Genomic DNA, 61,649 nt, shown 5'->3' with positions numbered 1-61,649 from the left:
GGGACTGAGGTGGAGCGAGTCACCAGCTTCAAGTTTCTGGGTGTCCACATCTCTGAGGACCTCTCCTGGACCCTCAACACCTCCACCCTGATAAAGAAGGCTCACCAGCGTCTCTTCTTCCTGAGGAGACTAAAGAAGGTACATCTGTCTCCTCAGATCCTGGTGAACTTCTACCGCTGCACCATCGAGAGTATCCTTACCAACTGTGTCACAGTGTGGTATGGCAACTGCTCGGCATCTGACCGGAAAGCGCTGCAGAGGGTGGTGAAAACTGCCCAACGCAACACCGGTTCCTCACTCCCCTCCATCGAAGCTGTCCAGGGCAAACGATGCTTGCGTAAGGCACGCAGCATCGTCAAGGACATTTCTCACCCCAACCACAGACTTTTCACCCCACTCCCCTCAGGGAGGCGCTACAGGTCTCTCCGCACCCGAACCAGCAGGTTCAGAGGCAGCTTCTTCCCTGCGGCTGTCACCCTGCTGAACTCGAACACTGCACCTACCTGACAACCTACTACCCCTGCAACCCCTGCAACCCCCCCCCCCCCCCCCCCCCACCCGGACAATTGCACTCACTCCCCTCCCCTGCTCTTACTCAATACCACTGCTCTTCTGTACATATCTGTCCATACTGTTCATAATGCACATATCTTTATATTTTTCTTAATACTACTGTTAATACTCTGCACATACTGTACATACCTGTTTATACTGTTCATACGGCATTCCATATTTATATTTATTCTGCTATCTACCTCATGTTACTGTTACATGTTACTGTTAATATTGCTACTGCTGCTGCTAGTCAGTAGGCAACATTTACATGAAAACACAGCTGGAAGACCCTGACCCTAACAGACTGTGACCCCGATGGTTATTGAAATCTAATTGCTCTCAGAATGACAGTGTGGCGATTATGTGATAACCTTGACAGCCCTACCACCTCATCAACATCCATCTACAGTCCTTTCCTGTACAACATGGCTGCTAACACAAGCTGAACACATGGTCTGGGATGGCTGGGAGGGTTTTGAGGTTAGAGGTCAGAGGAAGAGGCATCAGTGGGTTTTTATTTGTCAGGATTTCTTTTCATTACATTTTGTCTCGTCACCAATCAGACACCAGCCTCTCTTGACCAATCACCAGCCTCTCCTCCCCACCACCCAGTTCCTCCAGGTGTGACCCAGGTGTTTTAATTCTGATACGGACCTGGTGGCTGGGGAAACTAACTTGGTACTGGTCGTTATGGTACCTGATGAGGACCAGGGCTGTGAGGATGTTCTGGAAGCTGGGGAGGGAGAGGAGCAGTAGGCCGCCCTCACACTCAGGGCTGCTCCGTCTATCATCATGATACTGTGTTGATCCCAGAGCGAAGAGCAGCCAAGCCACAGGGCTGCCACCTTTCATCTTTTACACTTATTTGTCCGGTATTAGCACAGGATTGAGTGGCTTTAACTGGACACATGTCACCAGTAAATGGATCTTAGTAAGGTCAAGTCAACTGAGGAGTGCGCTGTTTGCAGTATCCCAGCTAAAGCGTCCCGGCATCCACCAGCAACAGGTGGCCTCTTTATGGCCGAGACAGGCTGGGGTTCATCACCACGGAGAAGAGAGGGAGGAGGGAGGAGTGATTGGATATCAGTGGATCAGACACCAGAGTGCGGTAGGGAGAGGTGTGTGTAATAAGGAGAGGGAATGGGGCTATTAGGCACTGGCTTCTCTTACTGCAGTGTGATGAAGAAAAATGAAACAGATCATCCCATGGCTGGAAATAGAGACCTCTCAGTTGTCCTCGACCCCTCCTTGCGTTCCCTCGGCCACATGATGCAGAGAGAATACCAGGGAGGCCAGCACCCCAACTCTCCTCTGATCAAGACCCCAGCTGGGGGGAGGACCCCGAAGAATCTAGACTCAGTCCCAGTTCCAGAGCACGAGGCTGACTATAAACCGACCCGTAACTGAGTCAGTAGTGCAGACTCTGCCAGCCAACACGTGAACCCTAAAGAGCAAAAGTGTTTTCAGGGCCTTATATTTCCATGTCATTAATCTATGGAAACAAGAGGATCGTTCAACAAATGTATCACGGTGCGTCTGACAGCAGAAGCCACAGATGCAATCTGTAATTGATAAAAATAAAAAAAACGGGATGTGACCAGTTTTCCCTTTTTGGTTTGTTCTTTTGGGAGGTTGTTCAGTGCAGGTGTCTTTGGCACAGATGGTCCACTTTAAACACAAACATAATTACCAAATAGCCTATATAACCCCCCCCCCCCCCCAAGCTACCGTTTGGAAGCTGGAGCAGAACATTAGCCAATGGCGTTCCAGCGAGTGGTTGACACCGACTCCCACACAGAATAATGGCAGACTGCCAAGCAGTGAACATTTTACATTTCTGCTAAATTCTAAATTAGCATGTTTGTAGTTGGTATCATCTCTCTCCTGTCCTAGCACATGCTCCAGGGTCATCTGTTAAACTGCTACATGCCAGGTCGAGACACCACACCAGTATTTATAGATATGAGAGACACATGTAAATCCACATCATCTTATTTGGAATTGAGTATCTGTAGAGTGCATATAGATAAAAGTATAAAAGTATAAAAGGTAGATGTCTTAAAAATCCCAAACCCACCACAAGCACCTTTCTTCCTGTGATCCATCACCTGTGGGGACAATGCACCAGGCGGAACAAAACCCACTTACATTGGCTCCTCTGGAAGAAGCTGAAGTGTGACTGTGAACTTGAATCTCAGTGTGGATGTGGAACATTGATTCTGGAGCATTATATGTATCCTTGAAGATACTTTAACAAGGCCTTTAACAATGCAACAAGGTATTGTTTATTCAGCCAGTATGTATGTCATTGTTTTTTTTATGGAGTGGAGGAAATTCAAGTAATGGCCACTGGAAATATCAACTAAAATGTTACTGTACTGTATATTGATTGTATTTAACCTTCATTTATCCAGGGTAGTCTCACTGACAAAATGTCTTTATCAAGAGAGGCTGGTCCCTAAGAGAGGCTGGTCCTCCAGAGAGGCACAATAAGGAATACAGCACAAAATAATGACAATTAAATGACCACATAAGTCATGTTTACATATTTTTTTAGCTGATACTGTATATGACATCCTGGGGCTGCACAATGGTTCAAGTATGTGTATTTTGGGGGAACATTCTATTTTCTTAGCTCCTCCTTAAATGATTTCCCACATGCCGTGACGTATGGCGTTTCATCCAGGTACCTAGCTCTGAAGTGTGACGTGGCTAGCCTGTTTGTGAAGGGGGTTTGGTTATAATTGACTCTGGGCATGAATGACTGATTTCACCACACTGTGCAGATCTGTCTGGTGGGGGCCGTTAAGGGACAAATGTAAAATGATTTTCACCTTGAAAAAATACTTTCAGAAAAAAGTTGAACATTAATTTGAAGTCCCTTCTGCCTTTAACCAAACATGGGAATAAACAGAGGGTCTGGGTCTCCAGGAAAAGATCATAATAACAAAGGATCATAATAACAAAAGATAATAAACACAATAAATGCCTGAATTTACAATGACTGTACTGAAGGTTTACCACATGTTCTATTGGTGCATCGCTGCTACAGCACTCCATTTACCACAACAGACTTCCTCGGGTTCCACAGGCGTCATGGTAACAGTCAAATTCTCTGAAAACATTTTGTTCTGCACGTTCTTCTACATTCAGTCGTCTGTAAAAAGTGAATAGTTGAATTGTAAATCTGCACAAGCAAACTGCTTAACCAAGAACATAGAAATAAATAAACTACGCCTACTGTTTGTTTACAAATGAAAATTCTCTCTTTTTATAACTGTTGCAAAATGTCTGCAGTTGTACGACAATCGAGCAGGGCACAAAATGCATGGTGGGCAAAAATATTTGTAACCTTTCAATAAACTCCTGACAACCAGTTCTTTAACGACCATGGACTCAAAAATATCCTCTGATTTACATGCTGTCGAGGATGGTGTTCAGAGCATGTTGTTTCAGCATAGTGATCTGGCAGAGCTGTAAATCAGACGTGAAGCGGGAGCCGGAGGAGGACAGGGAAAGCATTTGCTTTTCTGATCACACCAGGAAATTCCCAAACAATCCTAAATGTGACTCCATGATTGAATCATTCTGACAGACTTAACTGAACTGTTGCTGTCGAGTCAGAACCGTTGCAACGCCGTGTAAGGAACATACTCTGGCCTCGGGGTGACTTGTGACTAGACGTTTGCTTCAGGGACAGACCTTTGGGGTTTTTTGTACTCCTGTCCGAGCGGTGATGTAAATCACTTGTATCAAGTTGCAAAACTGAGTACACTATAATATACTATAGTTTACCCCAATACCTTTATAATATAATAATATAATATAATATAATAACTTTCGGAGACTTTGTTTACATGATGGTAGATGTTTACAAACCATCAACATGCTTTATGACAGGTGATGCAGATATAGTTCTCTGCAGTCCCTTAAGAACACGACCTGTCAGGACATGAGGTCACCAATCAAAGAAAAAGCCGGGTTAAAGACAGTTTTTTGTTAACGGTGGCTAAAATGAGCTGAAGTTAGTAGTGTGTGTCTATTTAAACAACTCTGACGCAGGGATTAGCGCTTCTGCTGGACCATAGACTACTTTCAAGGTAAGGAGCCATTTGACTATAAGTTGAAGAATCTTGAACCAACCCTTTAAGGAGGTGACAGGGTGTTGTGAGGGGGCCAGAAGAGGAGGAGTGTCAATTATGAGGCAGACCATTTGAAACAGATGCAGGCAGTTATACTGTAAGAAGCCAGTTGTGAGAACTGTAGTCAAGGAATTTAGGGAAAACTGAGATATCATTGTAGATGGGTTGACTGAGGAAGCGAGAAGTGAAGAAGTCTTGAGGAAACAAGGCAAGGTCGATGTCCTCAGAGAACAGCAAATTCCAAGAAGAAAGTTAATGATGATGATGATGATAATCTCAGCATACACTGGATTTAAATGATGTCCTACATTATGGATGTGAATCCAGAATGGAACATAGGAGCTGACATCTGATTCTATGTTGAGAATGTGATGAGAGCATCCATCAGAGGAGATGATGCAGAGCTGGCAGAGGCGGATGCCTGGTGATCATTGGGTGTTGGAGGACGTTAGCTAAACTAATGTGTCACAAGAGGTAAGGCAGCTTCTCCTCCTGTTGAATATGATGTGTCATTGTTTGGGTAGAACTACAAACACAACCAACTATTAACTCATGGCTTTTTGATTACATTTAATTGTATAGTCACTTTTTACCTGGAGATGACATGGTAATGGTTATTACAAACTGAACATTCAACGCTTTACTTTTTGGTATCTTTTGTTTCTGAAGCAAGTCAGCAGCAGGTGCTGCATTCTGTAACTGAAACAGGTCACCGACTTCACTTAATAAATCTACAACATTTAAAGTAAAAATGTAAAAATAGATTTGATATCCAGATTCATTATATTCTCAAACTACTCCTCAAGGCAGATGGAAAAAAGTGAAGGTTCTCATGGAAGTAAAAAGGTGAAATGGTGTTACAGTATCCACGTAGACCTGCTCTGTGTGTGACAAACCAATTTAGGAGGTTTGAAGCAGAGGTGGTTGAAGTCACAGCTGTAGAAAGCTGCCATTCTGAATGTATTATTACAAATTAAATAAGTGCAGCATTTGAAGAATATTTCAAATTCAACCCCTCTGGTGACAGGCACAAAGAGGCAGAGAGAAGAAATGATTAGATAAAGAAGGACTATGCCTGACCAGAAAGGTGGCTTCATTAAGTTTAATGAAGACATTAATGTTAAAATGATGGACAGAGACAAAACAAATGAAATAATTTATCATTAAAAAGGGCACAATTCTTATCACTCGTTTAAGCTGACGTCTTTTGAAAAAAATAATGTAAAAAGTTTGAGTCCATTAAGAGACTTTATTGTGCACTACACTCCAATAACACCTCTCCTTTCATCACTGTCTCATTCACTCCCCCCCCCACCCCCGCCCCCCCTCCTCCCTCCCCCCTCCTCCCATCCACCCCCGCCCCCCGCCCCCCTCCCCCCTCCCCCCTCCCCCCTCCCCCCTCCCCCCTCCTCCCACCACCCCCGCCCCCCCTCCTCCCTCCCCCCACCCCCGCCCCCCCTCCTCCCTCCCCCCTCCTCCCATCCACCCCCACCCCCCTCCTCCCTCCCCACTCCTCCCATCCACCCCCACCCCCCTCCTCCCTCCTCCCACCACCCCCACCCCCCTCCTCCCTCCCCACTCCTCCCACCACCCCCACCCCCCTCCTCCCTCCCCACTCCTCCCACCACCCCCACCTCCACCACTCGTTTGACCTGGTATGTAAATCCCAGAGGATCTAAATGACTGAATCACATGAGCACAAGACAGTGAGCCCTGTGTGAAGATCCTCCAGCTAATGAAAAATGATCCCAAAACATGTTTCTGTAAATGTGGCAGTTTTATGACGGGTTTGATCACCAATGGCAAAGTTCACTGGTGTTGCAGCGAGGGCCAGGAGGGCGAACGCATGCAGGGAAATTGGCACCACTCAGAGAGAGGAGCTTGGTGCAGGACAAGTCAGGTCTAATTTTGACCTCCAGTGACGTGTTGTGGTCAAACTTACGGTTGCTATACTTTGGCTGTTTTGCCAACAGCAATAAAACTATTGACATTCAATATTTACAGCCAACGTGCAGGTGTGTTCTCTGCAAGTAGTACAGTTATTAATAAAAAAACCCTCATAAACCAAATCCATAACGTTAGACAGCACTGACCTTACTGCACGTTACTAAGTGTGCTTAACTTATTTCCATTACATGCAGTTGTTCATACTGTCAATTCCTATGAAGCATTTTTGGGAGAGTTATTTAGGTAATATAGGATTAATTAATTAATATACGATGTTAAACATATGTCTATTTACATAATGATATATTTATGAAATGGCTCTGAAATACAGGCAGGTAGAGGATTATGTCTTAACAGCTGTTACCTATTTATGATTAATCTAATCACATTTACATACATACAATATATTAATACACAAACTCAATTAAATAGTGATTACACATCCGCTCACATAAGAATGATTTATTGATTTAATTGAACAGAGACCATGTATAATAAAAACATCATGTTCCGAGACAACAGAAGCATGTAGAGGCCTCTGGAGGCCTACAGGTCATGTTTTCATCTACAGTCCTAACTGACTTGAATTACCTTGTTATCTCTATTGTGAGTTCATTTTCAAAAGCAGCAAACAGATTAAATAACTGTATGACATACTATCCACACACCATCTAAACCTTACTGTACCAGTCTGTACTGGGATCATGACTTACTGTACCAGTCTGTACTGGGATCATGACTTACTGTACCAGTCTGTACTGGGATCATTACTTACTGTACCAGTCTGTACTGGGATCATTACTTACTGTACCAGTCTGTACTGGGATCATGACTTACTGTACCAGTCTGTACTGGGATCATTACTTACTGTACCAGTCTGTACTGGGATCATGACTTACTGTACCAGTCTGTACTGGGATCATTACTTACTGTACCAGTCTGTACTGGGATCATGACTTACTGTACCAGCCTGTACTGGGATCATTACTTACTGTACCAGTCTGTACTGGGATCATGACTTACTGTACCAGTCTGTACTGGGATCAGTATGTAAATAGATGCAGGATGTGAGGAACCAGTCCAGTGCTGTGTGGAGTCGTGGATGTGGATGTGGAATGGTGTTGGTTGTACACACACACTGTGATCCGTGTGGTCATGGTGCAGATATGTACTAAGATAAGAAAAGCTCCTGACCAGCAGACAGATGTCCTGCTTCACAAGACTATGAAACATTCTCACACATCTTACCGTGACTAGCCTGTGTCAGTAGGGCAACAGATCACATTTAGAATTGTACATGTCTTAAAATATCCCAGTAACTTAAACAACTGTCGAACAGTTGACATACCAACGTCTAAACCTCTACTACAGTATGTCATATGTGAAACAGCGTCTAAACCTACAGTATGTCATATGTGAAACAGCGTCTAAACCTACAGTATGTCATATGTGAAACAGCGTCTAAACCTACAGTATGTCATATGTGAAACAGCGTCTAGACCTACAGTATGTCATATGTGAAACAGCGTCTAGACCTACAGTATGTCATATGTGAAACAGCGTCTAAACCTACAGTATGTCATATGTGAAACAGCGTCTAAACCTACAGTATGTCATATGTGAAACAGCGTCTAGACCTACAGTATGTCATATGTGAAACAGCGTCTAAACCTACAGTATGTCATATGTGAAACAGCGTCTAGACCTACAGTATGTCATATGTGAAACAGCGTCTAGACCTACAGTATGTCATATGTGAAACAGCGTCTAGACCTACAGTATGTCATATGTGAAACAGCGTCTAGACCTACAGTATGTCATATGTGAAACAGCGTCTAGACCTACAGTATGTCATATGTGAAACAGCGTCTAGACCTACAGTATGTCATATGTGAAACAGCGTCTAGACCTACAGTATGTCATATGTGAAACAGCGTCTAAACCTACAGTATGTCATATGTGAAACAGCGTCTAGACCTACAGTATGTCATATGTGAAACAGCGTCTAAACCTACAGTATGTCATATGTGAAACAGCGTCTAGACCTACAGTATGTCATATGTGAAACAGCGTCTAGACCTACAGTATGTCATATGTGAAACAGCGTCTAGACCTACAGTATGTCATATGTGAAACAGCGTCTAGACCTACAGTATGTCATATGTGAAACAGCGTCTAAACCTACAGTATGTCATATGTGAAACAGCGTCTAAACCTACAGTATGTCATATGTGAAACAGCGTCTAAACCTACAGTATGTCATATGTGAAACAGCGTCTAAACCTACAGTATGTCATATGTGAAACAGCGTCTAGACCTACAGTATGTCATATGTGAAACAGCGTCTAGACCTACAGTATGTCATATGTGAAACAGCGTCTAAACCTACAGTATGTCATATGTGAAACAGCGTCTAAACCTACAGTATGTCATATGTGAAACAGCGTCTAGACCTACAGTATGTCATATGTGAAACAGCGTCTAAACCTACAGTATGTCATATGTGAAACAGCGTCTAGACCTACAGTATGTCATATGTGAAACAGCGTCTAGACCTACAGTATGTCATATGTGAAACAGCGTCTAAACCTACAGTATGTCATATGTGAAACAGCGTCTAAACCTACAGTATGTCATATGTGAAACAGCGTCTAGACCTACAGTATGTCATATGTGAAACAGCGTCTAAACCTACAGTATGTCATATGTGAAACAGCGTCTAAACCTACAGTATGTCATATGTGAAACAGCGTCTAAACCTACAGTATGTCATATGTGAAACAGCGTCTAGACCTACAGTATGTCATATGTGAAACAGCGTCTAAACCTACAGTATGTCATATGTGAAACAGCGTCTAGACCTACAGTATGTCATATGTGAAACAGCGTCTAGACCTACAGTATGTCATATGTGAAACAGCGTCTAAACCTACAGTATGTCATATGTGAAACAGCGTCTAGACCTACAGTATGTCATATGTGAAACAGCGTCTAGACCTACAGTATGTCATATGTGAAACAGCGTCTAAACCTACAGTATGTCATATGTGAAACAGCGTCTAAACCTACAGTATGTCATATGTGAAACAGCGTCTAAACCTACAGTATGTCATATGTGAAACAGCGTCTAAACCTACAGTATGTCATATGTGAAACAGCGTCTAAACCTACAGTATGTCATATGTGAAACAGCGTCTAGACCTACAGTATGTCATATGTGAAACAGCGTCTAAACCTACAGTATGTCATATGTGAAACAGCGTCTAGACCTACAGTATGTCATATGTGAAACAGCGTCTAAACCTACAGTATGTCATATGTGAAACAGCGTCTAAACCTACAGTATGTCATATGTGAAACAGCGTCTAGACCTACAGTATGTCATATGTGAAACAGCGTCTAGACCTACAGTATGTCATATGTGAAACAGCGTCTAGACCTACAGTATGTCATATGTGAAACAGCGTCTAAACCTACAGTATGTCATATGTGAAACAGCGTCTAGACCTACAGTATGTCATATGTGAAACAGCGTCTAGACCTACAGTATGTCATATGTGAAACAGCGTCTAGACCTACAGTATGTCATATGTGAAACAGCGTCTAGAGAGCCTCCATCATGTGTCCTACTGTGCATACTCCGATATAAAACTGTTTACAATGAATATTTACCAATTGTAATATCAGTGATGGAAACTATAAGCCATATGTCACTAAATGATCAAGATGACTGAGATCCTCTTCAGCATCATTGATCAGAGATTAATAAATCTAATCTCATAAATCATAAATCTAATATCCTGCTCTTAAGTGATGTCACTGTCCATGTAATCATTATTTCTACCCTTTGCAGACAGATTTCTCTGATGTGGAACTGACCAATGGTAGAACTGGTTCCAACTCCTGACCAATGGTAGAACTGGTTCCAACTCCTGACCAATGGTAGAACTGGTTCCAACTCCTGACCAATGGTAGAACTGGTTCTTCTACTTTAGCTTTGTTCATATGATCATTCCATCTGTTCCAGCATTCAGGAAAGACAAGTTGAAGTGTATGGTCATTAATTTGAGCTAAGGAGACAGTAATCAATACTGCCCTGCCCCGCAGACTTGACAGAAAACTAACAACCTATTTATGTTTTGCACTAAACTTAATGGGCTAAGTCAGTCTGAGGATGTGTGTTGCACCAACACTGGTAATATGAGAGTGACACGTTTTCTCTCTTGTTCAGGTGTTCTGAGCTGGTTGGACTTAGCAAAGACAGTTTTAATTGTTTTATTTGTATTTGTGGTGAAGTAGTTAATGGACACTAAACAGTTAAATATGTTGTTCGGTATAAAGGCTTACATATCAAAAAGCAGTATTATTCAATTTGATATGTTGGACTATGGTACAGTCTGGACTACTGTTTAGTTTTTGTAAAAAAACTAATTTGTCTTTGAATTGATAAAAACAATAAAAAATAAACAAATGTTTTCACGCACCATGTGGACTCCTTTATTTAAGTATTTAAGTGAACGAATTGCATCTTATTCACACACAAAATGTGACTATGAACTATCATTAGCAATAAGAAACAACATTCAATCTTGTTATTTCTTGTTAAATGGGAAACTATCCACAAGAGATACAGACAAACTGACAATGTCACAGTCCCTGGATCATCAGCACACTGAGGCTGATTAGCAGAACATGTTCATCTACCTCCTTTACCTGTAAACTGTCTGGTAAATCACTCATTACACATTACAAGAGTCCTACTCCAAAGGAAGTGTCAGACCTTGCTCTCTGACCTTCCCTTAGTGGTGCCCCCCCACTTCACTGTCCACCCAACCAATGTCTTTGAGGTGAGGTTTCTCCTCAACACCCCAATACAAAAAACACTTAACTGCTTTTGGCAGTCGCTGGGTCTGAGGAGCGCCGAGCAGAGACACACATTACTCAAAGGATTTATTACCTCGCACAACTTGGAGCAGCCACTCAGATAACCGAGAGGCTAGAGGTCTGGTAGAGAGGAACAGACGAGAGCACTGAGGACTGGGAGCAGGTAGGTTCCTCTACCTCTCAGAATGGGGCTGGGATGAGACATGGACCAAGGTGGAAAAAAATAGGGCTTCTAGCTTTTTAATTGGGCCAGTTTTGTTCTAATGACCTGTGGCTTAAGGGATGGTCAATACATCATTGCCTACTGTACTGTACAGGGAATCTACTGTTTGGGAATCTGTTGGAAAGAAAGAAAGAAAGAAAGAAAGTGAAAATGTTGCTATGAATGTGTGTTTGTGAAAAGCTGATTGTATATCAAATGGGTAGATTTACTGATCTAAAGATCTAAAGATATATGTGGAAAGGGATATGCTTCTGCCTAGTAAACTTGAAACATTGTAAAATGGAATTAGAGAGTACTCAATGTTTTAACTGTTTGTTTTGAATCTTAAACGTTTTAATGACCTATTAAAGCTACTCAAGTTACTGAAAACCATATTCAGCTTGTTATGGACTTGCATACAGTACATGTTTGACAGTGTATGTTTTACCAATATTCTGTTACGTAGAAGCACAGGTGGTTGTGCATAAAATCATTTTAGTTGGGCCTGAGAGTTCTCGCAGTTTGAGTTTCACAGTTTGGAATCTGTGGTGCCGGATGGTTGCTGTGAGGTCATAGCTGTGGGTTGCCGGGTGATGGCTAACTATAGATGGAGGTGTCAAATCAAAATGCAGCTCAAGATTTAAGAGCTTCTGTGGAGGGAGTGGAGGACTAGTTTTTGAAAATAGAAGAAATATGTTATTTTCAAAATAAGATACAAATGTTGTGTTTGTGTTTTGTATGTGTTTGTTTGTTTGTTTGTTTGTTTGTTTGTTTGTGTGTACGTGCGTGTGTGCATGCATGCGTGCACGAGAGACTATTATCAGATACAGAGAGAACATCATCAACCTTTATTTGCATTTGCTTGTGTTGTGTAGGTCATTTAATGGAAACAGAGAGAAAGGGCAAGAAAAGTTAATAAGTAAGTAAGGTCAAGCAAGTAAGGTCGAAGAAATGGGCCTGTGTCCCGATGTATTATAGGAGCAGCATGTCCCAAACATGCCTCCTGAGTCATTTGTGCCTCAATGTGACAGCTCTTAATTGAAAAGAATGGACCAATCTTGGCAGTTCAAATAGTGAGCTTAGCACTCATTTGTCGCCAAAGGCCTTGTCATCAGGACCAATTCTGCATGAGTTATACATCCTAAGGCACATTTAATGTTTGTCACTCAGCTGTGGTTAGTGTACGTGTGAAGAATCATGCAGAGGGACATTTGAGAAGCCAACAGATGCCATTTGAAGAGTACATGGTCAGCCATCTATAGAGGAAACCTGAATTACACAGATCAGTCCATTAGTATCTGAGAACTAGCTACACAGATCAGTCCATCAGTATCTGAGAACTAGGTACACAGATCTGTTAATGTGTCCATCAGTATCTGAGAACTAGGTACATTTGTTTGTTTGCTGTTCAGCGCCTGATGAGATCATGCTCTCCATGGATTCAGCACACTGTCAATCTAGCTGATTCCTCTGGTAGCTACAGTGTTTGGTTTGGTAATGTTATTCTGGTAAAATACAACTGGGCAGATCCAGTTGAAACCAGATGTCTGAGAGAGAGAGAGTTAAAACCTGTCTGTTGACGCCTCTGTAGTCTGTGAATATTACCAAGAGAATACAGTTCAGCATAAAATCAAAACAGCAACACAAAAACAACACAATACCTAAAAAAAGGAGAAATAGGCAGAGAAGAAGGACAGAAGAATTCCTTCAATCATCACTACAAGTAGCACAACATTTCAAGATGTCCCGTCTCTAATGTCCAATGTGGTGGTGGACTATTTAATCTGCGTGGAGTGGCTGGCTGCCAGTCTTGGCAGCGTGTAATTATATGATGAGATATGGCTCCTATTTCTCACTGCGACAGAAATGTTTCCTTTTATGCAGCCTGCCGCACTTATCACAGTAACAGGTGAGGATCAGGGGGACGGTGCACGTACACAGATATCCATACATCTAGATATAACCTGTACCTATTGACAGTTCAGTTGACCACAGGACTGCAGAAGGTGCCATAGTATTTAAAACACAAGGAAATGCTGGAGCTAAACTTGTCCCTGCAGCGTGAATGTGATGAGGTAATTGCTTGACCTATGAGCTGACCTGGTGGGTGGGAGGACAGGCAGCAGGGTTCTGGACCTGAATGACCCAGACGTCCCAGACGGATCCTCTTTCAGGCTGTCCTGCCCTGACAGCCAGGTGTCCCTGAGGCCAGCTGGAGCCCAGACCCCCTCTGCAGTCCAGCTCTGCCTGGGACATACCATTAGGTGTGTGTAATGAGGGGAATGAACTAAAAATAAGGTACTCTATTTTCAATAATGGCAGTGCGTGTGTGTTTACTGAGACGGCCTTGAGGCTGCCGGAAGACCCGGGACCGAGTGGTTAACCAACACGGCTCATTAGGATTCTTCGGTGAATTCTGCGATGTCTCCGTGCAGGACAGAGCAGAAAGGCCACTGTTAGTCCCAGTCTCCCGTAGCAGAGAGAGACTGTAGGATGATGCTTGAAAAGTTGGAGAAAACTCTGGAGAAGCTTATTTCAAAACTATTCCAAATATACCATATGGTATTGATTGCATTATTCATTTTTATTCTATAAACCTTGAGCCTGTCTTAAAGGAATAGAAGACGGGGAAGAGCCGCTTCTGGAATGTCAAGGATTGCAAGTTTTGTGCTATTGAGTTTTCTAGCATCCATACTGTGGCTGCACATTAAGAACAGTTACCAAACGGTTAGAAACATTTTAAACAAATTTCAAGAACAACTAGGCAGCAGAGATGAGAGGGTTAATAAGGTGATCTAGAACAACTAGGCAGCAGAGATGAGAGGGTTAATAAGGTGATCTAGAACAACGAGGCAGCAGAGATGAGAGGGTTAATAAGGTGATCTAGAACAACTAGGCAGCAGAGATGAGAGGGTTAATAAGGTGATCTAGAACAACGAGGCAGCAGAGATGAGAGGGTTAATAAGGTGATCTAGAACAACGAGGCAGCAGAGATGAGAGGGTTAATAAGGTGATCTAGAACAACGAGGCAGCAGAGATGAGAGGGTTAATAAGGTGATCTAGAACAACTAGGCAGCAGAGATGAGAGGGTTAATAAGGTGATCTAGAACAACTAGGCAGCAGAGATGAGAGGGTTAATAAGGTGATCTAGAACAACGAGGCAGCAGAGATGAGAGGGTTAATAAGGTGATCTAGTCTTGAAAGTTTACATTTAGCCTCCCTGTGTGTTCGACAGGGAAGGTATCTGTTATTTTCATGACATACAGTATGCTTGTACTGCAGCATAACATAGATTAGTGCTGGGTCGTAGATTACAGCTGGAGGGATTTTGTCTAATTCTCCTACTCCAATACCATTCCATATGTTGAAGCATAACATGCCACATGCAAATATACTGGATATAAATGTGCTGCTGCTGTAGTTGCACAGACACATCTACGATAAGGATAGACATTTCAAATGAAGCGTTATATTTATGACATCATGCAACTAATGAATGCATGACAGGCTCAGTCATGTGGAGGAGATGGACTAGATGGTGTACAGCAGGCAGAGGTCAAACATCTAACAGGAACATGCATGGATGCAAAGATAACAGCTTCTGTTACTGTATGGACACGATTCATCTTCTAGTTCAAAATGTGACTGTGTCACTCACATGACATATTAGACATACAGTAGATGTGGTCATTCATAACGAGATGTTAATCATAGACACAAAAACCTCAAGTAACATGCAGATGGTACTCACCACTGTCACAGCATTTTCTGAAAATCTATGCTGAGATTTGAAAAGAGAGTTAAAAGGTCTATTCCTAACTCCACCCTCCTTCAACCCCTAACCAATAGGAAGTTTAAGGCTTCCTGAACAGAACAGCCATTAGGTCAAATTTAACAACAAAATAAGGAATGGCAGTGGTGGCCTATCACATGCACAGAGGAGAAGGGGTGCATGCTTCGGTCCCAGAGTGCTGTGTCAGCAGGCCTATCACATGCACAGAGGAGAAGGGGTACATGCTTCGGTCCCAGAGCGCTATGTCAGCAAGCCTATCGAGTGATCCCAAAAATTCCTGTTTTTACAATCGGTTTCAGATTACACCTGATGCACAGAATATTAAACATCCTAATATATCTTTGGCTGTCAAGGAACCTGAAACTGGTATAAGATAAAACGCACACACTTTTGTGAGAAGGAGAGGCCATTGTTTTGAAGAAAATAGTGTTATGATTGTGATTTGGGGTGGATTGTGAGAGGTTAATGGGAGAATTCCTGAACTGATCTGTGTGTCTACCATTTACAAATACCTTGATATCTATAGCCGTTTCCCTGCACTGTGTGTGGCCTCCTTCCCCTCTGCACCTCCTTTCCCCTCTGCACCTCCTTCCCCTCTGCACCTCCATCCCCTCTGCACCTCCTCCACAGTTCACTGGACATCTCATCTGTGTGTGTGTGTGTGTGTGTGTGTGTGTGTGTGTGTGTGATGTTGCCTGTCAGTGCCTGCGTAGAATAACTGCACATGCACAATAAGGTTTCTCCCCGCAGCAAAGGCTGCTTGATGAACCATCATCTGAGGAGCCCACATTTACAGTCATCCATGCAATTCCCACTGTCCATGTCAGCACTTTATAAAATTTCATATAACATTTTAAAGCCAAATTTACACAAGCCCCAAAACTTTTGTTTCAAATGCCCCATTCTGCTAAAACGTTGTGTCTGAAGAGAGAATGATTGAATGATGTCTTTCTAATGCCTTTTCTACTGTGTCTACTGTAGTTGGGTGTCTCTGTGACTGTGACCCATGACCTATGATGATTCCAAGCAACATTCCAAACCCAAATGAGCAGATACCTGAGGAGATACCTGAGGAGATACCTGAGATCGGACGTCAACCTCATGTTTTCCATCTGAATGTTTGTTACAGAGCCTTCTGAGAACACAGAGCCCCAGAAGATACCAGGATGTGGAAGAAGTCGAAGGTCACCGACCAAACTGCCGCTGGGCAGGGAGGTAGGTACACTGTGAGGGGCAGGGAGGGAGGAGGGGCAGGGAGGAGAGAGGGGCAGGTACAGTGATCAGGGGCAGGGGGGGGGGAGGAGCAGGGAGGGAGGTAAGCTGTGACATGGGGCAGGGAGGGAGGAGGGGCAGGTACAGTGATCAGGGCAAGGAGGGGGGAGGGGCAGGTACAGTGATCAGGGGCAGGGAGGGGGGAGGGGCAGGTACAGTGATCAGGGGCAGGGAGGGGGGAGGGGCAGGTACAGTGATCAGGGCAGGGAGGGGGGAGGGGCAGGTACAGTGATCAGGGGCAGGGAGGGGGGAGGGGCAGGTACAGTGATCAGGGGCAGGGAGGGGGGAGGGGCAGGTACAGTGATCAGGGGCAGGGAGGGGGGAGGGGCAGGTACAGTGATCAGGGGCAGGGAGGGGGGAGGGGCAGGTACAGTGATCAGGGGCAGGGAGGGGGGAGGGGCAGGTACAGTGATCAGGGGCAGAGAGGGGCAGGTACAGTGATCAGGGCAGGGAGGGGCAGGTACAGTGATCAGGGCAGGGAGGGGCAGGTACAGTGATCAGGGCAGGGAGGGGGGTACACTGAATCCTACTCACCTCAGCTGCAGTATGTCAAGTTGGAGAGCCACTCAGGGTACTTATCCCCAGTCACTGATGAGGAAGATATGGGTATTTTACAAAGTAAGATTGGCAATCAAATAAAGTGTCCTAAGACAATTCAAGCATTTAAACTACCAATTATAACACACACAAGACCCAGGAGAAGCCTCTCAGAAGAAATTAAGTCAGAAATTAAAAACATGCAAGCTTTCTTTTCCTCTGAGTAATCAGGGACTGGAACTTCAGATAATAATATACTTTGTCCCTCTGCTCCGCTGAAATGAAGTTGAAGAGGTTCTTCACTCTTGGTTTGTCCTCTTCTGATCCTCAATCAGCTGGTACTCTGGTGAACAACTCAAAAGTGTAATCTATAATTAAGTATCTTCAAAAATGAAAGTGTCCATCTGAAACGTCTGTTCTCCTGCACTAGTCACCATGAGCACATCTAGTGATCCAATCATGTCACAAGTCAACACTTCTGTCAGGACCACCATGGAAATGTGAACAGACAGGACATAACTATGATTATCGTCAGTTTGAAGAGTGGCTGCTATGGAGACAGTATGTGGAGAACAAAGTTGAAGCTGAAGAAAAACATTTTAGGCGTAAGCAGACATCAACAACAACAACAACAACAACAACAACAACAACAACAACAACATCAACAACAACATCAACAACAACAACAACAACAACAACAACAACAACAACAACAACAATCATCACGGAGTAAGTGGAAACTGCATTCAAGAAAAGTGGTAAAAACTTGACTGAAGAGCTGATGACATTAAAATAAATCAGTGAACATTCTTCACAACATATCTATCCAGGCCTCCATCCTATACTGAAGATATGGTTTGACATGTTGAGAGAAACCAATGAAAAGACTCAAACTGGACAACCGGCTTTCGAAAGATGGACGTCTAAGTGGAAGACATTACGTTTGTGTTTATAATGTCATCGATATAAATCTTGCACTCCTAAATTGTACTTCCTAACATACTCACAGTCAACAAAATGAGTCATCACAGCCTGAGGAACAACTGAAACATCACAGCCTGAGGAACAACTGAAACATCACAGCCTGAGGAACAACTGAAACATCACAGCCTGAGGGACAACTGAAACATCACAGCCTGAGGAACAACTGAAACATCACAGCCTGAGGAACAACTGCAACCTCACAGCCTGAGGAACAACTGCAACATCACAGCCTGAGGAACAACTGAAACATCACAGCCTGAGGAACAACTGCAACATCACAGCCTGAGGAACAACTGAAACATCACAGCCTGAGGAACAACTGCAACATCACAGCCTGAGGGACAACTGAAACATCACAGCCTGAGGAACAACTGAAACATCACAGCCTGAGGAACAACTGCAACATCACAGCCTGAGGAACAACTGAAACATCACAGCCTGAGGAACAACTGAAACATCACAGCCTGAGGAACAACTGCAACATCACAGCCTGAGGAACAACTGCAACCAAGTCAACAAGCTCTATCTAAACATGACACTGCACATCAAAGCTGGCCAGCAGGTGTAATACGATTGGAGTATTCTAGGACAAGGTGGCAGACACATCTAGAAAAATCAGCATAGATTTAATTTGATACTCAGTAAGGAGCATCCATACATCTTTGTAATGGTGGCTAATCTATCATCATGTACAATGTATGTTCTAACAACAGTCTTTCTTTAAAATGTAAATCATTTTCAACAATTTGTAAGTGAAAACCTCTTCTAGTATGTTCTTCCCCAGTAGTGTGTGTTGGACCCTGTGTTTCCTGTGTGTGTGTGTTTGTTAATCCTGTCCACGTCCCTGAGCCTCCGTGGTGCTTCTGTCAGGATTGACGTTCTTTGTCCTGTTTTCCCTTCCTGTTGTCATGTTGCTTGTGATGTCACTAAAGGCGCTGAGGGCGCTGAGGGAAGTCAGAAGACGACAGGTACGGCAGGCGGGAGGGAGGGAGCCGCCCCCTCAGCCCCGCTAACATCTTCCCTCTGCAGTCTTGTTCCATGTTGTTTTGAATAAAGCATGACGAGCTGTGGAAGTGATCGCTGCATGTACTGCCAGTCCGGCTCTGGTGTGATATCCTTGTGTGAAAGACGCTTTTCATAAACGCGTATGAATGAACTTTCAGTGTCACAAAAGATGCTTTTAGTTGTGACCTTCATTCTAAACCAAGTTTGGTAACACTTTACATTGAGGTTTACGTCATTAAGGGCTTGTAAATACAGCTTGTTTATACAGTTTAGTATTGGTTCATAGATAGAATGACAACTATTTGATATAACCCTTTGCTAATCATGGGTTAAAAACTGTTTATAACTGACTCAAAAACAATTCATATTCAGTTACCTGTTTGTAAACTAGTTATAAATGATTTGCAAACCTTTAACATATACATTGATGTCAATTGTTACCAAAACATTAAATCTACTACAAACCTGTTCCTTGAGGCACTGAGGTTGACTGCTTTTAGGGGCTCGGCAACAACCCGTACACCAGCTCCCTGAAGGTCACGCTCAAGTACATGAGAAGGTGCATGTGGAACCGTATTTATGTTTATTTGGTAAAGTAAAAGATAGAAATATGAATTATAGAACCTAATTCACGAGGCATTTGCAACTGTACAAAGTTTGTGTCTATTATGGTCAAGAGAGTCAGGTATGAAAGATAGAACTTGGTGTGACATTCTTCCGTTTCAGAGAACGATGTATTTCATTCCATAAGGTTTGTCGTCTTTCATTTTGTTCTGAAGAAAGTTACAGACACAAACTTTGCATCAGCAAACATGAAACTGTCCGATCATGACTTCTGACCTGAGATAACTTCTGTTTTCAATTATTTGATTAATACTTATGTCAAGTCAGAATATTGCTTTTAACTGTGTTCGTCAAAACGTCTTATGTTATACAGTTGATACGGATGCATGGAAACATTCCATTCTGATAGAAGTTTGCTTTATTTGGTTCGTACAAAACCAAATCAAATGTAATAAACAGCACTTTTATCAGACAGAATGAAACAATTTAACCTCATAAATAATTGACTGTTTGCAGTGCCTTTTCTATTGTTGTGTGTTGTGCTTGGTCAGGCATCAAATTCAGGTCAAAGGTTCCGGGGGTGATGATCACGCAATATGTGGAGACCCTGCCAGAGGGGAAGACGACCCCCGACTTCACCCGTAAACCCATCGCTCTGACTATCCAGGAAGGTAAGTGTCCTACTGCACAGATTAGATTAGATTAGATTAGATTAGATTCAACTTTATTGTCATTGTGCAGAGTACAAGTACAGAGACAACGAAATGCAGTTAGCGTCTAACCAGAAGTGCAAAATAGCAGAAAGTGCAATGAACAGTATTTACAGGTAGTGCAATATATGAGCAGTAAGTAGTGCAGTATAATATAAGTAGTGCAGTGTGAGCAGTATATGAGTAGCATTAGCATTATAGCAGAGTAAATAAGTTACAGTATGAACAGTGTAGCAGCATATGAACTGTATAGGTAATGCAGTCTAGCAGTATATATGTATTAACAGTAACATGAGGTAGATAGCAGAATAAATATACAACATCCATAAATATACAACATCCATAAATATACAACATCCATCTGAAAGCATCTCTCTTACAAGTCAAGAAACCACCCCGTCTCCAGATATTCAACTTACTGTCAGTTCAGCACAGATCGATAAGTTAGGACTTAGCTCTAAATTAATAAAAAAAACAGTCATTTATGATGATATACTGTAGTCTCACAACATAAGCTAGGCCTAATCCTGATTACATAACATACTGCATTATCATTGCTGTTGATCAACCTGCCCTTCATTCAGTGTCTGTAGAGCATCTAAACACACACCAGTAAAGCACACAGGAATAAGAGAAACAGGTGGACTGACAGATATGGACCCAGTAACCCACCGCAGCAGAGAGGCAACAGAGAGGCTGAGTAGACTTGAGCTGCGTAGGTACAGACCACCATGTACAGACCTGATGTACAGACCACCATGTACAGACCTGATGTACAGACCACCATGTACAGACCTGATGTACAGACCTGATGTACAGACCACCATGTACAGACCTGATGTACAGACCAACAGACGGATAGATTTCCTCATTAGATATATGAATACATAGATGAGTGGTTCATATCTTCTAGCTTCCCTGACATCGGCAGTAGGCCATGTGATACATAGGTGGAGGATCACCTTCCACAGATATGTAACACAGCACGACATAATTTATTGTGACGACCTTCTAGGCCTGGCCTATTTACATACCAAATCTTTATTTGACTTGGGGAGAAAAATAACTCTCTTATGGGAAAGAAACATATAGTGTAAAGTTCGAGGGAAGACCCACCCTGTATGACAGCTGGTCTGTTTCAGCCCTGTCGGCCTTGACCACAAGTTACTGCAGTCACACTGGTACACTCACACAAGCTGGTCCAATCACAACATGCTGCTTGATCTGGGTTAGGGTTAGGGTTAGGGTTAGGGTTAGGGTTAGGGTTAGGGTCGGTGATGTAGCAACAGCTGTGTAGTATTGAGCATGGCCATTGCTATGTATTACATGTGACACCATGACACCATGACACATGTACAGTGTCCAATCACGAATCAAGATGTTGACATTCTGCAGTGTGTGTACTGTATGCACATCACCACAAACTAATCCACCTCAATGAGTTAGAAACCAGTACATCCAATAACCAGTACATCCAAAAACCAGTACATCTAATAACCAGTACATCTAATAACCAGTACGTCTAATAACCAGTACGTCTAATAACCAGTACATCTAATAACCAGTACATCTAATAACCAGTACGTCTAATAACCAGTACGTCTAATAACCAGTACATCTAATAACCAGTACATCTAATAACCAGTACGTCTAATAACCAGTACGTCTAATAACCAGTACATCTAATAACCAGTACATCTAATAACCAGTACATCTAATAACCAGTACATCTAATAACCAGTACGTCTAATAACCAGTACATCTAATAACCAGACACAATTCAGATACATTGTTCAACGTAAAATTAGCGAGTGAGAAAATGAGCAATAAACCACAACGATGCTGACGTTAAAGAAGAGGAGATGTTGTTGATCAGTGTTATTACAGGGTTATTACAGGGTTATTACAGGGTTATTACAGGGTTATTACAGGGTTATATTGTGTGACTCTCTCATCTCCACCAGGGAAGTTGGCCATCTTTAAGGCTATCGTGAATGGTGACCCGGAGCCCACGGTCATATGGAAGCGTGCCAACGGAGAGCTGGATGACAAGGAGCGGTACCAGAGCAAGTACGATGAGACGTCCCGGGAATACACCCTAGAGGTAGGTGTCTTTATCTGAACACCAGTATTATATACCCTAGAGGTAGGTGTCTTTATCTGAACACCAGTATTATACACCCTGGAGGTAGGTGTCTTTATCTGAACACCAGTATTATATACCCTAGAGGTAGGTGTCTTTATCTGAACACCAGTATTATATACCCTAGAGGTAGGTGTCTTTATCTGAACACCAGTATTATATACCCTAGAGGTAGGTGTCTTTATCTGAACACCAGTATTATACACCCTAGAGGTAGGTGTCTTTATCTGAACACCAGTATTATACACCCTAGAGGTAGGTGTCTTTATCTGAACACCAGTATTATATACCCTAGTGGTAGGTGTATTTATCTGAACACCAGTATTATACACCCTAGAGGTAGGTGTCTTTATCTGAACACCAGTATTATATACCCTAGAGGTAGGTGTCTTTATCTGAACACCAGTATTATACACCCTGGAGGTAGGGGTCTTTATCTGAACACCAGTATTATATACCCTAGAGGTAGGTGTCTTTATCTGAACACCAGTATTATACACCCTGGAGGTAGGGGTCTTTATCTGAACACCAGTATTATACACCCTGGAGGTAGGTGTCTTTATCTGAACACCAGTATTATATACCCTAGAGGTAGGTGTCTTTATCTGAACACCAGTATTATATACCCTAGAGGTAGGTGTCTTTATCTGAACACCAGTATTATATACCCTAGAGGTAGGTGTCTTTATCTGAACACCAGTATTATACACCCTAGAGGTAGGTGTCTTTATCTGAACACCAGTATTATACACCCTAGAGGTAGGTGTCTTTATCTGAACACCAGTATTATATACCCTAGTGGTAGGTGTATTTATCTGAACACCAGTATTATACACCCTAGAGGTAGGTGTCTTTATCTGAACACCAGTATTATATACCCTAGAGGTAGGTGTCTTTATCTGAACACCAGTATTATACACCCTGGAGGTAGGGGTCTTTATCTGAACACCAGTATTATATACCCTAGAGGTAGGTGTCTTTATCTGAACACCAGTATTATACACCCTGGAGGTAGGGGTCTTTATCTGAACACCAGTATTATACACCCTGGAGGTAGGTGTCTTTATCTGAACACCAGTATTATATACCCTAGAGGTAGGTGTCTTTATCTGAACACCAGTATTATACACCCTGGAGGTAGGGGTCTTTATCTGAACACCAGTATTATACACCCTGGAGGTAGGTGTCTTTATCTGAACACCAGTATTATACACCCTGGAGGTAGGGGTCTTTATCTGAACACCAGTATTATATACCCTAGAGGTAGGTGTCTTTATCTGAACACCAGTATTATACACCCTGGAGGTAGGGGTCTTTATCTGAACACCAGTATTATACACCCTGGAGGTAGGTGTCTTTATCTGAACACCAGTATTATACACCCTGGAGGTAGGGGTCTTTATCTGAACACCAGTATTATATACCCTAGAGGTAGGTGTCTTTATCTGAACACCAGTATTATACACCCTGGAGGTAGGTGTCTTTATCTGAACACCAGTATTATATACCCTAGAGGTAGGTGTCTTTATCTGAACACCAGTATTATACACCCTAGAGGTAGGTGTCTTTATCTGAACACCAGTATTATACACCCTAGAGGTAGGTGTCTTTATCTGAACACCAGTATTATATACCCTAGTGGTAGGTGTATTTATCTGAACACCAGTATTATACACCCTAGAGGTAGGTGTCTTTATCTGAACACCAGTATTATATACCCTAGAGGTAGGTGTCTTTATCTGAACACCAGTATTATACACCCTGGAGGTAGGGGTCTTTATCTGAACACCAGTATTATATACCCTAGAGGTAGGTGTCTTTATCTGAACACCAGTATTATACACCCTGGAGGTAGGGGTCTTTATCTGAACACCAGTATTATACACCCTGGAGGTAGGTGTCTTTATCTGAACACCAGTATTATATACCCTAGAGGTAGGTGTCTTTATCTGAACACCAGTATTATACACCCTGGAGGTAGGGGTCTTTATCTGAACACCAGTATTATACACCCTGGAGGTAGGTGTCTTTATCTGAACACCAGTATTATACACCCTGGAGGTAGGGGTCTTTATCTGAACACCAGTATTATATACCCTAGAGGTAGGTGTCTTTATCTGAACACCAGTATTATACACCCTGGAGGTAGGGGTCTTTATCTGAACACCAGTATTATACACCCTGGAGGTAGGTGTCTTTATCTGAACACCAGTATTATACACCCTGGAGGTAGGGGTCTTTATCTGAACACCAGTATTATATACCCTAGAGGTAGGTGTCTTTATCTGAACACCAGTATTATACACCCTGGAGGTAGGGGTCTGTATCACAATACTAGGCCTAAGTCATAAACAAACACATAGTATACAGTATGGGCCCCATAGACACTGTGCAATGTGTTGATACTACTTTTTTAGAAAAAAAATATTTTTTTTTACACAATTTGCACATTCTAATTTCCACCCCTTATTAAAGGGGCAATCTGGGATTCAAACAACAACAAAGTGTATTTTTTTGTAAACAGCTGAGGATTGGGGCTGGAGAAATGTGACCTGTGTGGGAATGTGAAATGTGTATACTTTGAAGCTATACAGTTTTATTTTATTTTTTTACAAACAATGGAGGAAAACAAATTTATATTTGGGGTTTTTAAAAGTCCAACAATTGATGTAATAATCCCAGATTGCCCCTTTAATGGATTAAAAATATAATTTAATTAAAAAAACAAAAACGGTTTGTTTTGTATGTATTTGGGAGTAATTTCCCCTTAGAACATTTGATGGTAAACAAACACATATTCAATATTATTCATATTATTATTCATATTCAATGTGCTTTCCAGTTCCCCAAAGTCTCTGCAGATGACGCAGACACCTACAAATGCACCGCAACAAACGAGTTTGGAAAGGCCGCCTGCATAGTCATTCTGAACATTATTGAAGGTAAGACACACAACGTACTCATCTTCAGCGATTTGGATCTCTTGGATAACAAATAAAGACCTCTCAATGTCTGGTTGTATCAAGATGTAGACATTAACAGAAATCTTTGTTTCCAGTTGGTTTCAAAAAGACGAAGGAAATGAAAATATCTGAAGAAGGTAGGCTCTACTGCCATGTTCAATCAAAATCAGTATGCAGGAAACGAGGGCAATATTCTTCATTCACTGATTGAATTCACATCAAGAGTCATGCAATGAATAAATAACATACCAGTGAAAACCCTCCAGATAAACATGTTCCTTTACTATTATTTTGTTCTATGTTCATAAAGCCAACGGGGAACCTGGGTCATTCAGGAAGAGGCTGAAGAAAAGGTAGGAAAATGATGTCAGAGTTGACTCATACAAACAGCTATTCCATTGATTGTTACACCAAAACAATGCAGCATATTTCATACCACAAACATGTTTTTTGGGAAGTTGCTCCACTTTGTCACAGGGAATTATATTTTGCATAGAGACTAATACAACCAGTAGCATATCTACTGTAATACAGCAATAGAGCACTGGCCCTCCACTGTACAGGCACGGTACGATCAGTGCATATTGTTACCAGCATAGTGTTGATGTGTGTGTGTGTGTGTGTGCGTGTGTGTGTGTGTGTGTGTGTGTGTGTGTGTGACCGGCAGTGAAGGGCAGCGTGAGAAGAAGCCGATGGAACCTGATGAGAAGGTCTGGGAGATCCTGATGAGCGCAGACAAGAAGGACTATGAGCGGATCTGTGCTGAGTACGGCATCACTAACTTCCGTGGAATGCTGACCAAGCTGAATGAGATGAAGAGGGTCAGAGAGGAGGAGATCGCACAGGTACTCAACCACATCATCATGTACCTTTTCACCTCAGGTCACTAGTTAAGTCACCAACATGACTCATACTGCATCACTACTGCATACAACGGTCACTATTGAGATGCTATAACAATTAATTAACAACCAGGCCTAGTCTTACTGAGGTAAAGTAAAGTATCTAGCTTTAAACTGTTCTTATGAAGAAGAAAAATAATTGTTCATCAACCAGGTAGGATGTTTGACTTATAATATATGACGTATAGTTTTCCCACACGTTGTCTGATGCTGTAAAATGCTCATGGTTGCTTCTCCTCTCAGTTTGTTCAACACATCAGCAGCCTGAAGCCCATCACGGTCAACGCCCAGGACGCTGCCACCATCGAGCTGGACATGGAGCTCAAAGACCCCACCAGCCGGCTCTTCCTCTACAAGGTGAGATGATTCTGTGTGGGATCCACCCAGTGGCTGGTCCCATTTAAACCACTGTATATCAAACAATGTTTGGACAGTGTTCTGTATGTGTGTATGCATGTATGTATGTAATGTTTGTCTCTTCCTCTCTCTGTTGATGTGACGACACACAACCAACCTCGCAGGACGGCATCATGGTTCCTTACACCAAAGAAATGGATGCGGAAATGAAGCACAATTTGAAGCAGACTGGCAAGAAATTTGTATTCACCATCAAAAACCTCAGTCCAGAGGATGCTGGCCTCTACTCTGTCGACGTGGAGGGAGTTAATGTCTTCTCAACTGATTTTAAGAGTATGTCAAAATGCAAATCTACCATCAATATATGTCACATATGACATTTTGCAGACGCTTTTATCCGAAGCAACTTACAGCTTTGTAGAGTAATGGACTGGTAGTCTAGTCAGTAAAACATCATCACTATGTTCTAAATGATGCCCCTTAACTCATTCAGTACCGAGGGTGACTTTATTCACCAAAAATGCACAAATTATGATGCTTCATTTTGTAGCCAATGGAAGTGTTGTTGCTAGGTAAACGCCACATAAAACAGTTGGCACTCTAGGTGGTGAGTGTTCCGGAACTCTTTGGCAGTTGGTGGGTTAAACTGCTTGATTTTGCTGAACTGTGAATTTCATGACCTCACCATGTGTGTTTTTTCTACCCTCTATCTTTCCATCATTTAGTTCCGCCTGTTGATTTCATCGTCAAAATACAGGAAGTGAAGGCAGAGGAAAGACAAGACGCCATCTTTCAGTGCGTCTTATCGCAACCTATGAATGAGATTAACTGGATGGGCAAGAACGCTCCTCTGGAGAACGATGACAAGTTTGAGATCATCGTGTCTGAGGACAAGCTCATCCACAAGCTGCTGGTGAAGGACTGCATGCCTCTGGACTCTGGCATCTACGCCGCAGTGGCAGGGATCAAATCCTGCAACGCCTGGCTGGTGGTGGAAGGTGAGATCGTTACGTTTTTTCTTTTCTTCTTCTGTTCTGTTCTTTCCTGAGTTATTTTAGGGAAGTGTTCATCATGGTTTCATATTTTTCTAAATCTTCCGATGTCTGGAATGTTTAGCCTCGACAATTCATGTCATTATCGGTCACATGCCATCACTTTACAACTCCCTCTCTAATACTGTAATAACCCTGTAATAACCCTGTAATAACCCTGTAATAACCCTAACCCTGATTCAGTCGACAAGAACCCGGCAACGAAAGGCAAGAAGAAAGCTCGCAAGACGACTCAGGCTGGAGGGGGAGATGTGGACCTGGACAAGATCGCTCAGGAGCAGCAGGACAAATACAAGAAAGAGATGGAGGCGGCCATGGAGGCAGCGAAGAAGGCCAAGGCAGAGAGGGATGCTGCAGAGGCTGCGGCCAAGGCTGAGGCAGACGCAGCTGCAGCTGCTGCAGCTGAGGCCAAAGCTGGCAGAATCGCAGCAGCCGTCGCTGCTGGTGGTGCGGCCACTGGTGGTGAGGATGATGCCACTAAGGCTGCTGGGGCAAAGCCCAAAAAGGCCAAGGCCAAAAAGGCTGGGGCTGGGGCTGGGGCTGGGGCTGGGGCTGGGGCTGGGGCTGGGGCTGGGGCTGGAGCTGGAGCTGGAGCTGGAGCTGGGGCTGGAGCTGATGGAGCTGCAGGTGGTGCAGACGGGGCGGCAGGTGCTGGAGGTGATGCAGGTCTGGAAGAAGGGGATGAGGAAGACGAGGAGAGCACAGAGGATCAAACTAAGAAGCGTGTGAGAGCCGGTCCGCTGGTGCCAGAGGTTGTGAAAGGTAAGAAGTGATACACACACATGAAATGATTCAGATTACTTTGAATATAAATGGTATATTCAGAAACCTTTCACTTAATTTTAATAATCAACACTATTTGACTAAGCATCACATTAAATGAATTAATTAATTACATTTCGACAGCTGTTTAAAGGCCAGCAGTGATGCAACTACAATGAAGTGATGTGTAGGTTAGCTTTGACGACCCTGACAGCCAAGCATGTTGATGTTCCCATTTGAACTGAGCCTGAATGATCCAGGGTTAGGGTTAGGGTTAGGGTTAGGGTTAGGGTTAGGGTTAGAGTTAGGGTTAGGGTTAGGGTTAGGCTAACCCTAACCCTAACTGAGCCTGAATGATCCAGGGTTAGGGTTAGGGTTAGGGTTAGGGTTAGGGTTAGGGTTAGAGTTAGGGTTAGGGTTAGGGTTAGGCTAACCCTAACCCAAACTGAGCCTGAATGATCCAGGGTTAGGGTTAGGGTTAGGGTTAGGGTTAGGGTTAGGGTTAGAGTTAGGGTTAGGGTTAGGGTTAGGGTTAGGCTAACCCTAACGCTAACTGAGCCTGAATGATCCAGGCCAAAACCAGCTGGAAGCAACTTCCTGTACAGTAACATGTTCTTCAGCAACATGGTGCCAGAGGAACCCAGACATGTGATGATTGAGATTTAGAATGTGCTTTTATTCCACCTGTGTAATACAGTAGCAAACTGCTAAACTCCATTTAACATGTAATTACTACAGTATGTAATTACTACAGTATGTAAATACTACAGTATGTAATTACATGTTGATACAATGATGTTACTGTAATAACGACAGTATAACTGCACACACATATCACACTCTACCCTGTCAGCAGAGAGAGGTGCAGTATACAGCAGTAGACACACCTTTAACATCCTAACAAAGCTAACTAACTTCACCCTCTCACAGTCATCCTGTAGCTCTTCAATGTCCTAAAAAGCTCACTTTATAACTTGTCTTTATTAAAGGTGATCCTGGCATGACATTCAGACATTGCTGAATGAAAGAAAGACACAACAGCAATTTGTTTGTTTTGGGGTAGTCAATCCTAACGATAGTGGAGTATTGAATCCCATCATTGTAGCTGCATCCACTGCTGGCTATAGACGACCACTAAGGAGTGCAGAATATAAAGACATTGTTCAACTTGGACGAAGGATCCGTGCCAGCGATACGGACATATAATCCATTCCACAATGAGGTGAAGGATAGAAACTAAAATCTAAATTCACAGAACCGACTGTTCTTGTCTGTCCATTACAGCATTCTGTTTCAGTTCGCTTCAGTCTCCAAGCTTTCATCTGTTTGTGTAATCGATACTGTTATTGTCACTGCTATTGTTCACTGCTATTGTTCACTGCTATTGTTCACTGCTATTGTTCACTGCTATTGTTCACTGCTATTGCTATTGTTGTTACCATCATTTCTGAGTTTGTCCCTGTGGTTGCAATTGTCCTGCCTATAAAACATTATCAATCAACACATTTCATACAATCCACTTCAGTAATTAACAACAGACAACATGATTGTCCAAAAGCATATGGCAATAGAAATCCCATTGCTCAACACTACATGAGAAACTATTTCTGTTGACATCAAATATTCAGATAATAGTCAACTTCAGATTCATGTCGGCCTTTAGGCTACAATAAATTCACCAACATTCAGACTTTCATCATTTGAAACCACACTTTAATTAACTGGGAATACACAAGTTGAATTAATATTATTGATATTGTTTTGATATCAACTCGATATTGATCACCAATAGGAAAATCAAATAAAGACGGTGCAGCTTCAGAGGAAACGGTTGATCAAGCTGGGAAGCGGCGTGCAAAGCAAGGCCCTCTGCTAAAGGAAGAGGTCGTTGGTAAGAGATTGAAACGGCTGCATTCAATGAACATGCATTGACAAGGTTTGTTGACCATCAAAGCCATTTGTCAGAATGACTTTGGAACCCAAGCCTGATAGACACTGATGAAGGAGATCTTTGTGTACTCAAGGAAATACGATTTAATATTTTAACTCATACTTAGAATTATGAACCATTCCGTCTGACACGTCTGAGAGATTTACACCTTGTGGCATCGTTCACTGAGCATCAACAGGAAACCAGCCCCATGTGCACTTCAGTTTGAATACCTAACTATTGAATACCTAACTATTGAATACCTAACTATTGAATACCTAACTATTGAATACCTAACGATTGAATACCTAACTATTGAATACCTAACGACTGAATACCAAACTATTGAATACCTAACGATTGAATACCAAACTATTGAATACCTAACTATTGAATACCAAACTATTGAATACCTAACTATTGAATACGTACCACATTAGTTAGATGGAAAATTCACCATAATGATGGTAGTGGTTTGAGTATTAACATTATTCCACTAAACTTAGACAATGACACTTTTAATCACAAATGAACAAATGTATTCACTATACAAGTTTACACCTTTCTATAGAAAACAATATGTACAAATCATTTACTCTTTGAAATACAGATATGGTCCAATATTTGTGTTTTATATGCAACGTGTGCTTCCATGTGTTTGTGTATCTCTTTCTATTCTCTGTCTGTGTGTTGTTGTTATCTGTCCTTGTGTTGATTCATTTGAATCGTTTGTAAAAGGGGTTTTATTAAAAATAATTGGTGTAGGAATGGGCCAGCAGACATTCAAGTATAACTAACTTTAACGTACATTCCCAGGTCTTGATGTGTGTTTTAAATAAGGAGCATAACATTCCACACAGCCGTTAACCGGAGCGGTTATGAACAGATGAGGAAATTCCATTCCATTCCATTTTTGGAACTCTGTTCTACTTGGATAAGCAGCTGGCCTGCATCTTGACCAACCCCCCTTTCACGTTAAAGTTGTTGTTTATGTGACCTCTTCACTGTTGTTGTTGTTGTTGTTGTTGTTGTTGTTACTGCTACTTTTTCTGTTACAATAACTGTTCTTTACAAGACCTTATCCGACATTAGTCAACAAATAAGCAATGAATGATTGACGGTGGTTATGATAATCATCGATAGGACAGACACATATCGATGGCACCGCCACAGGCCCAAATGGGAAACAAAGGGCCGGCAGTGGCACTGGGCCTGCGGGCGGTGGCGGGTCATCAGACGCCGGTGAGGCGGAGGGGTCAGCTGACGGCTCAGCTGGAGCTGGCAAGCGTTCAGGCCACAAAGCCCAGCGGCAAGGCCCGTTGCTCCCGGAGACGGTCATTGGTAAGATCACGGACACTGCACAGACTACTGCATGGTAGGAGGGAGTAAAGTCATTTGATGAAACAAATGACTTGGTCCAGTGGTCTGAGGGTTTACAGAATAAACGTGTGACCACTCAGAATGCTGGGGTGACCTTTAGGGTGATAGTAGTCTTGAACAAGAGTGGCTTTAAAGGGACACTTCACCCATTTTTAACATCACATTCATTACCATATCTACGTTCTGCAGTCAAAGAGATATGAGAAAAGGTCCTAAGGAAATGACACCCTATGTCAGTTGGGGGTAAAACAAACACGTGTTTCCAGGTAGTGGGAGTGTGTTTTTGCCTGTTGTTTTAAAAATCAAATGAATTGAATACATTTTTTAGCTCCAATGACATCATAGGGGGTAATCATATCTCTTTGACTACAGAACTTTGTAGAAAATCGCCACATTCACACCTGTAGACTCCGGTATGGTGCTGGAGATGATGAAACAATGAATGATGTTAAGAATTGGTCAAGTGTCACTTTAACGAAAAGAGAGCACTAACAAGAAAAACATATTCTTATTATGACTTAAGAATGTAACACCATTCATCTTTGATATTTATAGAGAAACATCTCTTTATGTGATTCATATACAGTACCAGGAGGGTAAATCACAGAAACATCTCTTTATGTGATTCATATACAGTACCAGGAGGGTAAATCACAGAAACATCTCTTTATGTGATTCATATACAGTACCAGAAGGGTAAATCACAGACAAAAAAGTTAGTTAGCTCAAGCCCATTTCATGTCGTCACATTAGTGTTTGTGTGTTATGTTGAACATGCCTTTGTGTTGTAGTTTACTTTGTCTTAGGAAACATGCTTGCCTGTGTTACTGAGAACCAAAACATCTTATTCAAATCTTGACCTTACAAGAAGATTAAGAATCTGTGTTACTCAGACCCGAAACACCTTATTCAAATCGTGACCTTACAATAAGCTTAACAATCAATTACGTGAAAGCAGAAGACGTGCACCGTGTTCCATGTTATCTCTTATGAAAACACACGACTCTGAAGAATGAAGAGAAGAGAAGAGAGGAAGTAAGACATCCTGCATTAAGCAGCAACATGAGACATGATGATGCTGTAGATTATGTAGATGAACATGTCACGCTTTCAAAGGTGGCAGGAAGATTTAAGAAAAACCATCGTTGTACACAATACCAGCATTGCCTTAGTCTAGAATAGTGCATGGGAGCATATCTCAGTCTACTGAGGATCCTGAGGCCATTCATCATCACTGACATGGAGGCTCAGACCAAATAACTACACAGATAGCCAAGAAGAAGAAGAAGAGCAAAAAATGAGTAATTGACAAAAATACTATTTCTTGTCAGAAGGTTCAACGCCTACATTTGGAACATCTAACATTTCTCAAATAAAAAACTATGTTTTATCATGGAACAAGCTCAACTGTTAAACATCCACAGCAAGGTTGAAGAGAGGACATGTCCACATTCATCCACACTAAAGTTTGAAGATCATACATATTTTAACCAAAACTCTGAAACAATTTTACATTTGAGCATGTATTTTATACATAGATTCCGCAATAAAATACATGGAGCAAACAACCAAATGTAAATAGTATTATTATATAGTGTTGATAGGATTCAGGGCTACGGTAAGTCAGTAAACCAGGACTACATACATGCATTGTGTGCCATGCATACATGCATGCATGAACTGTATGAAAACAAATTATTGTGATTGATACACATTTTATATCAATTTATTGCTGTTCTTATAAATGATAAAACACCCAGATCAACAGGTAATGGGGTGAGCCTAAAATGAAGTACTTGCACTGACTTCTCATGTGGTAATTACTCCAGACCCGGGGGTCCACTTCTCTAGCGGGCTCTCTGACTGCAACGCCATTGTCGGGGAGGCGGCAGAACTGGTCTGTAAGCTGAGCAAAGAATGTGATGGGATCTGGTACAAAGATGGGGAGGAGGTGAGTATCTGCATGTAAATGTTGAGTTTACCACTCAAACAAACCTCATGTTGGCTGTCACAGTGTCAGACCAGACTACAGGGAAATATTGACATACAGTTTATCAGGTTAAGTATGATTTTTTTGTGTTCCTGTTTAGATTAAATCATCTGACGGCCTTAAAACGGGCAAAGATGGATGCTTCCACAAGCTGAGAATCAGCAAAGTTTCAGAGGAACATTCTGGAAAATACCGGTTTGAGGCAGATGGGAGGAAAACAGAGGCCATGATTGTTGTTGAAGGTTTAAATCTATTTTGCCCTTTTTCTCAAATTTGCCTGTAATCCCAGTCCCACATGAATCATCTATCAACTGTATAACACTTACAAATATAATGTTTTCTTGTACATTTCACCTTATTTCACTTATTTTATTATGTTCTCTCAAAAGAGGGGATTACAGAGAATAGTTTGAAGTAGTCAAACAATATATGCATTGACATGAATAAACATAATTATACATTGTATGATTTTGCTCTTTGAAAAAGTCGTACAGAGTTTGGAGACACTAACATTTGTCTCTTTCTTTCCAGATCCACCCAGATTTGATCCAGCAGAACTGAAAGTATTTTCTGCTCCAGTAACTGTGAAAAAAGGTCAAAAGGCTTCTTTCAGTATGCCATTTGTTGGTGGTGATCCGATCAAGGTTCAGTGGTACTTGGATGGCGAGGAGCTTTCAGACGACTCACACATAAAGATAGAGCACACAGAAGGGCAGACGCGTCTGCTCCTCTCCAAGCTGCAGCGCAAAGACTCTGGGCAAATCAAGATCAAACTCAAGAATGAGTTTGGTACCATTGAGGCTTTTGCAGAGCTAATTGTTCTAGGTAGGTAAAATAGACAATTAAACATATTATTTATTATAATCTGACTTGACTATAGCAGGTTGCTAGTGTCTCCAGCACATCCACATGTATGTAGCACAGCCATATAATCTAGCAACAATATTGTTGGTATGATCGCTACATTTCAGAAATAAACAGTAGCATGTGTTGTGACAGACACCTCCACCCCTCCCATGGGGCCCCTGGAGATCGTCGAGGCGTCTCAGTCCGCTATCGACATCAAGTGGAGGCCCCCCAAGGACAACGGCGGCTGTAAGATAGAAAACTACATCATGGAGCGCCAACAGGTCGGTCGCAACACCTGGAAGAAGCTGGGTCAGATCCCCGGAGAGGCGGCGTACCGGGACACAGACGTGGACCACGGCCGGCGCTACTGTTACCGCATCCGCGCCGAGACGGAGATGGGCATCAGTGAGATGATGGAGACGGAGGACGTTCAGGCCGGCACCAAAGGTGAGCTCATTATACGCTGACTCAGCTCGGTCTGAGAGAGCCTTGTACATCTGGAATGTTCTTGCATTATATTACATTACCTAGCATTACATTAGCTTGTTAATTGTCAAAAGCTGAAATGAAAAGAAAACCCGATCTTAAAGTGGAATTAAAAAAATAATAATAATGGGCAGCCCACCATTGACATGGTCGTCCATATCAAATATTATTGTTTTGCACAACAGAGCCTCATAGAATGCTTAGGTTTACATCCTGACATGTAAGCTCACAAGCAGGATATCTCTGAGGATTGCAGCACAAAGTCATTATATGTTGAGACCATATCAATGGTGAGTTGATAATCATTGAAAGAAAAACAACATTTCAGTAAAATTCCACTTTAAATTGATGTAATTTATGAACATTGATACAGCCTCGCTAACCTAATATCTCTGTCCTCAGCATACCCAGGAGCCCCTGCTGCCCCCAAGGTGGTCACTGCCTTCAAGGACTGCATCAACCTGGCGTGGGCTCCTCCTGCCAAGACTGGAGGAACCAACATCCTGGGCTACAACCTGGAGAAACGCAAGAAGGGCAGCAACCTGTGGGGCGCTGTCAATATTGGAGAGGACCCCATGATCAAAGGTTTCACCATTAGTCAGCGCTAAACAGTTACTGCAGTCATTTTCACTTTATGAGTGTGTGTGTGTGTGTGTGTGTGTGTGTGTGTGTGTGTGTGTGTGCGTGTGTCTCTTTTTCACATACCACTCAGACAACAGATATGTTGTTTTCGTCTCCAATCCATATACATAATGGCTGTATGCTAACAGACTGAAATTATAGGTCATTTTGCACTGTCATTACAACTGTCATTCTCTGTATATTTCCCTCTTCCACATTAGTCAGGGCTAAACAATTACTACAGTCATTTTCACTTTCTGAGAGTGAGTCTCTCTCTCTCTCTCTCTCTCTCTCCGACAACAAATATGTTTTCATCTCCATATCCACATAGATAATGGCTGCATGGTAGCCAATTAATACAGTTATATTTATACCAAACAGAAATTATAGGTAATTTTCCAACAAGAAACCCCTGTAATTCTGTGTATATCTCCCTGTTCCACAGATAAGACCTACGCTGTGAAGGATGTGGTTGAGGGAATAGAATATGAGTTCCGTGTGGCAGCGATCAACAACTCTGGAGCCGGAGAATTCAGCAACCCGTCTGACTTTGTGTACGCCAGGGACCCCAAAAGTAGGTCATGCTCATCTGAATACCAAATGTGGACGGACATTTGGGGATTTCATTCAAATACTGCATGATGAATTTGATCAAATATCCATAACAGTATCAATTACGGGATCTTTGCCAGATTTGACACATTCATCTCCCATACTGTATGGAAAGCAATGCAAAGACGGCACAATAATAATATAATATCTGCCATTTAGCTGACACTCATCCACAGAGACTTACATTGCAGTGAGTGCATACATTTCAGTATAGATGGTCCCAGCGGGAATCAAACCCACAACCTAAGCGTTGTTAGTGCCATGCTCTACCAACTGAGCCACAGAGCAGTACAATAATGCTGTGTATAGCCTAAATCTATGTTTATTCTAAATCTATTATAGTTTTTTTTTTTCAAATAAACTCTGGATGTCGCTGATTCAGTTATGCATCATTCCAGAGCCTCTCTGATTCAGTTATGCATCATTCCAGAGCCTCTCTGATTCAGTTATGCATCATTCCAGAGCCTCTCTGATTCAGTTATGCATCATTCCAGAGCCTCTCTGATTCAGTTATGCATCATTCCAGAGCCTCCCGGTAAAGTCCTTGAGCTGAAGGTGACAGACTCCACCTACACCACCTTGTCCCTGGCTTGGACTAAACCCAAGGACATTGAAGGGGTTGAAGATGAAGCCAAGGGATACTTTGTGGAGCTCAGACCAGCAGAGGACCCAGAGTGGGGTCGCTGTAACACCAACGCCATCATCATGAACTCTTTCACGGTGAAAGGCATGAAGTCCATGGCCATGTACTGGGTGAGAGTCATTGCCACCAACGATGGCGGCGAGGGGGAGCCTCAGGAGCTGGACAACTACATCCTGGCCATGCCGCCCCCAGGTGAGACCAGTTCAAACATCTGTTACTCGGTATTATCAACACACATGACGTGTTCCTCAGTCTCACTGAACCCAAGAATGTTTGCAATCGACTGAGACCACATATAAAGCCACCGTAGACTTTGTGCGATACAAAATCAACATCCATGTGTTCCGATTGTAAAGACATAACAAAAACCTCATGTTCTTCTTGTGCTTTTGTATCATCCAGTTAGGCCAAGATTCACCGACGCTAAAATCAAGAGTTTCATGGTTGTGAGAGCAGGGAATTCAACACGCTTCAACATCAACTTTGAGGTACAGAGTTATCAACCCAACACTATGTTAAGACTGTACACCGTTCCACACACCTGGGATGAACTGGCCCAGAGGGATTCCTCACACTGCAGTTACACTGAAAAAAAAGGCCTTCACTTCCACATGACTGGAATGAGTTTAAATCAACACAAATGATCATGTTTGATTTATTTAATTGTTTAATGTTGAACTAAATTCGTGTTGATTAAACACATTTCAATCATGTGGAACCGACAACACATTTTTTTTACATAAATCCAAAGTCCTTTTTTTTCAGTGTTGGATCACTGTGATGTGGATGAGCTGACCTTAACCCCCTTCCTCACAGGCCTCTCCCTGGCCGGAGGTCACCTGGCTGAAGGACGGCGTACCTGTCTCTAAACGGGTGACCATCAGCAGTGCCGAGGCGGCGTCCCAGCTGCTGATCCCATCTGCGGAGCGCTCCGACACGGGGATCTACACCATCCTGGTCAAGAACATTGTTGGCCAGGAGACTTTCAGTATTGAGATCAGAGTCACAGGTGAGATGGATAAAATGGCAGTTGATTATTATTCAGCAAATTATCAGGATAAATGCAAAATTGTGTAACATGTTAAATAAACAACTATGCAACATGTTAAATAAATAACTATGTAACATGTTAAATCAATGTTTGAACGACAGTAACTACAGCATTGCTACACAGGTATAGGCAGAACTTATACAAATCTAACAGAGTGTTATCTAACGCTGGTGCTGGTCCTCTGCAGACGAGCCTAAGTCACCAGGTCCTGTGGAGGTGGATGAGAACGTGCCGGGCACCGTGACCGTGTCCTGGACGGCCTCTCCTGACGAGAAACGTGACGACAGGCTTCACTACCTGGTGTCCAAACGCGACTCCACCAAGCGGCAGTGGAACACCGTGGCCGACCGCATCTTCAACAACAAGTTCACCGCCTGCAACATCATGCCCGGCAGAGAGTACCAGTTCCGCGTCTACGCCAAGAATGACATGGGCTCCTCCAAACCCTCCGAATCCCCAAAGTGGTCGATCACGGCCAAGAAAGGTCTGTAAAAGTGTTTGGATCCAGTGTTCATAGTTAGGGTCATTATCACTTGCGTACAAACGTTAATCTTCAGCAAGTAATAAACTACTTCTGTGTTTTCCCTCCAGAAAAGTTCTCCATGAACATACCAGAGTCTAAGTCGTGCAACCTGGAGCGGCCTCCGAAGTTCCTGGTCCCGCTGAAGAAGCACACGGCTCCCCAGGGGTACGAGTGCTACATGAGCTGTGCCATCAAAGGGGAACCGACGCCCCACGTCACCTGGTACCGCAACAACATCAGCCTCAACACCAACACCAACTACCTCATCTCCAACACCTGTGGCGTCTGCTCCATGCTCATCCTGAGGGTCGGACCCAAGGACACCGGAGAGTACAAGGTCATCGCTGAGAATGACCTGGGCAGGGCAGAGTGCGGTACTAAACTCACTGTCAGAGGTAAACCTGAGTCAGGACGTACTGTATGTTTTCAAAATCAAACTGTGTTGTTTAGAAAGTTCCAATAGTGTGTATAACTAACAAATAAAACATCTGTCTTGTTCTTGTGTTTCAGACTAGAACAGCAAGACGACAATGATGCCTTTGTTGTTTCTTTTTTCCTGTTTTTGTTTTGTTTCTGTTGTTGTTTTCTAGTTGTGTGGAAATGACTGACTGTGTATATTTTTAGTTAAGGGTTCCCTGTCACATTTGATGTGATGATATTCTACATTCTTGAAGCTGTGTATGCTCTGAGGCTCAGGTTCATGAACGATGCTGGAAGCCGGTCGTGAGCAGTGTTGTGTTAGGGTTAGGGTTAGGGTTAGGGTTAGGGTTAGAAGCCGGTCGTGAGCAGTGTTGTGTTATTAGAGAAGCTGCTGTTCTACATGGTGGGAGTTTGAATGATGCATGTCCAAGGCTGTTCTTGTTTTCAGTGACGCTTCAGTAAATCTGATCTAGAAAATAAACATTAAAAACAAGCAGAGAGTGGTCACAATGTAGTCCTTTGCATGGTTCACTGGTATAAACATTCAAATGAGTAAACTGCAAATGTGTGGTCGTGGTTCATTAACTTCAAATTTGTGTTGTGTGCAGTTTATGCTTCTCTTGGGATTGACGCTGATTTTACATCTTGTTGAAGTGTTATTTTAAAACTAGAATAGAATTTACCAGTTATATACCATATTACCAGGTTATCTGTTTTACTGTATAGTGTTGGTATAATTGTGTCAAGATCAAGATTCAAGATTTCTTTATTTGTCACGTGCATACAAGTATACAGTGAAATGCAAAAGTGACAGTGCCACAGAGTAGTGCAACAACACAATAAGTTTTAAAATACAATAAAATAAAAATAGAAGTACTAAAAAATATACAGTATGGATTTATTAAGTGTTTATCTGAATTAATTTCCCTTCACCCCCTATACGAATTAGTTATGTTGCAAAATCAACGATTAACTTAAAGGTCCAGAATATAGTTTTTACGTGTCACTGACCACACTGAAAATGTGAAAATGTGCTACGATTTCTAACAGCACCAAACATCCCCTTGTAAACAAACTAAACATGAAAAAGGCACGCAAAGGTCACTGTCCTACCAGACACCAGACTGTAGAAAACACTGTTTAAACTAACACACTGTTTAAACTAACACACTGTTTAAACTAAAACACTGTTTAAACTAACACACTGTTTAAACTAACACACTGTTTAAACTAACACACGGTTTAAACTAACACACTGTTTAAACTAACACACTGGTTAAACTAACACACTGTTTAAACTAACACACTGTTTAAACTAACACACTGTTTAAACTAACACACTGGTTAAACTAACACACTGTTTAAACTAACACACTGTTTAAACTAACACACTGGTTAAACTAACACACTGGTTAAACTAACACACTGTTTAAACTAACACACTGTTTAAACTAACACACTGGTTAAACTAACACACTGGTTAAACTAACACAGCGCTCTTCACTCAGCGTTCTTCATCATGTGATCTCATTCCTTGATGGATACTGATTTTTTTCATTGCCATTTAGCACTATTTTAAAGACAAAATCAACATACTGGACCATTAAACTACTTATAAATGTTAAATAAAAAAAATTGTGTGTTGAAATGTAGATATGTGTATGATGGTTATGACATAAGAGAGCTTGGTGTAAATACATATTTCAAGCTCATAACATTGTTTAATCTTGAATCCTAAAGGATTGATTGAAAGTCATGATTAAATAGTGTTTATTAGGTTAATTTCAACACATTTAGCAAAATTAAGAATCTTGAGATGTCTAGGTATAAACATGCTTGTTAGGCACCATAACTGTTACACAGCGTTGGTGATAGCTTTGGTCTGGATATGGTCATTTGATTTCACGAAGCTCTTATCAGAAATGGACAGTGACTCCTTATATGGCTGTGAACTATTTGGCGATAAAAACCTTTATGTGTGTAATTTATGTCCCTCCTCCTTGTATTACCGTTCAGAGCACAGCGGTTTAGTGGGGTCAGATATTAGTCTCAGTTTAGAGTCCCCAAAACAGAGATGGTAATGTGTACCCCCGGTGCTAGAACACGAACCCAGACTCACGACGGCACCAACGCAGTGTTCAGTTTCACTAAAGAAGATTGGTTGTAAAATCTTAATTTATGGGGCTGCATGTTTCACTTTTACTTAATAGTGTTCAATCTGGTGGATGTTGGTCATGTTAGAAGATTTGGATTTAGTGAATAAATTGCTCATTTGCAACCATAACAAAGATTATTTTTCCACCACATGCAATCAAAAGTGCAAAAGGTTTTAATAAATGTGCCTAGTGACCAGTCAAGAGAAACATGTGCCTAGTGACCAGTCAAGAGAAACATGTGCCTAGTGACCAGTCAAGAGAAAAGGAATCTCACCTCCGCTGTAGGGTGTAGCAACGCCAGGGAAGTCATCATTGTGTGCTGCTGGAAGTTCATCTCTTGACACTTCAGTGAACTCTCTCATCTGTAAGACCCACTTCACCGCATTGTCAAGATAGAACTGTAGTTCAGAGGGAGGAGTTTGAAACCCTCTCACTAACTCTTGGATGACTTTAGGACCTCCTAAGAACTGCAGCACTTGGGCCAAATGCATGCCGGTAAGCCTGTCCCCAGCAGCCACAGTGGTCGAGCACAGGCAGGTTTGCACTGAGCATCTCCAAAAGGCTTTATTACCTCACAAAACCAGGAGACCACACTCAAGTATCAGTGGGAGCGTGGCTGGAAGGAGCTGAGAGGAGAGCAGTTCCCACAGAGAACAAGTAAGTCCATTTCATGGCTCCAGGCCCGAGGCTATCCATAAGCACCAGGGAATGGTGGGTTTAAATCCCTTATTGATCTCAACATTGAAAACACCTGTGCCCAGGCGTGCAGATAGGTACTTTAATGGTGTGAACTGTAGATGTCTCTGTACATTCTGATTTGATCATGAGCCAATCCTGAGGTGATGTTATGGCGTTGTTAAGCAGATTGGATAGGATGGCAGGTGGCATGTAAATAATTGTAATTGCTTACTATTAATTAGATGGTGCAGTGCAGGGCAGGGCAAGGTGCATCTAAAGCCCGTCAACGCTGATGCACAGGGACACATACTAGTGGCATGCTTGATAGAGGCACAGCATCCAATTACTGTAAATACATTCACTGCTTAGTAACCAAAACCGGTGATTGATAACTGTGTTATAGGAACATTTAACATTGTAGAGTTCAAGCTATATATAGCCTATGTGAGTGGGCAGATTGTATAATCTATTTGCAAACACAAGACTTTTTGATGATGACGCTCAGATGTCTGATATAAAGACACTAATAATGAAGTGTAAGGACATACAGTCAGTTCATCATGTCAGGACAGACGCCCCAGTCAAGTACATATGCCAGTAGTTCACCAGTCCCATAGTCACATTCATCTAGATATGGAGTTGTTGAAATTTTATCATAAAATTGTACCATCAGTATTGTACCATGAGTAATGTACCATGAATATTCAATGCTGAAATAAACGGATCTAGAAAAAATGCATCATGATAAATGATGATGTGGGCGATACTAGTCTGTTATCACGTCAGCGCAGTCCTTCTCTAAAAGACCAGGGCAGCCTGCTGTAAGAGAGCCGGCTCCAACTGTGAGGATGATGCTCCAGGATCGGCCGGCCTGTAAGGAGAGACTAACTGCCACTAGGCGGAGCTCAGGTCCTGGAACACACCCACCTTATTTATAAATCTAATGCACAGCACAGTTGCTAGGCAGGTTGCTAGGCATGGCTCTGCTTCATCCCATACAAATATGGAAGTTTGTATTTGAGTCGGAGACATTGACCTCCCACTGCATTCTCCCAACATTCCTGCTCCTGCATGTTCCCGGGTTCTCACATTAACAGTCACAGCATGTCCCAGCATGCAGTTCAGAACTGAACACGACACGAGAACACACTGCAATCACATGTTGGGTGGGGAGAATCTTTTGGGGGCTTAACATTGTAGATCACGGAGACTTAACAAAATAGTCCAAAAACATCTATGAACGTTTATTTTGCCGACACTCAAGCTCAAATGCATTCTGCCAAAGTTGTCAAACACACAGTGTTAGCTAATGACTTACAGGAGATGCTGCTCTTCCTGAGACTGTTTTGCACCTATTGATTTAGGATTGCTTATGAAGTAGTAAAATCCTTTGGTTATGAGAGAGGTAATATAGCTTGCTCCATTTGCAGCGACTTGCGTCACCTCCTGGTGCATGCTGGATGGTTTTATGAGGTATGTGACCTATTGCATGCAGAATGGGACAGGTCACCAGACACGGTCTCCTGAAGGCATGCGGAGGATTCTCTGATTACACGAATTCTTTCATTTACATCCATCTTCAATTACTAACTCTTGGAGCGTATCATGAGCCAACCTACAGCATATACACTACAACACACACACTACAACACACACACTACAACACACACACTACAACACACACACTACGTGCTGCTGAAAGCTTGGATTAAAGAAGTGCTCTTACTGCACTGTGTTTTTATGAAACATTCTGAATGTCATATAAAATGAATAACTGAACGTTTCCTCATTTTAAAAACAAGTGGTTAAATACCCAGAACTATTTCCTTGTTAAACAAATAGAATCATCTTTAAGAAGCTTAAAAAACAGACAGTTAATAAAGAGTGTCATTGTATCTTGACATTTAAATATAACGGCATAATCTATTCCAGAAAGCAATATAGATGTCACCGGAGCTGGCTTCAAACCCAATTAAATAATAAAATGCTAAGTTTCACTCGGCTGTTTATTCAAATGTACAAGATGGCAAAAAATGCTGTACTCCACAGTGCTGTTCTTCATTCCAAATAGAGACCTCACAAATAGGGTTTACTCAAAATGTGTCAACATCAGATTCCTACTGCAGACATATTGCCTAAATCCAGCGGTTAAAGCAATGGGTGGATGTCACCCGTTGCTGACTCTGACCATCTGGAGAAGATTAATTGTGAGGCAGACAGATGGGGTTTCTCACCGGCACTAATAGCTGTCCGGCTGCCTGCTGCTCCGTCGTCACCCTGAAGACATGTGCTGCGGTCTTCCTTCATAGCCCCAATGTAGGCCTATTCCTGTTCATAGCCCCAATTAATGCATGTTCCTTCATAGCCCCAATGTAGGCCTATTCCTGTTCATAGCCCCAATTAATGCATGTTCCTTCATAGCCCCAATGTACACCTATTCCTTCATAGCCCCAATGTACACCTATTCTTTCATAGCCCCAATGTAGACCTATTCCTGTTCATAGCCCTCAATGTAGGCCTGTTCCTGTTCATAGCCATCAATGTAGGCCTGTTCCTGTTCATAGCCATCAATGTAGGCCTGGTCCTGTATATAGCCCTAAATGTAGGCCTGTTCCTGTTCATAGCCCTTCATAGGCCTGTTCCTCTTCATAGCCCTAACCCTAACCTCAATGTAGGCCTGTTCCTCTTCATAGCCCTTCATAGGCCTGTTCCTTGTCATAGCCCTAACCCTAACCTCAATGTAGGCCTGTTCCTGTTCATAGCCCTTCATAGGCCTGTTCCTCTTCATAGCCCTAACCCTAACCTCAATGTAGGCCTGTTCCTCTTCATAGCCCTAACCTTAACCTCAATGTAGGCCTGGTCCTGTTCATAGGCCTTCGTAGGCCTGTTCCTTCTCTGCTGTGAGCCAGAGTGTGATTACTGAGTGTATGTGCCAGTGACCAACAGGGAAGCACTTTGTTGACTTCATTGTTTCTAAGGGACACAGTTCTTTCTGTTTCTGTTGCAGTCACACTCATCACGTCAACACCATAGACCCAGCAGATCTCCACACATTATTACTACTGGTTCCATGAACATGATGCCAAATATACAAACTGGTCTTCTACTTTATCTGATGTGCTTTGATTTAAATGGTGTGATATTCTTTCAGTACCAGAGAGTCCATAAATCTGCCGAGCAGTTTTCTTCACCATGAAGTTTAGAAAGACTAAAGAGCCAGAGCCGTCCGCTCCAGGCCAGGGTACGTCATGGTTTATTGCATTTCAGTTTCTCTTTTGCTTATTCAACGTTTATTTTACTCTTAATAAATGTATACAAATATTCAAAAACATACATAATTGTCTTATAACTTGCAGGTTCTGAATCTAACTACAGTACATGTATTAGAGGATTGTCATGTACAGTATGTAATGTATGTCTAATCTTGTGTTTTTTTCTCAATTAAAAACAGTGGCAATCAAGAAGAGGTCTAAGGTGCCGGGGGTCATGATCACACAGTTTGTGGAGGAGATTCCAGAGGGAAAGAGCCACCCAGACTTCACCCGCAAACCCATCGCTCTGACCATCCAGGAGGGTAAGCTTCACTCATCAACCCCAAATGCTCTGAATTTATGTGAAAAGGTATTTAAAATATAATTACAATCTATCAATTACAACAATCAATCTACAATCACTTGTTTGTGATTGGCATAAGCTACTGAATATACTAAGATCCTCTTATATGTGTACAGTAATTACTTTAGCAACATCAATGTTGCTTGGTTATCACATAGAAAAAGGGTAGTGTTTTTAACTTTAATAAGAGTGGAACAATGACTCAACTCCATTACTAGTCAATTCCAAGGCAAGTACACCATTAATGTCATGACATGATAATACATAATGCTGTTACCAGGGAATGACATGGTTAGTACGTAGATGGGAGATGGCAGACTATGTTGGCACTGACACCATGCTGTGCTGTGTAGGGAAATTGGCTATTTTCAAAGCCATAGTGGCTGGTGATCCGACACCAACTGTGACATGGGCTAGAAACAACGGAGACACCTCTGACCCGGAGAAATACCAGCTGGTGCATGACCCCATCAACAATGAGCACTCCTTACAGGTACGTCCACACGGTCACCAAACCAGGGAGGGTCACCACACCAGGGAGGGTCACTACTGACAGACATGTGTTCTTCAGTCTGTAGTCTTCCGTCTGATATGAACAACATTTCCACTATGAATCTAGATCTCTGATCTGAACTAAGATGTTGCTGTGTCTGTGCCTTTCACTTTAATGTTGACAGCTTTGTTTCTGAGGGTCATGATCTCTGTTGATGTGTGTCCACAGATGCCGGACATATCACCAGAGCAGGTCGACACCTACAAATGTTTTGCCACCAATGAATATGGAAGGGCTGTTGTCACTGCTGCCCTCAATGTCATCGAATGTGAGGAGACCATTCATCATTTGTTGATATGCTTCAACCTGGTTCCCACCCATAACAGTGTGTCGTAGCGACATTGCTCTTTTATAAATGTAAGAACTGGAGAATAAAAATCTCTTTCATTTCAGTGGGGTTTAAGAAGAGCAAGGCGATGCAGCAGACCAGAACAGGTGACTAGCCGTTCATTCAGAGTCCTAGCCTGTGAAGACAGGCACCATTTAAATAACAAAAAACTACTATACAAAAGTGTAATATTTAATAACAATGTAATCTCAATTTAGCTCCTCGGGAGACTCCTTCAGACTTCAAAAAGGCCTTAAGGACTCGGTAAGACCATGTTGCAGGCCAATCAAATCAAGTAGAAGAACATGCTACAGGCCAATCAGACCAAGTAGAACATGCTACAGGCCAATCAAATCAAGTAGAAGAACATGCTACAGGCCAATCAGGCCAAGTAGAAGAGCATGCTACAGGCCAATCAGACCAAGTAGAAGTCAGTCTGAATATAACAGTAGGAATTTGTACCATCATGATTGTGAAGCCAAGGTGTAATTAGATGGTAATTTCCAAATTCTACCCTTCTTGTTGTTGAAGGGCTGAGCAACCCAAAACTGAGAAGAAGGAAGGAGAGATCGATGACAAGTTCTGGGAGCTCTTGCTAAGTGCAAAGAAGTCAGAGTATGAGGCCCTGATGGCTGAATACGGAGTCACCGACTTCCGCTGGATGCTGAAGAAACTGAACGCCATGAAGAAGGAGAGGGAGGAGGAGCAAGCACAGGTTTGACCTCAACTCAGTCTGAGACCATTAAAACAACCAGGACTGCTGTAAGAAAACACCACAGGAAGAACTATTCTAAAAGAGGGTTTTTTTGTTTTTATGTAGTCAATTTTCACTAGCATACAGGCCCGGAGTAGATGTTTACTTTAGGAAATATCAACTACTCACCATCATCAAACATACTGCCAGTGGGGACGAACAGTGATTGGCTTATCCTTGTGTGTGATGCTTTCAGTTCATTACGGAGCTTGGCAACCTAAAACCCATTGAGATCAAATCTGGTGGAGGAGCAGAGTTTGAGTTTGACATGTCACTCATCAACCCCAACAGTCAGATCTTCATGTACAAGGTGAGCTTGTTGTGAGAATAACGTGGTGTGATACTGTTATTGTCCAATATTATTACATTATAGCAGCTGAGACAGACTGTGTTCATGTGTGATTATGTGTTGTTTAAAGGATGGAGTGATGGTAGCTTTCGGTCTCGATGTAGATGTGAAGCATAGTCTGAAGCGAACCGGCAAGAAGTTTACGTTCAGCATCAAAGACCTCCTGCCAGAGGATGCTGGGATGTACTCCATCGATGTAGAAGGAGTCAACATCTTCTCAACAGAATTCAAAAGTGAGATAAAGCTTCGATTTACAAACACAATATTTTTCATTCACCACTAAAACATGGAATTCTACGCTTTTGAAAAAAAACAAAAAGCGAATATCTATCTGTCTATCATCTAGTCCCCATGGTGGATTTCCTGGTCAAGATTCAGGAGGTGAAGGCCCTGGAGAGAGAGGATGCTGTGTTTGAGTGTGTCCTGTCTCAGCCCATGACCAAGATTTCCTGGATGGGGAAGAGCGTGGCGTTGGAGCAGGGGGAGAAATATGACATCACTGTGTCTGAGGACATGCTCATCCACAGACTGCTGGTCAAAGACTGCCAGAAACTGGATAACGGGATTTATGCAGCAGTAGCAGGAATCAAATCCTGCAACGCCTTTCTTATAGTGGAACGTAAGATGATAACATTTCAAATATCAAACAACAAACATATTTAATCCTTGAATGCTGTGGTGGATGGAAGTTTGAGTTTGTGATTTGTTTGGTTATTCTGTGACGGCCGTCTACGCAGTATACAGCTGTGAAACTACAGAAGTGCATATTACAGGCGTTTGAAACGTGGCTCACATTGTTTACAAATAATGGAGTAAAAGAAGCCTATATTTTGGGTTCTGACAGTTGAAGTACAGTAAGCATGAGGCATTTATGCTATATTGTTCAAGAGTCATTGGCTACAAATCATTAACTTCAAGGTCCAAAAATGTATTGTACCAATCCCAGATTACCCCTTTAAGGTATTATAAATCAAATTATGAATGTAATTATCAAACAAATCAAACATTTATAATTCACACACATGTTCAAGACATATACAAAACTAAACGTGCATCTCTGTACCTACTCTCTTTTCAGCTGATAAAGATCCAAACACTGGAAAGAAGAAAGCCCGCAAAACAACTCAAGCTGGTGGTGGAGGAGCTGACCTGGCAAAGATCGCTCAGGAGCAACAGGCTAAGCTGCACCAGGAGCGAGAGGAGAGGATAGAGATGGTGAAGGCTGCCCAGGCCAAGGCTGCAGCAGCCCCACCAGAGCCCAAAGCAGAACCGAAAACAACAGAACTGGAAACAACAGAACCGGAATCAACACAGCCAGAATCAACACAGCCAGAACCAAAGGAGCCCCAGCCTAAGCCTGCGGAAGAGAAGACGGTCGTAGAGACTCCTCCAGAGGAACAGGAGGAGCTGCCGGTGGAAGAGAAGAAGAAAAGAGTGAGGACAGGTCCACTGATCCCAGACACAGTCATAGGTAGGACATCTAGGACCCAGATTAAGAGTGAGGACAGGTCCACTGGTCCCAGACACAGTCATAGGTAGGACATCTAGGGCTGGACCCAGATTAAGCGTAGTGCTGGATTTAATTACTCTTAATGCAAAATCTCCAATCGGCTTTTTAGTTTTATCTTTAATCTGTGTCCGGGAATCCAGGACATAAAGTCCCCCTCATTATACAGCTGTTGTTCATGGATGTGAGTCGATTGTGGTTTCCTGTCATTCCCACTAAGCAGAGATGTTACGTGTTCTCTAGATCCAGGAGTGCATTTCACCAGCGGCCTGTCAGACACCAACACCAACATGGGGGAGTCAGCAGAGCTGCTCTGCAAGCTGAGCAGGGAGGACTGTGATGGAGTCTGGTACAAGGACGGGAAAGAGGTGGGTTTAGAGGTGTAGTGACTTCAGACAGGGAACGTTATTTGAAACGCGTCTTCAAAAATATGGTAAGCGTGGCTGGACATTCTGTTAAAAAAGAAAATCTCATCAATCTTGTTTTGCAGATAATGACAACCCCACAGCAGTGACTGTACCACACATGAATAATAATGCAGAGACTAGGATTAGAGTTAGGGTTAGGGTTAGGGTTAGGGTTAGTACAGTGGGCAGGAACAGTTAGTACAGTCGGTACAGTGACTGTACCACGCATGAATAATAATGCAGAGACTCGACTCAGAGAAGCAGATCCCTCTCACAGTTGTTTAACTGGGGGTTTAGGTGGTTAAGGGTGAAGGTGTGTCTGTGTGTGTTTCTATCCAGATAACAACATCAGATGACATCTCCATAGTGAAAGACGGGACCACCCACAAACTGGTGGTCAAAAACTGCAAGGAGGATGATGCTGGAAAATACCGCTTTGAGGCCGATGGTCGTAAAACAGAGGCTATGCTGATTGTGGATGGTAATGGAGTCAGTCTGTCTATCAGAACCAGCACTCAGCATCAGTACTGTGCAAATGCAGAGTAATGCGAGGGCAAATATGCATATGTAAAACCAGCTATAATATAGCCTTGTGGACGTGTGTATAATATTCACATGTATAGGATGTGTGTATTACAGACCCACCCAAGATTAACCCTGATGACCTGGCTGATTTCTGTAAGCCGGTCATCATAAAGGTCGGCCAGAACGCTACCTTCAAGCTCAACTTTCTGGGCCGAGAACCTATGAAGGTGCACTGGTACAACGAAGGTGAAGAGCTGTCGGAGGAAAGCCACATCAACATCGAGAAGTCTACCTCACACAGCCGCCTTCTCCTCAGCAAGTGCCAGCGCAAAGACACCGGGGAAATCAAGATTAAGATCAAGAACGAATGTGGAACTATTGAGGCCGTATCCAGGCTCACTGTGCTCGGTCAGTGGTTTATATCTGCAGTATAACATGCTGTTATCTCCAGTATGCCTGGAATCTCTTAACCTCACACACCTACCACTTTCTTCTTGTGAAGCGTTACCTAACCTGAGATCTCTTTTCCTGTTCCTGCCCACAGACCGGCCTACCCCTCCACAGGGCCCGGTGGATGTCATTGAAAGCTCCTCAGCATGTATTGAGTTCAAGTGGAGGCCCCCTAAAGATGAAGGCGGCTCTCCGGTGACCAACTACATCCTGGAGCGGCAGCAGCTGGGCCGGAACACCTGGCAGAAGCTGGGTCAGATCCCTGGGGAGGCGACATACCGGGACACCAACGTGGACCACGGCCGGAAGTACTGCTACCACATCAGAGCCGTTACTGAGGAGGGCATCAGTGAGATGATAGAAACAGACGACATCCAGGCAGGAACCAAGGGTGAGAGATCCTCCCACTGGAATGAACAAGAAATGTGTCTGTGTGACTGTTCGTTACTCCACTTGTGCAACAACACAAACCATTCAACTCCATATGCAGTACTGAGCAGGGTTCTCCCCGGGATTTTTGAACAGCGTGGCACTGGATTGTATCATCAAAACCCAATTCATCAAACTGCATTCATCAAAAAATGCAGCTGAATTCACTGAGGAACATCATAACTCTTTCACTTTCCCTTTCATTTTTTACAACGATTTTGTTGGTGATCAAAGATAGTTATCATGACTAAATATGTAGTTTCATTTGCCTTGACACTTTTACACCATGACGCCACCCAGGTCACAGCGTGGGCAGTGATCCTCCGTTCTGTAGAAGAGAACCCTGACTAAGTAACACAATGGCCTTGTTATTGATCCTCAGCATACCCAGGAGCCCCTGCTGCCCCCAAGGTGGTCACTGCCTTCAAGGACTGCATCAACCTGGCGTGGGCTCCTCCTGCCAAGACTGGAGGAACCAACATCCTGGGATACAACCTGGAGAAACGCAAGAAGGGCAGCAGCATCTGGGGCGCTGTCAACCCACCGGACGAGCCTATCAAAGGTGTGGCCATTTCGATTGCGCTTCATAGCAGGAAATACAATTAATTGTTGATGCAAATTGCTATACAGTGAATGCATAGCTTCACATAATTATGTCTTTCAGCCAAATTATAGAACTGCTGAAAGATCATAAAGATATGTTTTGATCCCTCATACTGTCCTGTTGTCATGGCCACAGAGAAGCAGCACGGAGTGAAGGACATCATCGAGGGGATGGAGTATGAGTTCCGTGTTGCAGCCATTAACATCTCTGGTGCTGGAGAGCCAAGTACCCCCTCTGAATTTGTAATTGCAAGAGACCCGAAGAGTGAGTTCTACTTATGAGAAGATAATTATGACAAATTCAAGAGCAAGTCATTATTGTTAAATACAGCCCATGTATAATTTCATAACGGCGTATAATCTTGCAATAGAAAATGTGTACGTTCTGTCGAGCAAATCATTCATCTAATTTATATGTTTTTATTGATATGTTCTGCCTTGTGTTTGTAACAAATACACATCGGGGCAGGGAGTGAAAAAGACTGAATTGGATTGGTAAAAATATAATATCAGGGATATATCCTAGTTTACAGATAAACAGTTTTGTACAAAGTGAACACTTTAGCATACAGTACACTTCCAACTGAGTTGAGTGCTGATTCAGTTATGCATCATTCCAGAGCCTCCCGGTAAAGTCCTTGAGCTGAAGGTGACAGACTCCACCTACACCACCTTGTCCCTGGCTTGGACTAAACCCAAGGACATTGAAGGGGTTGAAGATGAAGCCAAGGGATACTTTGTGGAGCTCAGACCAGCAGAGGACCCAGAGTGGGGTCGCTGTAACACCAACGCCATCATCATGAACTCTTTCACGGTGAAAGGCATGAAGTCCATGGCCATGTACTGGGTGAGAGTCATTGCCACCAACGATGGCGGCGAGGGGGAGCCTCAGGGGTTGGACAACTACATCCTGGCCATGCCGCCCCCAGGTGAGCGAAATAGAAGTAGCAACACTGTATTGTCAAGCACAGTACAATAATCCCTAACAATCTTTCCCTGACTTCTCACAGTGAGGCCAAAGTTCACTGATGCCAAAATGAAGACCTTCATCATAGTGAGAGCCGGGAACTCAGCTCGAGTCAACATCAACTTTGAGGTTCAGTGTACAAAAAAATTGTGCAAAATATTCAGCATGTAAAACATGCCTAATCCTGTATTACAGTGGAATTGACACTCTCAAAGGCACATTTCAGAACTCACTCAATGCTATTCCACGTAAGTGTGATACTCAGACCCAAGCATTTCATGCAATTGTGTAAATATGACATCAGATCAGCACATTTTATACAGATGTCCTTGGACAACACGACCTCACAGCAGGTCACTGGTTGATGCATATATATATATATATATGTATTAAACCTCCAGCTAAGTCTGTGCCGTTGTGTGTTTTTGGCAGGCTTCCCCGGTGCCAAATATAACCTGGCTAAAGGACAGCATGCCTGTGTCAAAACGTGTAACCGTTAGCAACGCAGATGGCCAATCACAGCTCCTCCTGCCAACAGCAGAGCGGTCGGACACAGGCATCTATACCATAATAGTCAAGAACATTGTTGGCCAGGAGACGGTCAGTGTGGAGATCAGAGTGACAGGTACCCCTTCCTCAACCTGTGGTGGATGTGTGGTGGATGTGTGGTGGATGTGTGGTGGATGTGTGGTGGTCCGTAAAGCAGCCTGATCTGCACTGTGTCAGTATTACACTTCCACATCTAGTTTTCTTTCAAGAGGCCATGAAAAAACGAAAAGATCGATAACCCTTTACTCTAGAGTCATTGTTTAGAATTTTCTGAAATAATTAACCAGAAAGAACCAATTGTTATTACTATGATTTCATATTAAAAGTTAATGAGTGGTAATAGGACTGTAAAATAAAGCTTCAACTTAAATTCAATAAGTTGATTATAGACACAGTGTGATGGTCTCTGACCTGTGACCTCCAGATGACCCCAAGCCCCCGGGCCCGGTGGAGCTGGAGCAGAACGTGCCAGGCACGGTGACCGTGACCTGGACTCCCTCTCCAGACGAGAAGAGGGACGACAGGCTGCACTACCGGGTGTCCAAGAGAGACTCCGTCAAACGCACCTGGCACACTGTGGCCGACCACCTCTTCAACAACAACTTCACGGTCATCAACATCCTGCCAGGGAGGGAGTACTACTTCCGGGTGTACGCCAAGAATGACATGGGCCTCTCCGACCCGTCCGACTCCCCGACCTGGGTGGTGACCAAGAAGAAAGGCATGTTAGGAAGGTTGAGGAACGTTGTGTGTGTGACGTTGTAGTCCAGTAGAGGATAGGTCACCCTCAAAAGACAAAAAAAACATTCATTAATTGCTAGATTGGTAAAAAAAAAAAAAACAGGAAAGCATATGAATATACGGCTGGGATCATTTTGAATATTTGTTGACTGAGTTTCAAAGGGATGAATTAGATGGGATATATTTGCAATACATTTAATGAATAATCAAACTGAGGTCAAAAGTGATAAGATGAAAAGGAATGTGCAAGGAAATTGGTCTAGTGAAAGCTAACAAAGCGAATACTTCCTTCCCCATTCTTTTTTTGTGTCCTACCCAGATAAGTTCTCAATGACACTACCCCCATCCAAGACCTGCAACCTCGAGACAGCGCCATCGTTCCTGGTGCCTCTGAAGACGCACGGCAGCCCCCCGGGGTACGAGTGCTACATGACCTGTGCAGTGGGGGGAAACCCCCGGCCCCACGTCACCTGGTACCGCAACAACATCAGCCTCAACACCAACACCAACTACCTCATCACCAACACCTGTGGCGTCTGCTCCATGCTCATCCTGAGGGTCGGACCCAAGGACACCGGAGAGTACAAGGTCATCGCTGACAACGCCCTGGGGAGGGTGGAGTGCACCAACAACCTCACTGTGAAAGGTAACGCTCTGCTCTGCTCCAGCGCCTGTCAGCAGCATGCTGCAGCAGCACAGCATGGTGGGACTCCAGATACAACATGACCGGTCTGATGTCCAGCATGGAGAGGAACCTGTGTTCCTCTCACGGTCTACAGTGCATCTCTGACTCTCTCTCTCTACTCCCTTCTCTTTCAGAGTGAAGAGATGCAGCAGTGCTCTTCCGTGGCTCCTGTCCTGCTTGTTAAATCTATAAAGTATTTAGAGAGCTTATCGGTGAGCTGGTGTGTGAGTGTGCAGCAGTGGCTTTGAGAGATTTGGGCTTAGATTTGTGGACCTCCACATGCATCCACTACTGGTTGTTGAGCAGTAAGGTGTGTTTACTTTTTTTGATGCTCTACATCTCAAGTGCTCCTAATAACAAGCATTTTAATTGTATTTATCACAATCTGATTGTGTTAATAATACCAATGTCACTATACCTAAATGTAGGTAAATGCATATTATTTATAATTTGGTTTAATATAATTTAGATCAATACTGTGAAGATTGTATTGCAAGGGGAAGGATCCTTTGGGCTAAAATGAGTTTTATACTGGTTATCAAAGGAAGCTCTTTGTGAGATGCATCACGTGGTAAAAGGAGCTGACTCAGACCCCCACCTGTGTTAGGGTTAGAGCACCCCACCTGTGTTACGGTTAGAGCACCCCACCTGTGTTAGGGTTAGAGCACCCCACCTGTGTTAGGGTTAGAGCACCCCACCTGTGTTAGGGTTAGAGCACCCCACCTGTGTTAGGGTTAGAGCACAGACAACAACGACTCACAATCGGCTCAGAATCAATGTCCTGTCAATGTTGCTGACACCTCTAATCTGAGAGCCAGCATCGTCTTTTACTTCTAATGTAAAAAGTGAAAACAATAAATAAACAATAAAGGTTTTGTTTTAGGGTGGTATGCAATTAAATAAATGTTATGATGAGTTCTCACTGTCATGATACTGTAAATATTGTGATTTTCCACTTTCCAGCCTGACCCCATTAATGCCCTCCTTCCTGACATGGGCATAGCTGTCATGTTCTGTCCCCAAACAGCGAGGTCATCCAACACAGAACACGGTTCTGAACAGTCAAAAACCCATTGGGATGGTGTCCGCTGTACAGAATACCCTCGGGTTGTACTCTGAGCCCCTCTGTGTGCTGTGCTCACACACACTCTCAACACCCGCCATGTTGTGTAGTCACACACACACACACACACACACACACACACACACACACACACTCAACACCCTCCATGTTCTGTAGTCACACACACACACACACACACACACACACACACACACACACACACACACACACACACACACACACGCACACACTCTCAACCTCCTCTGTGTGCTGTGGTCACACTGTGCTTTTGTTTTGCCAACTGTCGCTGAGCTTCCCATGTCTGTTTTAGTGCGGGCATGCAGCCGTGTTCTTTCAGGGGTGTTCAGGGGAGTTAATAATGGAAAGTCATAAAACAGAAGAATTCATAGGCATGACGAGGTGTTTGACCTGGTAAACATTTGGTCATTTACTGGTTTTGAGTTTCAGGAAATGCAAACATTATCAATAGCATTTGATAGCATTTGCTCTCCAAATGTTATTGACAGAGGTCTTTAATAGGACAGGAATGACATTTACAAGAGTAAACATTTACAGATGAGAACAGGCTTCACTCTCAGGTTCGTTATCCACCATTCCTTAGTTACAGAGATACAGAATCAGAAATGTGACAGTCATGTAATGACATCAGAGACAGGGGCATCAGAGACAGGGGGGTCAGAGACATCAGAGACAGGGGGGTCAGAGACATCAGAGACAGGGGCATCAGAGACAGGGGGGTCAGAGACATCAGAGACAGGGGCATCAGAGACAGGGGGGTCAGAGACATCAGAGACAGGGGCATCAGAGACAGGGGTGACAGTCATGTAATGTCAAGTTCTTCAGCATTGTTTGGCAGAGGAATTCCACAGCTCCTGACTTCGTGACACAGGCAGTAAAAGCTTCAACATCAAGCTGCTCAGCTTATACTGCAGCCTGAAATATCCACAACACAATGTAAGAATCCACAAGCATGTCTCATGGTGTTCCATTCCTGAGATCACAACCTGAAGGAGCAGCATGACTGCATGACGTTATGGCAACGTTCTATTACACATCATAATGTCTCAAACAATACAGTACCATGCTTACAGTAAATAAAATGCATTTTTATTCAACCTTTATTCATCCAGGTTTGTCTTACAAAATCTCTTTTTCAAGAGAGACCTGGTCCAAGACAGCAAAAGGTATTGTTAAAACCGAGTCAATCTCATTTGAGAACAAAGTGTTACTTCATTTTAACTCAGCTAGGCCTCCACCCACCCCCAGCCAGGCCTCCACCCACCCCCAGTCAGGCCTCCACCCACCCCCAACCAGGCCTCCATCCACCCACCCCCAGCCAGGCCTCCACCCACCCCCAGTCAGGCCTCCACCCACCCCCAGCCAGGCCTCCATCCATCCACCCCCAGCCAGGCCTCCATCCACCCACCCCCAGCCAGGCCTCCACCCACCCCCAACCAGGCCTCCATCCACCCACCCCCAGCCAGGCCTCCACCCACCCCCAGTCAGGCCTCCACCCACCCCCAGCCAGGCCTCCACCCACCCCCAACCAGGCCTCCATCCACCCACCCCCAGCCAGGCCTCCACCCACCCCCAGCCAGGCCTCCACCCACCCCCATCCAGGCCTCCATCCACCCACCCCCAGCCAGGCCTCCACCCACCCCCGTCCAGGCCTCCATCCACCCACCCCCAGCCAGGCCTCCACCCACCCCCAGCCAGGCCTCCACCCACCCCCATCCAGGCCTCCATCCACCCACCCCCAGCCAGGCCTCCACCCACCCCCAACCAGGCCTCCATCCACCCACCCCCAGCCAGGCCTCCACCCACCCCCATCCAGGCCTCCATCCACCCACCCCCAGCCAGGCCTCCACCCACCCCCATCCAGGCCTCCATCCACCCACCCCCAGCCAGGCCTCCACCCACCCCCAGCCAGGCCTCCACCCACCTCCATCCAGGCCTCCATCCACCCACCCCCAGCCAGGCCTCCACCCACCCCCAACCAGGCCTCCATCCACCCACCCCCAGCCAGGCCTCCACCCACCCCCAACCAGGCCTCCATTCACCCACCCCCAGCCAGGCCTCCACCCACCCCCAGCCAGGCCTCCATCCACCCACCCCCAGCCAGGCCTCCGCCCACCCCCAGCCAGGCCTCCACCTACCCCCAGCCAGGCCTCCACCCACCCCCGGGTGGCTCTGTGGTTGCATCCTATGGCGCCTTGTCTGCTACTCCTGTCACTGTACGTTTTATAAGACTTTTATGATTGGTGGGAGCCATCTGAACTTTCATCTGAGCCTCCTATAAAAAGCACAACAGAAACAGACACCAGAGAGCTTGCTCATAAAAAGCACAATAAATTGCACTTAAATCCCAAGAGACCTGCTGCACTGTCCAACCTTGGGTTTTACGGCAGCAACATTCCTGGCACCTGCAGATGGACTGGATGCCACACAACTACTACTGGTACCACACAACTACTGCTGGTACCACACAACTACTACTGGTACCACACAACTACTACTGGTACCACACAACTACTACTGGTACCACAACTACTGCTGGTACCACACAACTACTGCTGGTACCACACAACTACTACTGGTACCACACAACTACTACTGGTACCACAACTACTGCTGGTACCACACAACTACTGCTGGTACCACACAACTACTACTGGTACCACAACTACTGCTGGTACCACACAACTACTACTGGTACCACACAACTACTGCTGGTACCACACAACTACTGCTGGTACCACACAACTACTGCTGGCACCACATGTGACTACATAATGTCCAGTCTTTGTGTGTTTTGTTTCAGGCCTGACTGACGGGAGAGATAGAGGTTAAAAATAACACTGTTGATATCAAAATGTTGTCGTACAGAAACACGGGAGGGAAGCCCCCCTGCACGATTTCTGAAACCTTAAAGAAGGCAGCTTGCTGCTGAAAGGTTTTAATAAATAATGAGCATGGGAGTGAGAGTGTGAGGCTGTCTTTCTCTCTGTTAAGTTTCTCCCGCCAGACTAGGGAGTCCATTTTCATGCTTTTTGTAAGCCCTCCTGCACACCCAAGCATAATACAGCCTTCATAACGTTACCCGTAACTGAACTATGAAGACATTATTGTATCAACACCAATCTACTCCTCCATAACAACACTACTGTACTCCTCCATAACAACACTACTGTACTCTATATCAACACTACTGTACTCCATAACAACACTACTGTACTCTATATCAATACTACTGTACTCTATAACAACACTACTGTACTCTATATCAATACTACTGTACTCTATATCAACACTACTGTACTCCTCCATAACAACACTACTGTACTCTATAACAACACTACTGTACTCCTCTATATCAACACTACTGTACTCCTCTATATCAACACTACTGTACTCCTCCATAACAACACTACTGTACTCCATAACAACACTACTGTACTCCTCCATAACAACACTACTGTACTCCTCCATAACAACACTACTGTACTCCTCCATAACAACACTACTGTACTCCTCCATATCAACACTACTGTACTCCTCCATATCAACACTACTGTACTCCTCCATAACAACACTACTGTACTCTATAACAACACTACTGTACTCCTCCATAACAACACTACTGTACTCTATAACAACACTACTGTACTCCTCCATATCAACACTACTGTACTCCTCCATAACAACACTACTGTACTCCTCCATATCAACACTACTGTACTCCTCCATATCAACACTACTGTACTCCTCCATATCAACACTACTGTACTCCTCCATATCAACACTACTGTACTCTATATCAACACTACTGTACTCCTCCATAACAACACTACTGTACTCCTCCATAACAACACTACTGTACTCCTCCATAACAACACTACTGTACTCCTCCATAACAACACTACTGTACTCCTCCATAACAACACTACTGTACTCTATAACAACACTACTGTACTCCTCCATAACAACACTACTGTACTCCTCCATAACAACACTACTGTACTCTATATCAACACTACTGTACTCTATATCAACACTACTGTACTCTATAACAATACTACTGTACTCTATAACAACACTACTGTACTCTATAACAACACTACTGTACTCTATAACAACACTACTGTACTCTATAACAACACTACTGTACTCTATAACAATACTACTGTACTCTATAACAATACTACTGTACTCTATAACAACACTACTGTACTCTATATCAACACTACTGTACTCTATAACAATACTACTGTACTCTATAACAACACTACTGTACTCCTCCATAACAACACTACTGTACTCTATAACAACACTACTGTACTCTATAACAACACTACTGTACTCTATAACAATACTACTGTACTCTATAACAACACTACTGTACTCTATATCAACACTACTGTACTCTATATCAACACTACTGTACTCTATAACAATACTACTGTACTCTATAACAATACTACTGTACTCTATAACAACACTACTGTACTCTATAACAACACTACTGTACTCTATAACAATACTACTGTACTCTATAACAACACTACTGTACTCTATAACAACACTACTGTACTCTATAACAATACTACTGTACTCTATATCAATACTAGTGTACTCTATAACAACACTACTGTACTCTATAACAATACTACTGTACTCTATATCAATACTACTGTACTCTATAACAACACTACTGTACTCTATAACAATACTAGTGTACTCTATAACAACACTACTGTACTCTATAACAACACTACTGTACTCCTCCATAACAACACTACTGTACTCTATAACAACACTACTGTACTCTATAACAACACTACTGTACTCCTCCATAACAACACTACTGTACTCTATAACAACACTACTGTACTCCTCCATAACAACACTACTGTACTCTATAACAACACTACTGTACTCTATATCAATACTACTGTACTCTATATCAATACTACTGTACTCTATATCAACACTACTGTACTCCTCCATAACAACACTACTGTACTCTATAACAACACTACTGTACTCTATATCAACACTACTGTACTCCTCCATAACAACACTACTGTACTCTATATCAACACTACTGTACTCTATATCAACACTACTGTACTCCTCCATAACAACACTACTGTACTCCTCCATAACAATACTACTGTACTCCTCCATAACAACACTACTGTACTCTATATCAACACTACTGTACTCTATATCAACACTACTGTACTCCTCCATAACAACACTACTGTACTCTATATCAACACTACTGTACTCTATATCAACACTACTGTACTCTATATCAACACTAGTGTACTCTATATCAACACTACTGTACTCCATCTTAGATACCATTCCTCCCAGTCCAACATATCAGCACTATGCTGATACATGTGGAACATAAGACAGTCAGTATAAGCCGCCAGGACAAGAAGATATATTTGCACACCAATGACAAAAATGCCCTCACACTGTGTGACACTGTAAGTTGTTCTTTAATTTCGTGTCTACCATTCATCACAAACAGGAGATGACACACACACACCCACACCCACACACACACCCTCACACACCCTCACACCTAGCAGTGAGGTCCGGGGCATCCAGTAGCTCATTTCCTCACTGAGACACGTCTGGGAACATGAAATAGCAAGTGATCAAGTGTGCTTGTCTGGGAACATGTCAGTTACAAGTAATTAAGCCCCCAAGTGAGGTTTGAATTCATAATCCCTTCCTCACCAACCAGCGCCAGACCCCCCCCCCACCAGTGGGGTTGCCGTTTCAGCCAAAAACCAAAAGGCCACCCCTCGGTTGGCAGGCAGTGAGTCTGAGGACCAGGAGCTTGTTGCAGAATCACTGGCATTCCTAGAAGGAGTTATTAGCGTGTAGCGCGGCGAGGCAGCGTTGGGTATCAGACTGGGCAGCAGCAGAGTGGAGAGGACGCAGGGTGAGTCTCACGGTCCAGCTCATCATAG

At 43.2% G+C, this 61,649-nt stretch overlaps 3 protein-coding genes across 3 annotated transcripts; all 3 read left to right on the top strand.

Annotated features, from left to right (window-relative positions):
* Positions 1-16,689: 16,689 nt before the first annotated feature.
* LOC310803718 (immunoglobulin-like and fibronectin type III domain-containing protein 1) lies at positions 16,690-22,717 on the top strand (the record flags this gene model as incomplete). Its single annotated transcript, XM_083668572.1, has 3 exons — positions 16,690-16,738; positions 20,437-20,556; positions 22,560-22,717. The coding sequence occupies 3 exons, from the start codon at positions 16,690-16,692 to the stop codon at positions 22,715-22,717; spliced, it is 327 nt and encodes a 108-aa protein (XP_083524698.1).
* Positions 22,718-26,393: 3,676 nt separating this feature from the next.
* Positions 26,394-39,586, top strand: LOC310803717 (immunoglobulin-like and fibronectin type III domain-containing protein 1; the record flags this gene model as incomplete). Its single annotated transcript, XM_083668571.1, has 18 exons — positions 26,394-26,546; positions 26,847-26,960; positions 27,125-27,293; positions 27,686-27,958; positions 28,196-28,617; positions 31,853-32,045; positions 33,914-34,035; positions 34,175-34,316; positions 34,606-34,899; positions 35,074-35,370; positions 35,812-35,994; positions 36,476-36,604; positions 37,169-37,477; positions 37,688-37,773; positions 38,102-38,294; positions 38,524-38,820; positions 38,928-39,254; positions 39,370-39,586. 18 exons carry the CDS (start codon positions 26,394-26,396, stop codon positions 39,372-39,374), a joined length of 3,708 nt encoding a protein of 1,235 aa, XP_083524697.1. The 3' UTR covers positions 39,375-39,586.
* A 5,719-nt stretch (positions 39,587-45,305) lies between these two features.
* Positions 45,306-54,714, top strand: LOC310803716 (immunoglobulin-like and fibronectin type III domain-containing protein 1; the record flags this gene model as incomplete). Its single annotated transcript, XM_083668570.1, has 22 exons — positions 45,306-45,354; positions 45,565-45,687; positions 46,082-46,221; positions 46,450-46,549; positions 46,828-46,873; positions 47,141-47,324; positions 47,560-47,673; positions 47,783-47,945; positions 48,059-48,331; positions 48,791-49,183; positions 49,463-49,587; positions 49,966-50,107; positions 50,266-50,559; positions 50,696-50,992; positions 51,413-51,592; positions 51,770-51,898; positions 52,254-52,562; positions 52,644-52,729; positions 53,033-53,225; positions 53,574-53,870; positions 54,210-54,593; positions 54,710-54,714. The coding sequence occupies 22 exons, from the start codon at positions 45,306-45,308 to the stop codon at positions 54,712-54,714; spliced, it is 4,026 nt and encodes a 1,341-aa protein (XP_083524696.1).
* Between the last annotated feature and the right edge of the window lie 6,935 nt (positions 54,715-61,649).

Source organism: Argentina silus (assembly GCF_951799395.1).
Source record: "Argentina silus genome assembly, chromosome: 4".
Taxonomy (NCBI): domain Eukaryota; kingdom Metazoa; phylum Chordata; class Actinopteri; order Argentiniformes; family Argentinidae; genus Argentina; species Argentina silus.
The sequence above is the reverse complement of the archived record's forward strand: the minus strand, read 5'-3'. Positions and strand labels throughout refer to the sequence as shown.